Source organism: Rattus norvegicus, chromosome 3 (assembly GCF_036323735.1).
Source record: "Rattus norvegicus strain BN/NHsdMcwi chromosome 3, GRCr8, whole genome shotgun sequence".
Taxonomy (NCBI): Eukaryota; Metazoa; Chordata; class Mammalia; order Rodentia; family Muridae; genus Rattus; species Rattus norvegicus.
Window position 1 is genome coordinate 120,504,956 of NC_086021.1, and position 71,521 is coordinate 120,576,476.

Consider the following 71,521-nt stretch of genomic DNA (forward strand, 5'->3'; position numbering starts at 1 on the left):
AAAATATACTTAACACCCAATCTAACATTTTATCAGTTAAACAGAACATTTAGTTATCCATTCCAGGTTAAGAAAGGCTTAAAATCTATACTATATACTGGCTAGCTATCTATACTATATACTATACTATATATATTATATTATATATATTATATACTAATATATATATCCTATATACTAATCTATACTATATACTGATAACTATCTAATTAAATATGTATTTTCAAAGTTAAACAGCCTGAGTAGGCTATGAGACTATAATCAGTCTTCAACCCCGTCAGAAATCTGAGAATGACCAATATCTTTAAATATAGGAAGCCTAATATGGTTTCCAGAACTGAGAGGTTATAGAGACAAATCTCCACTAGCACAGTCCTCTGTTAGCAACATGTGAGCTCAATTCTTCAGCCTTCTGATATAGAATCAACTGACAGACTCTTAAAATGCAGAAATCTTGAAGGGCTGATAATTCTGGTTCAGCAAATATTATCTGACTATTCTGCATAAGGTGTCTCTTTTTGGACAGTATTAGTAGATGAAATAGGCAGTTTCTGCCCAGTGGCTGCCCAGCCACAAAGTATTACCTCACCTGGAGGTAGAGATGTTCCATATTCTTCATTAAATCCACCAAATGGGAGCAGCTAGGAGCAGATATGTCTCAACAAAAAATAAATAACTTTAAATGTTATATTTTGTGGATTTCTGACATTTTTGAAAACCATCAATCTATATAAGGTAATCCGGACTATTGTCCATTAACTATCTTAATATATTATCTTGAAAGAACTCTAACAATAAACTTAGAGCAATTGTTATTTGGCCCTTAATTCTTATGTTTAATCAACTCGGAAGTTTGTAGTGGCATCAGTAGAAGGACTGGGTCCAAATCTTGTACTTTCAAATTTTTTTAACAAATGAATTCTATACCAAATTAAAGATCTGATTTTAGCTTAGTTACCAAATGAGATTGTGGCTGTACAAATCAATCTAGCTAATTCTTCCCCATAAATTATGACCATTTCTAAATTCCTCAGCCCCCCAAAAGTCCAGGGAATCAGGATGACAACTTTTCCATAACGTCTTCAAGCTGTACGTGGGCATTGAGATATCATTGCAGGGTAGGAAAAATGAAGCAAATGTTGTAGCCTGATGTGTCTTGACTGGTCCCAGCTGAAAGTCCTTGAGATCAGGAATCCAAGCAAGTACATTCTGCAAAATATAATTCTCAAGACAAAAGTTCAGAATCGAGATATCTTTTTGTTTGATTCTCTTGTATTTAGTTCTTCAGGTGGTCTCCTGAAGAGGTAAATCAGTTTTTAATTTTCTGAGAAACTGCCATATTGATTTAAAGGGTATGGGATTTTTTGTTTTGGTTTGCTTTTCTGTTTTTGCATGATGAAGCCATTTGATATATTTCAATTCAGACAACATAGATGTTAACTAAAAGTTTTTTAGTTTGATTATTGCCCTGGAGAAACTTTCTTATAATACAGAAATTTTCATTTAGTTGTATTAGTTTTGATTGACAACTTGGCCTTAATGTTATGAAAAGCTATATAAGGTACAAAAAACTTAGATCTCTTCAAAAAATATTCTTTTTATATATTTGCACATGAAACAGGAAACACAAGACCTTTTGAAACATGTATTAAGTTTATATTTTTAATCATTTTTCAGGTACGTAATCTAACAATTGAAAATTACCTCTTCAGACCCAGAAAGCAGAGTTAATTCCTAACACCACAATGGTCTGTCTTATAATGGTGTGATATTTGTGGAGAACTAAAATAGCTCAACAACACAAACAACGCAAACCCTCAGAGTTTGGGGGTTTCAAATGTAAAGGTTAAATCTACATTCTGGGTACACACAAATTAGCACAGAGAGCCATTACTGCCTAGCTCCTGGAGCAAACTAGGAGCAGTTCACAGTAAGATAAACAATTGAGAATAAAAATTCATAATTTCAAAGAGAAAATGGGAGACTTCATTTAGTTTTCCTAAGTCACAGAAGTCCAGAGTTCCCTAATGTAACACCACAAATGCACAACTCGGTAAAGATGGGGCTGTGGATGCCCAAGGGATTTAAAATTAGGCTCATCTAAAGATGAAAAGGTCTGTGTCATATGGATATAGATGACACCATGCTGTCTGTCTGTTTACAGCGTATAAAGAAAACTGTATAAAACAGCCAGGTAAGAATTCAATGCACATGTATGTGAGTTGTTCATGGAGGATCCACTATAGAGCTAAACCAGAGAAAAAGAAGTCGCAGTTATTCTGAAAAGGTTTGATCTTTGTTGATGATGTGCAAGTGAATAATGCACCTCAGAAAGACCCAAATAAAGCTTGCCAATTAGTCATGCATACACACCAGCTAAAGGCTACTAAAGCTAATGACCTGTAGAAGTGTAAAACTCATAAGAGAAAACTCTTCAGGAGGCAGGGCTTGGAGAAGACTTTTGAACACAATGCAAAAAGCATCATCTACAAGAGAAAAATCTCTACAAATTGAATATCAAAATGTTCGAAATTTGCTTCATGAGAACTCTGTTCAGAGGATGAGAGGACAAGGATGGGAGGTTGTTGAGCTGGTTAAGATGCTTACCACATAAGCATAGAAGCATATCCCTGAAATCCCAGTCCTGGAGAGGTAAAGTAAGGTGGATCCTTGCAGCCTGTTGGCCCCACAGTCAGTCTACCAAAGCTATGAGCTCCAGTTAAGAAAGAGTCCTTGTCTCAGAAGCTAAGGTGGAGAGTGAGTGACAAAGATACCCAGTATTGACCTGCTTTCTACACACATCTGAAAAGATAGTCTCCCTTTTCCTCCCTCTTTCTCCCTCTCTCTCCCTCTCCCTTCCCCTCCCTCCCCCTCCTTTCTCCTCCCCAATTCCCCCTCTACACGCACACACACACACACACACACACACACACACACACACACACACACACACACACACAGACACACACACCAAACAAAAGAAGATGGGAGAACAAAGGAAGCTATAGATAGCCTGGGAAAATTATCTTCAAATCATACTTAACCATCAGACTGTGTGTAGACAGATAGACACCATTGTTACCCATAGGGAAATTCAAATTAAGATGCTACTGTGCTGTGACTGTAAGACCATCAGAGTAACTAAAGTCAATTAGTAACAACACCAAATGTTAGTAATTATACTGAGGAAATGGAGCTGTGGTGCATTTAGTGATGGAAGTGTAAGGCAGTGCATTGGAAAGAAGTTGGGTATTTTCATGAGAACCAATGATTTATCTGTCATGCATCCCAGCAGTCCTCCTCCTGGACATTGAGCATGGGGTGGGGTTGGGGAAGAGTTCATTGTTAGGTCTCTTCCGTTGCTGCTGTCCACCTCATGTTTTAGGAAATGGTTTCTTACTGAACACGGAGCTGGTCAGCAATTTCTAGGGATAAATATTCAGAACACTGTGGTCATAGGTGTGGTATCCATGTCCTTCTGTGGGCTGGAGTTAGGAACTTGGGTCCTCTTGTTTATACTGCAAGCACTTCCCTACTAACTACGTTGTCTTTCCAACCTGCAAATTCCTGTTTCCAGCAATCAAAGTCCCCGTTTTTTTTTCTGCCCCAGTCAGCTACTGAGTTGTCTTAGTTAGGGTTTCTATTGCTGTAATAAAATTCCAGGACTACCAGCACGTTGGAGAGAAAAGCACTTATCTCAAAGTTGGAGTCCATCATGAAGAGAAGTCAGTGAGGGAACTCAAGACAAGAATGTGGAGAAAGAAATGGAAGCAACCATGGAGGAATGCCGTGTTCTGGTTTCTCATAGTGTGCTTTATCTACTTTCTTGTACAACCCAGGGCCACCTGGCCAGGGTGACATCATCTATGGAAGGCTGAGCCTTCTCTTATCAACCATTAGTCAAGAAAATACCCTGCAAAGTTGCCTATATGCAGTCTGCAATGGGGCCATTTTCTCAGTTAAGGTTCTTTCTTTCTGGGTATGACTAGGTTTGTGTCGAGTTGACAAAATCTATGGGGGGGGGGGCATGAGCAAATGAGTTTATATCCCATCCTTTTGAGAATAATCAGTTTTACCTCATCTTGTTAACAGCTGTGTTAGCTGTCACACTTCTTAATCATCACAAAAGGCATGAAGCATCTTCTAGCCCTTGTGCGCTATCTAAATAAATTGAGAAAACTTCAAGATGGCTCAGTAGTTAAGGGTACTTGTGACACAAACATGAAAACTGAATTTGATCCCCAGATCTGACAGGGAAAAGAAAGAATAAATTCATTAATGTCATCCTCTGACCCCGACACGTGTGTTATGGCACGTAGCCCGCACTCCTCACACACACACCATAAACACACAGAGAAATAATAATAAATTTTAAAATTCAAATTAAGACTTACATAATTCTGGGTGCTAGACTAGACACAGGGCAGAAGGATAGCAGGAAGCAAAAGCCAGGAATATCCAAGCACAGTGTCTAGGGGAAAGCCAGACTACTCAAGGTTAAGTGAAACCAAGTATCTGGACAGATAAACTGAAGCAAAGAAGAATATGACAAAGGACAGTTGGTGAGGACCCAGCCTAGAGGAATCTGCTTTCATGATGGATAAAGAAGGAGCTATCAATAGGATAAGTCAGTTTAGATGCTTTGTAACAATGACAATTATTATAGTTATAATTTATTAAGTTTTTATATCATGTCAGGAATTGTGACACATCCCTTTTAACCTCATCTAAATATTATGGAGTAGGCACACACCATTTGCAGTTTGTAAATTAGAGAACCAGTGCTTATTAAGTTCAGTAACCAGCTCATATCTTTTCACCTGGAAATTAGAGGAACAGATATCCAAAGTCAGTTTGATCTGATTCCCATCCCAGTCAACCCTACCGTCCTTCTCATGTCCTTATTTATGATCTAGAATGAAGTCTATATCTCTATCTATATTTGATTCAATTATTCCTATATTTAGGATGAAATATTTAATATGGAATAATGGGAAAAATAAGTTCAAGTTCAGAGCATGTGAAAAGTGAACTGGAGAATAAAACTAAAGGAAAGAGAATAAACTAAAGGAAACATATGGACCCTAATATTCAGTACAGCAGTGGACATTTGCAGCTCCAAATGTGGGTTTGAGCTTCTTTGTGTCAAGAGAAAATGTGTTCTCTCACAACGTATATATTATCTCTTTGATATAATGACCCAAGAATGATTTCTTATGGAAGGTTTCATAGAAAGGTTGAATTTGTATGGTGTCCTTAAGGGAAAAAAGATGCAGTTTGATGGGAAGAATATTTTCATCACAGCTTGTCAACCAGTGGTACCTAGTGGATGTGGCTGTCCAGTGAAAATCCTGCTGTATCACATTATTTATAACGAGCATGTGAGCATTACTGATGTGACAGTACAGGTGAGTCTGCCTCAGGTATGTTAGAAGGAACCAAAGAATTCTCTTCTCCTCTTTCAGATAACAGGAATTATATGAGCCACTTTATTCATACATTTATTCTTAAAATAATCCTGCCATATTGAATTCTGTTTGAAGAGAACTCTGGAGCACACCTAAGCACGAAAATAGAATATGAAGGCAGGAAATAAAAAAAATGAATGATTAAAACACATTCAAATACCCATAGCCTAACTGTAGGATGAAAACCAGACCAAAAATAAAACAAAATGTCAAAATAGGAGAACAGAGTGAAGGGCTTAATTCTACTGGCACTGGTTGGTATTTGAGAACATGCCCACACAGCAGTGTGTGAGCTGGGTGGAGAAAGCATGTTATAAGGTTACAGCAGATGTCTCTGCTTGGAAGGCACATTTCTGGGTATAGTGGTACTAAAGGCTTTTCCAGGTATGGGATGTTACTACAATTTGTCTTTAATAGGTCTGATTTACATCATGAAGCTCACCGGAGGTGAGCATTCCTTTATACTCTATTGATATTTCTACAGTTCTGCATCCTGCCTTAGCTACTTTAGTATAGTATAGGGTGACACTGATATGTTAAACTCCTCCCACTCTAACAATAAATTTAAGAACTCAGAAAAAGGGGGGGGTATTCTGAAGGAGTAGGCAGTAGAGTTGGGTCTCTTGACCTACCTGTCCTCTTTCCTCCCTCCTCTTTCACCTTCTCATCTTGTATTCTTGCCACCATCTGCCAAGGACCAGCCTCAGCATGGAGAGTTCTGAGAGAAGGGGTTCCTGAGAGTGCCAAAAAGTACTACCAGAAGTCAATGCATGGGTCCGAGTTGACCACTTGTGCTCTGCTTGATACAGCTTTTTCAGTGTGCTTCCTCTCTAGAGATGTCTCTTCTATATTCTGCTTGCTTGCTATTCTAAGAGACCTCTGTCCATGTTCTGCTTCCTTGTGTGTGTGTGTGTGTGTGTGTGTGTGTGTGTGTGTGTGTGTGTGTGTGTATCTGTCTGTATCCAAACAATTCTCTCTTTTTATCCTAAAAAATTCTCTGGACAGCTCATCTACAGAACACAGGTCCAGACTTTTGTTTTACATATCAATTCAGTCATTTACTCCAGGTTTTCTTTTCAATTATCTTATGAATTAGCATTCTGTGACCCTAGTCCTTTGATTCTAAAGACAGCAAGCACCTTTTATTCTTAACATTGCAAAAGAATTCAGAGATCTGCCTGTCTTTAGTAAACTAATTGAATGGGACCTTGTTCTGCAGTTACCATTTCTACAACACTCAGACCTAACCTGGCTTTGTCATAGACTGACCTTGAACTCAGGAATCTGCCTGCCTTTGTATCTTTTTGATAAGCTGGCTCACAGCATAGCTGCCTTTGTTCCTTTAGATTCATGAAGCCACTTGTAGTTCATATTGCATCCTTATATTTCAGCAAATATATATATATTGAGCTCATGTATTTAGAGCTCTTTCCCATAGCCTTAAGGGCTGTCTTGAAGGTCCCCAGTGTTTACATTTTTTTGCTGAGACATTAGCTACACTTTACCTCCTGGACTCATGCTGTCTGATTATCATAAAGTCATTAACATTAGCAGAGAGGACATTCCTCAAAAGAATATTAAATATGTATATTTTTTTAAATATTTATTTATTATGTGTGAGTACACTGTAGCTGTCTTCAGACACACCAGAGGAGGGCATCAGATCCCAATTCAATGGTTGTGAGTCACCATGTGGCTGCTGGGAATTGAACTCAGGACCTGTGGAAGAACAGTCAGAGCTCTTAACCATTGAGCCATCTCACCAGTGCCAACTGTTAATTTTCTTTTTTTTTCTTTCTTTTTTTATTTTTTTAATTTTTTTATTATTTTTTTTTATTAACTTGAGTATTTCTTATATACATTTCGAGTGTTATTCCCTTTCCCAGTTTCCAGGCAAACATCCCCCTCCCCCCTCCCCTTCCTTATGGGTGTTCCCCTCCCATTCCTCCCCCCATTGCCACCCTCCCCCCAACAATCTAGTTCACTGGGGGTTCAGTCTTAGCAGGACCCAGGGCTTCCCCTTCCACTGGTGCTCTTACTAGGATATTTATTGCTACCTATGAGGTCAGAGTCCAGGGTCAGTCCATGTATAGTCTTTAGGTAGTGGCTTAGTCCCTGGAAGCTCTGGTTGCTTGGCATTGTTGTACATATGGGGTCTCGAGCCCCTTCAAGCTCTTCCAGTTCTTTCTCTGATTCCTTCAACGGAGGTCCTATTCTCACTTCAGTGGTTTGCTGCTGGCATTCGCCTCTGTGTTTGCTGTATTCTGGCTGTGTCTCTCAGGAGCGATCTACATCCGGCTCCTGTCGGCCTGTATTTCTTTGCTTCATCCATCTTGTCTAATTGGATGGCTGTATATGTATGGGCCACATGTGGGGCAGGCTCTGAATGGGTGTTCCTTCTGTGTCTGTTTTAATCTTTGCCTCTCTATTCCCTGCCAAGGGTATTCTTGTTCCCCTTTTAAAGAATGAGTGAAGCATTCACATTTTGATCATCCATCTTGAGTTTCATTTGTTCTAGGCATCTAGGGTAATTCAAGCATTTGGGCTAATAGCCACTTATCAATGAGTGCATACCATGTGTGTTTTTCTGTGATTGGTTTACCTCACTCAGGATGATATTTTCCAGTTCCAACCATTTGCCTACGAATTTCATAAAGTCATTGTTTTTGATAGCTGAGTAATATACCATTGTGTACATGTACCACATTTTCTGTATCCATTCCTCTGTTGAAGGGCATCTGGGTTCTTTCCAGCTTCTGGCTATTATAAATAAGGCTGCGATGAACATAGTGGAGCACGTGTCTCTTTTATATGTTGGGGCATCCTTTGGGTATATGCCCAAGAGAGGTATAGCTGGATCCTCAGGCAGTTCAATGTCCAATTTTCTGAGGAACCTCCAGACTGATTTCCAGAATGGTTGAACCAGTCTGCAATCCCACCAACAATGGAGGAGTGTTCCTCTTTCTCCACATCCTCGCCAGCATCTGCTGTCACCTGAGTTTTTGATCTTAGTCATTCTCACTGGTGTGAGGTGAAATCTCAGGGATGTTTTGATTTGCATTTCCCTTATGACTAAAGATGTTGAACATTTCTTTAGGTGTTTCTCAGCCATTCGGCATTCCTCAGCTGTGAATTCTTTGTTTAGCTCTGAACCCCATTCTTAATAGGGTTATTTGTCTCCCTGTGGTCTAACGTCTTGAGTTCTTTGTATATTTCGGATATAAGGCCTCTATCTGTTGTAGGATTGGTAAAGATCTTTTCCCAATCTGTTGGTTGCAGTTTTGTCCTAACCACAGTGTCCTTTGCCTTACAGAAGCTTTGCAGTTTTATGAGATCCCATTTGTCGATTCTTGATCTTAGAGCATAAGACATTGGTGTTTTGTTCAGGAAATTTTTTCCAGTGCCCATGTGTTCCAGATGCTTCCCTAGTTTTTCTTCTATTAGTTTGAGTGTGTCTGGTTTGATGTGGAGGTCCTTGATCCACTTGGACTTAAGCTTTGTACAGGGTGATAAGCCTGGATCGATCTGCATTCTTCTACATGCTGACCTCCAGTTGAACCAGCACCATTTGCTGAAAATGCTATCTTTCTTCCATTTGATGGTTTTCGCTCCTTTGTCAAAAATCAAGTGCCCATAGGTGTGTGGGTTCATTTCTGGGTCTTCAATTCTGTTCCATTGGTCTATCTGTCTGTCTCTGTACCAATACCATGCAGTTTTTATCACTATTGCTCTGTAATACTGCTTGAGTTCAGGGATAGTGATTCCCCCTCAAGTCCTTTTATTGTTGAGGATAGTTTTAGCTATCCTGGGTTTTTTGTTATTCCAGATGAATTTGCAAATTTTTCTGTCTAACTCTTTGAAGAATTGGATTGGTATTTTGGTGGGGATTGCATTGAATCTGTAGATCGCTTTTGGTAAAATGGCCATTATTACTATATTAATCCTGCCAATCCATGAACATGGGAGATCTTTCCATCTTCTGAGGTCTTCTTCAATTTCTTTGTTCAGAGTCTTGAAGTTCTTATTGTACAGATCTTTTACTTGCTTGGTTAAAGTCACACCGAGGTACTTTATATTATTTGGGTCTATTATGAAGGGTGTCGTTTCCCTAATTTCTTTCTCGGATTGTTTCTCTTTTGTGTAGAGGTAGGCTACTGATTTATTTGAGTTAATTTTATACCCAGCCACTTTGCTGAAGTTGTTTATCAGCTTTAGTAGATCTCTGGTGGAACTTTTGGGATCACTTAAATATACTATCATATCATCTGCAAATAGTGATATTTTGACTTCTTCTTTTCCGATCTGTATCCCCTTGACCTCCTTTTGTTGTCTGATTGCTCTGGCTAGAACTTCAAGAACTATATTGAATAAGTAGGGAGAGAGTGGGCAGCCTTGTCTAGTCCCTGATTTTAGTGGGATTGCTTCAAGTTTCTCTCCATTTAGTTTAATATTAGCAACTGGTTTGCTGTATATGGCTTTTACTATGTTTAGGTATGGGCCTTGAATTCCTATTCTTTCCAGGACTTTTATCATGAAGGGGTGTTGAATTTTGTCAAATGCTTTCTCAGCATCTAATGAAATGATCATGTGGTTTTGTTCTTTCAGTTTGTTTATATAATGGATCACGTTGATGGTTTTCCGTATATTAAACCATCCCTGCATGCCTGGGATGAAGCCTACTTGATCATGGTGGATGATTGTTTTGATGTGCTCTTGGATTCTGTTTGCCAGAATTTTATTGAGTATTTTTGCATCGATACTCATAAGGAAAATTGGTCTGAAGTTCTCTTTCTTTGTTGGGTCTTTGTGTGGTTTAGGTATAAGAGTAATTGTGGCTTCACAGAAGGAATTTGGTAGTGCTCCATCTGTTTCAATTTTGTGGAATAGTTTGGATAGTATTGGTATGAGGTCTTCTATGAAGGGTTGATAGAATTCTGCACTAAACCTGTCTGGACCTGGGCTCTTTTTGGTTGGGAGACCTTTAATGACTTTTTCTATTTCCTTAGGAGTTATGGGGTTGTTTAATTGGTTTATCTGTTCCTGATTTAACTTCGGTACCTGGTATCTGTCTAGGAAATTGTCCATTTCCTGCAGATTTTCAAATTTTGTTGAATATAGGCTTTTATAGTAAGATCTGATGATTTTTTGAATTTCCTCTGAATCTGTAGTTATGCCTCCCTTTTAATTTATGATTTTGTTAATTTGGACACACTCTCTGTGTCCTCTCCTTAGTCTGGCTAAGGGTTTATCTATCTTGTTGATTTTCTCAAAGAACCAACTTTTGGTTCTGTTGATTCTTTCTATGGTCCTTTTTGTTTCTACTTGGTTGATTTCAGCTCTGAGTTTGATTATTTCCTGCCTTCTACACCTCCTGGGTGTATTTGCTTCTTTTTGTTCTAGAGCTTTTAGGTGTGCTGTCAAGCTGCTGACATTTGCTCTCTCCTGTTTCTTTCTGCAGGCACTCAGCGCTATGAGTTTTCCTCTTAGCACAGCTTTCATTGTGTCCCATAAGTTTGGGTATGTTGTACCTTCATTTTCATTAAATTCTAAAAAGTCTTTAATTTCTTTCTTTATTTCTTCCTTGACCAGGTTATCTTTGAGTAGAGCATTGTTCAATTTCCACGTATATGTGGGCATTCTTCCCTTATTGTTATTGAAGACCAGTTTTAGGCCGTGGTGGTCCGATAGCATGCATGGGATTATTTCTATCTTTCTGTACCTGTTGAGGCCCATTTTTTGACCTAGTATATGGTCAATTTTGGAGAAAGTACCATGAGGAGCTGAGAAAAAGGTATATCCTTTTGCTTTAGGATAGAATGTTCTATAAATATCTGTTAAGTCCATTTGGCTCATGACTTCTCTTAGTCTGTCTACATCTCTGTTTAATTTCTGTTTCCATGATCTGTCCACTGATGAGAGTGGGGTGTTGAAATCTCCTACTATTTTTGTGTGAGGTGCAATGTGTATTTTGAGCTTTAGTAAGGTTTCTTTTACGTATGTAGGTGCCCTTGTATTTGGGGCATAGATATTTAGGATTGAGAGTTCATCTTGGTGGATTTTTCCTTTGATGAATATGAAGTGTCCTTCCTTATCTTTTTTGATGACTTTTAGTTGAAAATTTATTTTATTTGATATTAGAATGGCTACTCCAGCTTGCTTCTTCTGACCATTTGCTTGGAAAGTTGTTTTCCAGCCTTTCACTCTGAGGTAGTGTCTGTCTTTGTCTCTGAGGTGTGTTTCCTGTAGGCAGCAGAATGCAGGTTCCTCGTTGCGTATCCAGTTTGTTAATCTATGTCTTTTTATTGGGGAGTTGAGGCCATTGATGTTGAGAGATATTAAGGAATAGTGATTATTGCTTCCTGTTATATTCATATTTGGATATGAGGTTATGTTTCTGTGCTTTTCTTCTCTTTGTTTTGTTGCCAAGACGATTAGTTTCTTGCTTCTTCTAGGGTATAGCTTGCCTCCTTATGTTGGGCTTTACCATTTATTATCCTTTGTAGTGCTGGATTTGTAGAAAGATATTGTGTAAATTTGGTTTTGTCATGGAAAATCTTGGTTTCTCCATCTATGTTAATTGAGAGTTTTGCAGGATACAGTAACCTGGGTTGGCATTTGTGTTCTCTTAGGGTCTGTATGACATCTGTCCAGGATCTTCTGGCTTTCATAGTCTCTGGCGAAAAATGTGATGTGATTCTGATAGGTCTGCCTTTATATGTTGCTTGACCTTTTTCCCTTACTGCTTTTAATATTCTTTCTTTATTTTGTGCGTTTGGTGTTTTGACTATTATGTGACGGGAGGTGTTTCTTTTCTGGTCCAATCTATTTGGAGTTCTGTAGGCTTCTTGTATGCCTATGGGTATCTCTTTTTTTTAGGTTAGGGAAGTTTTCTTCTATGATTTTGTTGAAGATATTTACTGGTCCTTTGAGCTGTGAGTCTTCACTCTCTTCTATACCTATTATCCTTAGGTTTGATCTTCTCATTGAGTCCTGGATTTCCTGTATGTTTTCGACCAGTAGCTTTTTCTGCTTTACATTATCTTTGACAGTTGAGTCAATGATTTCTATGGAATCTTCTGCTCCTGAGATTCTCTCTTCCATCTCTTGTATTCTGTTGGTGAAGCTTGTATCTACAGCTCCTTGTCTCTTCTTTTGGTTTTCTATATCCAGGTTTGTTTCCATGTGTTCTTTCTTGATTGCTTCTATTTCCATTTTTAATTCCTTCAACTGTTTGATTGTGTTTTCCTGGAATTCTTTCAGGGATTTTTGTGACTCCTCTCTATGGGGTTCTACTTGTTTATTTATGTTTTCCTGGTATTCTTTCAGGAATTTTTGTGATTCCTCTCTGTAGGCTTCTACTTGTTTATTAATGTTTTCCTGTGTTTCTCTAAAGGAGTTCTTCATGTCTTTCTTGAGGTCCTCCAGCATCATGATCAAATATGATTTTGAAACTAGATCTTGCTTTTCTGGTGTGTTTGGATATTCTGTTTGTTTTGGTGGGAGAATTGGGCTCCGATGATGCCATGTAGTCTTGGTTTCTATTGCTTGGGTTCCTGTGCTTGACTCTTGCCATCAGATTATCTCTAGTGTTACTTTGTTCTGCTATTTCTGACAGTGGCTAGACTGTCCTATAAGCCTGTGTGTCAGGAGTGCTGTACACCTGTTTTCCTGTTTTCTTTCAGCCAGTTATGGGGGCAGAGTGTTCTGCTTTCGGGTGTGTAGTTTTTCCTATCTACAGGTCTTCAGCTGTTCCGGTGGGCCTGTGTCTGGAGTTCACCAGGCAGGTCACTTGCAGCAGAAAAGTTGGTCTTACCTGTGGTCCCGAGGCTCAAGTTTGCTCGTGGGGTGTTGCTTATGAGCTCTTGGCGGTGGCAGCAACCAGGAAGATCTGCGCCGCCCTTTCCTTGAGCTTCAGTGCACCAGGGTTTCAGATGGTGTTTGGTGTTTTTCTCTGGCATCAGAGATGTGTGCAGAGTGCAGTCTCTTCTGGTTTCCCAGGCGTGTCTGCCTCTCTTAAGGTTTAGCTCTCCCTCCCACGGGATTTGGGTGCATAGAATTGTTTATCCGGTCGGTCCCTTCAGGTTCTGGCGGTGTCTCAGACGCAGCGGTCCTGCTGCTCCTGGGCCCTCCTCTACAGGAACCCAGAGGCCGTATACAGTTTCCTCTTGGGCCAGGGATGTGGGCAGGGGTGGGCAGTGTTGGTGGTCTCTTCCACTCTGCAGCCTCAGGAGTGCCCACCTGACCAGGCGGTGAGGTCTCTCTCCCATGGGGTTTGGGAGCAGAGAGCTGCCTGAAATATGTATATTATTACACAATTGAGCCTTGTGCCCACTGCAGCCATCAACACTCATGGAGACTCACACCTGGACCCTGTCCCAGAGGCAGGAACCATGTCACTCTCTCCTCACCAGGGCCACACTAGACTATACAAGCATCAAACCATCTCATTCTGTCTCAGTTATCTAGAGGACTAATTTGGGGCAGAGGGACAAGTTTTATGGCTCTAAAAGCCCCATGTGTTAAGAATGACAGCTCACACACCATTCAGATTCTTTTGTCCTTCTCTTTGACTTTCCTACCTCTACCCTTTGGATGCACATTTTGTGTTTAACAGCAATAACTTGTGAACACATCATGCAGAGATCATGGAAGAGAGATGAGAATGGTTATGACCACTGCTTGGTCTATGAAGTTGAGATGTGAATGTGCTCCATAGAGCAGATGGTTGCTGCCTCAGAAGATGTTTTGGCTGTGCCTGCCCAAATTGGTCTACAGGACCTATTTCTGATTCATAACCTGCCCTGAAACTTTGGACTCTCCCACTTTGCTACTGGGATGACAAGACGATGTCACTACCCCACTATGACATGCTGCCCCACCCAGCCAGAATAACTAGTCCAGTTATGTGTGGGGACTTAGTCAACAAGACAACCCCTGAGTGACAGTCCTGGCATATAGCTGGAAAGGAATCTATTTGGAACAGAAAAAAATCTCTGTTGAAAAAAAAAAGAAAGTTGTGTTTTGAAAGGTATTAGCACAGTTTTGGATTTCTTGTGGGTAAATAGATTTCTGGAAGAAAAAGAAAATGTAGTGGAAAAGGTTAAGAGAAAGAAGGTGGAAGACAAACTTCAAAAGGTGCTAAAATGAAGCCCTTCAAAGAGGGCTGTGAAAGGATGCTGGCATGCTGGTGTTCTGCCTTCCTAAGACTGGACTTGGTGCTGGACATTGGTACTGGTGTGGTGGTTATAAAATACCAGCTTTTGGCTTCCTCCAGAGCTTGATGCCTCTGTCTGTCTCCATGTAGTGGTATCCTGTTGTTGAAGCTGCTGTTTGAACTCTGCTTGTTCAAATCCAGAGAGTTGTAGACTAATAGAAATCAGACAGCTCATTTCTTGGCTTGTTTTGTTTCTTGGGGTGTGGGGTGGGTAATTTTTTTGTTTTGTTTTGTTTCCCTGAGGGTTTACATTGGAAATACAAATTATTTTTGTATTTGTCAACTGACATTCATTAATCTGTCACATGTCCCTTAACATTTATTACCCCCCACCCCCCCACCCCCCAGAGTAAGTACATGCAAGGAAGGGAAAGGATTGAAAGAGCAGAAATGTAAAAGGTTTCCACACCCAATGTGATCTGTTCTGAGATCCACAGATCAAACTATGATCTATTTTGCTGAAATGTAGTTTGCATAATATACTGAGATCACATCTGGGAAAGTGAGAGGCCAGAAGCTTCATCTTGATTCTGCTGATGTCCCTGAAGAGGGTCTCACTTTTGCCCCCTCCTGTGTACCAACATGCTGCATGATAGGTCCTTCGGGTTTATAATGGTTGTCTGTATTCATATCTAGGAAGTAAACGATGGAAGACGTTGGACAGAACCTGTTGGATGATGAGTAAGTAATCCAACAACAGGGAGCCAGAGAGACGACTGATCTAGAAGTTTCCAGTGACCCAGACCTCATTTGTGAAGATGTTCTCTCCTGAAGCCTGAGAATCCTGGAAGAGATTTCAGCTCCATTTTCCCTTATTCCATCCCTGCCTGGTGGGACTTTGTGCAGAAGCTATCCTGTCACCCAGCTTATTAGCTTGGTTTAGGAGAAAGATCTGTTCCCTTCCCTCCTGACCAGAAAGGCTAAGATTCTGATAGACTGAGACAGATAATATTCAAGTTTATAACAAAAGACAAGAAATTTCTTTTATTTCCCATCTTTAACTGCCTTATAGATGTTTAGATGCTACATTCTCCATATAAAAGTTTTGGAGGTGAACAAGTACAATTGTTTATATAAAAAATATGGTTTTTCTTTTGCACACAAAAGATTTCCATCTCGGTGAATATTGCTTAAGAATATGTAAAATTAAAATGTGACCTGACAAACATTTACTTTTTGAGAAATTCCATAGAAATTGGTTAATCATGAAAAAAATCAGTCAAATCAATTAGGTGTGTGAACAACAGGAGACCGGAGAATACATACAGGTCTTCTAGGAGCTCTGGGGTTTTGTGGTGAGTTTAATCATGAAGATGATTTTCCTGTAGGGATGAGATTACAGAAATACCAACTTTAGAAGCCATAAAACAGAATCTCAAGTACCTGAACTCTGACCTTGAAAAGGATCTACAGCGGCTGGATGAGGCCAATCAGACTCTTCTTAGAAAGATTCAAAAGAAAGAAGAATCTATACAAAGGTCAGGCTTTGCCCTTGGGGAAGGAGAAGCTCTTCAGGTGATGTCCCATAGACCAAAGGGTTCAGTTCCCTTGTAGAAATTTCAGTGTGTTATTTAAATCCTGAAACTTGACCTGCAATGCCCTCCAAAAGTCTTTGGTGCAGATCTTTGCATCAATCTCTTCATTTCATTGACATTTCATTGCAACTGTCACTCCAGATCCCTCAGATGTTGGTGGTGTGATTTTGGTGGTAGCTTCCTTAGGACTGAGCCACACCTGTGTAACTATGTTTTTCAGTCTTGAAAGAGATATTGCCCTGTCCATAGGAAGAGTCCCAGAGAGGGATGACTTCAATGAGATCATAGTACAGAAGGAGACTGCCTTGAAGGACCTGGAGCTGGAGATAGCAAAGCTGGTGAGAAGACTTCTAAAGGAGTCCCTGAGAAGCCCTCTGCAGGTGTCCCCAGAAGCTCTGCATATGCCCTTTGCCTCTGTGGCTACAGAAATCATAGCTGCCTGGAGGAGCTCTGTGATGATGAAGCACAAGGCATGGGGTTATGACCTTGGCTCTGCCCCAGATCCCCTATGAAGGACTGAGGTGCAATTAACTGACACTCTCATCCCCACATATTATGTCAGTGGCCCTGGCAAGGGAGAAGGTTGAGAGCAGAATCTGTTTGTCTCCTTTAATTACTTCTTCCCACAGGAGAAAAAGAATAAGACCCTAAGCAAGAATGTGATGGAACTTCAGAAGAAGGTAAGGAGACATCCCAGGGGTCAGGTACCCTATTCCCTACAACACTGTCTTTACAAAAGAAAGGCTGGTGGAATGGGCAGAAGACATATGAGGTAAGTTCATGGAATATATGTATATATATGTATGTATTCTATATATGTATTCATATATGAATTCTATATGTGAGAATTCTATGTATGAGAATATATATCCTCATCAGTTATATTCAACCACATAAAATATAGATTATATACTACATACAAATGAAGAGACTTTTCACACACTTGAGTCTATCTTGAAATATGACCGATTTCTAAAGAATCTCCTCAGCTCTCTAGTCCAAAAAACGAGAAGACTCTAAATCTCTGCCCTACACCCCTTTCACCTTCAGAGTCTTCAGACACTTGTTTGTTGTCCCAGAGTCATGGCAGGTTGTGGGAGGAGGGCTGAACAGTAACATGGGCAATGATTTCCCACTCCTTTCCCTATTCCTACCGTTAAGCCCACGCTTCTCTCCTTATTGTGGAGCTATGGTGGTCATGGGGACAGAAAAGGATGTCCAGTCAGGGCTTAGTGCTTAAGAGCACATACTCTTACAGAGAACCTAAGTTCTGTTCCCAGTTCCTAGGTCAAGTGGTTCACAATCACCTCTACTTAAGATCCAAGGACTTGAAGCCATTCTCTGGATGCCAAAGGCAGCTGTACTCACCTTTACATACCCACCAACAACACACACACACACACACACACACACACACACACACACACACAAATATGAATCTTAATTTGAAAAAGATGTAAGAAAACCCTATCTACTCAGGATTAAGTTAGCACCTCCCACAAAGTCAAAGAGACATGTTTCCATCCAAGATGTTTTAGTACCCGGATTAGTACGCCCAATTGTTCTGCTGGCTAAAACCCCAGTCTAACCTTATCTTAGCTCATCTGTTTGCCTTGATGAGTTCATAGTTACTTCGATGGTATTTCAGATTTCAAAAGGAACTAAGAATGCTGTCTCTGATCCAGAAACCCTGAAAAAGAAAGTAGCAGAACTCAAGGTGAGTAGAATAGCAAACTTGGACATTTTTGTATTAGTCGTAGGTTCTAGGAGGCTGTTTTCATGACTTCTCCTCGGTGTGACGCTAGACGTGCCCGTTTGCGTATTAGAGTCATGCCGGAATCCTTTATTCCCATGCGCTACCCTGAAAGTATTGCTCACACTAGAGGTGGCTACGTTGCCTTTGGCTGGAGGGGATGCCTCAAAATCCTCGTTGGTTAAGAAAACACATTCCAAACACTTATTGGCATCTGTCTTCCCTGGAGAAGTTTATATCTAAATGAGGACACACAGATACCTACATCCAAGTAGGAAGAAAATGCTAATTCTCACAGTTATATGAGGATGCATTAATGATCATAGATTGTTTGCCAAGCTGTGGCTCATAGGATAAATTTTATTTTCAAATTTCATTTCGTCTTTTTCCTCTGTTAGAAAGTAAAGCAACTGAAAATATTAATTTGTTAAGACTCTTTTGTTTGCACCTCGATGCCTAGAGCATTTTATCACATGGCAGAGGTCCAGTAAATATTTGTTAAGTGGACAGAATGAGTAGACTCAGATTGGGGGGGAAACCTGTTGAGGAGCTCTGTGCTGTTTTGGGGGACAAGCGAAGTGTGGCCTTTGGCTGAGGTCACCATCAAGAGCCCCATTATCTGTTTTTCTCTGAACAAGTCGAATGTCTCCTATGACCCTTTTGTGATTTAGAGAGCATGAGTACACCATCCTGAATGAGTACAGTGAACAGGCTAGTGATCATTGGTCAGTAGGAGAAAGGAGAATGGTCAGACTCAATGGCGAGTCAGCCTTCTGAGGTTTAATGTCAGCTCTGCCACTGTGAGATTTAGCTAAGTTTGTACCTAACTTCTCTGTGCCATTGTTTCCCCAACTGCAAAACAAGGGTAATGAGCATAGCCTGCCTTAAGTATTATTTGTCCTCAATACATGATAGCTGCTCTGAGTTTGGTTTTTGCTGGCCTGGGTTTTCCTTGCACAAAGGAAAGTTGTTCATTTCCTGCTGTTACCATCTTCCCTAGGTGAAACTACAAAAGTCAACCGAGTCCTGTGCACAACAAGAGAAGGAAATCGCCAAGGTTAGATAAGACCAGCGCCTTTTCCACTAAGGGTTTGCCTAGGGCGTGCATAGCAGGGAAAGTCTGAGGGTCTTTAGAAAGGTTTTTAGGCATGGGAGGAAGGGAGCAAGAAAATCTGGCAAGCGAATTTCTGATTCACAGACAGATGGAAAAAACACTTTCATTAAATACTGACCTTAAAATTTTTAAAACCCTCATCTGCCCCAAATACCTTGTACAACTCCCAAATCCAACAGCCTATTGCTCCTTCCTGTTTCCCAGAGAGACACAGGACAACTTGGGTGAAGTTCTGCCCCTCCTCCACTCAAATTTAGGCCTTGTGCCTAAATATTAGGTCATCTCTAGGAAGTGGTGGTTGTTTCCCTTCAAGTAAGAGGTTGCTAGGGAACCAGCCACATGTCCAAAGTACTAGGCAGGTTCCTAGGGAAACAGCCAAAGCTTGGTACTGATTGAAGTCATGAGGTTTGTGTTTTCTTCTTTTCCTAGATGGAAAGTGACTACCAATCTGTATTTCAGCTCTGTGAAGACCAGGCCCACTATATAAAGGTACAGCATTTACTATAGAGAGTCAGAGAGAGCTGCTTTCTCAGTAGGCTACCCTCAACCACGGGAAAATGCCTTTCATGCAATGAAATGACCACCAAACAGGAATGGTCTAGACAATGTGCTGAGCCCTTGTCGTACATTGTTTTTCTCAACCCATTTGTCTAGTAAGTCGGAGGAGTTCTGAGGACACTGAGGTTTCAGGGAGGTAGGTTACATGCTCCGGGAGCGCAGTCCAGCTCAGACCTGGGGTCTAAGTACAAGCAAGGTCTGAAAGAGGAACTTTTTCCCTATGCCCATCCTTTGATTAGTACCTCTGATTTATTTTTATTTATTTTATTTATTTATTTATTTATTTTATTTTGTACACCCTGTTGTGTGAAATGTTTAGAATGTTAGTTATTTTAATGGACTATTCCTATCTGTGACTTTGATATAAAGACAAAAATTCTTGTTTATGATGCATGGGAAGAAATACCAAGAAATTCTGAGGGAGATGGAGAAGGAAAAAGAAGTGATGCTGCTTGAAAAAGAAATGTAAGTTTGGGAAATAAGCCCTCTGGTGCACTCTACTGTCTGCCCTAGGCAGTCCCAGGGAGGCACAGCCTTATCAGAACAATTGGTGTCACAGAGTAAAGGACTCACAGAAGGTCATTTCCAACAACCTCTATTCTTGCTCCAGACTGAACATTCAAAATCCTTCAAACTGCTCTCCTGCCTTCCCCAGTAACTGGGCCTGAAATCTCTTTATAAGGCTCTTTTCATATATCTTTAGCTGAGGGCAAGTGTTCCCAACACTACTCAAGCTATGTTCGAGGGGAAACTATAGTGAAGAGAAAAGTACTCTCAAGAAACAAATGGCAGGCATCAACCTTTCTAGGACATTGGTACAAAGGAATGACCAAAGATCTGTAGATGTTTTTCATGGGATTTCACACGTCTTCTTTTTGTTTATACTTCTTAATTGTATCACATGTTATACAATATGCATAAGATGCACACATCTTAAATCTATCCTTCCTATGTCTAAATAGCCCTGTAAACTTGAAAACTTAAAACTGAAACATTTACAGACATAGTGCATTTCCTTTTGGTACCTTGTGGTTTTGTAGATTGGGGGACCTCATGCGTGTGAGCCTGTTTTTACAGGTTTTATTCTGTACAATTAATCTGTGTCTCTGTCCTTTCACATATACTGAACTGTTTTAATCATTCCAACTTCATAGTTAGCCTTGATATATGGTCGACATAGTCTGCAAGTGTTTTGTTCTTACTTAAGATTATTTTCTCTAATTTTAGACCCATGGATTTCAATTTATTTATTTTATATCAGTCTTACAATTTCTATCAAAATAATAAAAACTTACTGAAATTTCATTGCAACTATTGGAATTTGTAAATAAAATTTGGAAGTTATTTAATGTCCAGCTAATAGTTGTTCCATTCTTATCCATCCATTTGTTTAGATCTTCTTTAACATTTATACACTGTACTGTCATTCTATGTAGCATTATCTACATCTTTAATCATACTGATAGTTTTTGATATTGTATATGTTGCATTCATTTGGTTTTAGGATCGATCATTACTACTATATAGGAGTATGTAGACTTCTGTTCACCGAATCCTATCCATTGACCTTGCTTTCCGATTTTTTATTTTATTTTATTTTATTTTTTGATTCTTGAGTTACACAGAGTAACTAGGAGCCTGCTCCCAGGACAGGGAAACCCAGGTACATATTTGCTTTGATGGCCTTGAACTCTGCACTCTGCCCCTCAGTCAGTTTTTATCACTACTTTTTGTTCTGATTCTATTTCCCTGCACTTCAAGTTGGCACATGTCCTTGAGGGAAAGCCATGGAAAAAGAGGAGCCCTCCGTGTGCTTCACCTGACTCAGGGACTTGCGTCCCTTTGATTCCTGACTGCCTGTTCGATACATTCAATGCGTTGCACCCTCTTTTGTGGTTACTTTAGGAAATAGGCTGGCCTGACACAAACTACTTCATCAGGGAAGAGCGAGGACCCTGTGCCAATTCTCTCTTTACATATTTATTGATTACTATAAAAGGAACTATCCATGAAACTGCTGGATAAGCTTACTGGATCGATTCTGTAACAGGAAACTACTGTAAATAAAACAAACTGACAATGACCAGACGGCTTTAGAGAGAGAACAAAAGCAGACATATGTTAGGGTTGAGTTGGCAGTTGGAAGGGAAGAATGGCAGGAACTTATTTCCCCTGGGGTTATACCTAAGGTCAGCCCAGACCCATATGTATATTGTATGCATGAAACAGTTAAAACATGGAGGGAATGCATGATGACCACAACATTGCGAGTCTGAGGTAAAAAAAAAAAAAAAAACATGGAGGGAAAAGTTAGAATTTAGGCCAGTAGGAAAAAGAAGACCCGGAGTTTCTGGATATTCTGACATTAGGTTGGAGCCACACAGTCTGTCTTTGGTGGCAGCTAAGTGCCAATCAGGTCTTCCAATTTCAGTGTGGATCCTCACAGACTGCCCTGAGCAGTTAGCTTAAAAGTCAGCCAGAGAAGTAGGCAGAGTTTAGGTACAGTTTATCTTTCTCTTAGGAATAGAATGTGTACTGGCTAGTTTAATGTAAGCTTGACACAAGCTATAGTCATTGGAGAGGAAGGAACCTCGATTGAAGACGCATGCATAGTATCCGGCTGTAGACAAGGCAATAGGGCATTTTCTTAATTACTGATTGATGGTGGAAAGCACAGTCCATTGTTGGTGGGGCCATTCCTGAGTTGGTAGTCCTAAGTTCTATAAGCAAGCAGTCGGAACAAGCCATGGGTAGCAAGAGCAAGCCAGTTAGCAGCACTCAGCCAAGGCCTCTGCATCAACTCTTGCCTTTAAGCTCCTGCCCTATTTGAGTTCTTGTCCTGACTTCCTTCGGAGAGAAACAGTAATGGGGAACTGTGAGCCAAATAAACCCTTTCTTCCTCAAGTTGCTTTTGGCGATGGTGTTTTATCCCAGCAATAGTATCCCTGCCTAGATTGGAACCTTCTTGGCCACCATGGCTCAGTGCCCTTTGGATTCCTTCTCCCTTCTTGTGTTTCTGCTCTGAAGTCTGAGGTAGTTCACTTGTGCGGACTGAGCGCCGGTGGAAATAGAACCTCCTCATGGTATAATCTGTAGAAACCCAAGGAAGATAACTGAAGCCTAACTTCTACTTGAATGACGCATACATTTTTGTGGAGGAGCCTCGTGTGTACTTTCTGCCCTGGCACAACTCCAGGCACGTTTCTACACGGAGAACAAGAAATACGCAGTGGATGATGTTCCTTTCTCAATCCCTGTCACCTCGGAAGTTTCTGACTTTAGTAACATTATCAATAAATTTCTGGAGGCCAAAAATGAATTCCACAAGTATGTCGAGTTTGATTTCCTTATTAAGGGCCAGTTTCTTCGAATGCCCTTGGTCAAACAAATGGAACTGGAGAAATTTCATTGGAAAAGGTTCTGTAACTAAAATATGTGGAAAAATACACCCCACCGCAGCAAAAGCAATGCATGTTCCATGATGACTGGATCAGCTCAATTAAAGGGGCAGAAAAATGGATCATGTCTGGTTCGATAAGACTTCTCGAATCTGGTCCTTGGAAGGAAAGTCAATAACGACAATTGTGGGACATACAGATGTTGTGAAAGATGTGGCTTGGGTGAAAAAAAGACAGTTTGCCCTGATTACTCCTGACAGCCTCGATGGACCAGACTGTTCTCTTATGACAGTGGATCGTAGAGAGGAACAAAGTGAAAGAAAGCGCTGCACTGCGGCCCAGGGCATGCTGGGAGTGTGGACCCCATAGCAGTCGATAGCTCGGGAACTAAAGTTTGCAGCGGCTTCTGGGATAAGATGCTAAAAATCTGGGCTATAGTCCCTACAGATGAAGAAAATGAAATGGAAGAACCACGAATTGACCAAGAAAGAAAGAAAGAAAGAAAAAAAACAGAATAGACACCCGAGGATCCCGGCCCGCAGCAGCTCTCTGCTCCCAGACCCGGTGAGAGAGAGACCCAACCACCTGGTCAGGTGGGCACTCCTGAGGCTGCAGAGCGGAAGAGACCACCAACACTGCTCACCCCTGCCCACATCCCTGGCCCAAGAGGAAACTGTATAAGGCCTCTGGGCTCCCGTGGGGGAGGGCCCAGGAGCAGCAGGACACCTGCCAGAGACACCACCGGACCCTGAAGGAAACAGACCGGATAAACAGTTCTCTGCACCCAAATCCCGTGGGAGGGAGAGCTAAACCTTCAGAGAGGCAGACAAGCCTGGGAAACCAGAAGAGACTGCTCCCTACACACACATCTCGGACGCCAGAGGAAAAAGCCAAAGACCATCTGGAACCCTGTTGCACTGAAGCTCCCGGAAGGGGCGGCACAGGTCTTCCTGGTTGCTGCCGCTGCAGAGAGCCCCTGGGCAGCACCCCACGAGCGAACCTGAGCCTCGGGACCACAGGTAAGACCAAATTTTCTGCTGCAAGAAAGCTGCCTGGTGAACTCAAGACACAGGCCCACAGGAACAGCTGAAGACCTGTAGAGAGGAAAAACTACACGCCCGAAAGCAGAACACTCTGTCCCCATAACTGACTGAAAGAGAGGAAAACAGGTCTACAGCACTCCTGACACACAGGCTTATAGGACAGTCTAGCCACTGTCAGAAATAGCAGAACAAAGTAACACTAGAGATAATCTGATGGCGAGGGGCAAGCGCAGGAACCCAAGCAACAGAAACCAAGACTACATGCCATCATCGGAGCCCAATTCTCCCACCAAAACAAACATGGAATATGCAAACACACCAGAAAAGCAAGATCTAGTTTCAAAATCATATTTGATCATGATGCTGGAGGACTTCAAGAAAGACATGAACACACTTAGGGAAGCACAGGAAAACATTAATAAACAAGTAAAAGCCTACAGAGAGGAATCGCAAAAATCCCTGAAAGAATTGCAGGAAAACACAATCAAACAGTTGAAGGAATTAAAAATGGAAATAGAAGCAATCAAGAAAGAACACATGGAAACAACCCTGGATATAGAAAACCAAAAGAAGAGACAAGGAGCCGTAGATACAAGCTTCACCAACAGAATACAAGAGATGGAAGAGAGAATCTCAGGAGCAGAAGATTCCATAGAAATCATTGACTCAACTGTCAAAGATAATGTAAAGCGGAAAAAGCTACTGGTCCAAAACATACAGGAAATCCAGGACTCAATGAGAAGATCAAACCTAAGGATAATAGGTATAGAAGAGAGTGAAGACTCCCAGCTCAAAGGACCAGTAAATATCTTCAACAAAATCATAGAAGAAAACTTCCCTAACCTAAAAAAAGAGATACCCATAGACATACAAGAAGCCTACAGAACTCCAAACAGATTGGACCAGAAAAGAAACACCTCCCGTCACATAATTGTCAAAACACCAAACGCACAAAATAAAGAAAGAATATTAAAAGCAGTAAGGGAAAAAGGTCAAGTAACATATAAAGGGAGACCTATCAGAATCACACCAGACTTCTCGCCAGAAACTATGAAGGCCAGAAGATCCTGGACTGATGTTATACAGACCCTAAGAGAACACAAATGCCAGTCCAGGTTACTGTATCCAGCAAAACTCTCAATTAACATTCATGGAGAAACCAAGATATTCCATGACAAAACCAAATTTACACAATATCTTTCTACAAATCCAGCACTACAAAGGATAATAAATGGTAAAGCCCAACATAAGGAGGCAAGCTATACCCTAGAAGAAGCAAGAAACTAATCGTCTTGGCAACAAAACAAAGAGAATGAAAGCACACAAACATAACCTCACATCCAAATATGAATATAACGGGAAGCAATAATCACTATTCCTTAATATCTCTCAATATCAATGGCCTCAACTCCCCAATAAAAAGACATAGATTAACAAACTGGATACACAACGAGGACCCTGCATTCTGCTGCCTACAGGAAAAACACCTCAGAGACAAAGACAGACACTACCTCAGAGTGAAAGGCTGGAAAACAACTTTCCAAGCAAATGGTCAGAAGAAGCAAGCTGGAGTAGCCATTCTAATATCAAATAAAATCAATTTCCAACTACAAGTCATCAAAAAAGATAAGGAAGGACACTTCATATTCATCAAAGGAAAAATCAACCAAGATGAACTCTCAATCCTAAATATCTATGCCCCTTTACAAGGGCACCTACATACGTAAAAGAAACCTTACTAAAGCTCAAAACACACATTGCACCTCACACAATAATAGTGGGAGATTTCAACACCCCACTCTCATCAATGGACAGATCATGGAAACAGAAATTAAACAGTGATGTAGACAGACTAAGAGAAGTCATGAGCCAAATGGACTTAACGGATATTTATAGAACATTCTATCCTAAAGCAAAAGGATATACCTTCTTCTCAGCTCCTCATGGTACTTTCTCCAAAATTGACCATATAATTGGTCAAAAAACGGGCCTCAACAGGTACAGAAAGATAGAAATAATCCCATGCGTGCTATCGGACCACCACGGCCTAAAACTGGTCTTCAATAACAATAAGGGAAGAATGCCCACATATACGTGGAAATTGAACAATGCTCTACTCAATGATAACCTGGTCAAGGAAGAAATAAAGAAAGAAATTAAAAACTTTTTAGAATTTAATGAAAATGAAGATACAACATACTCAAACTTATGGGACACAATGAAAGCTGTGCTAAGAGGAAAACTCATAGCGCTGAGTGCCTGCAGAAAGAAACAGGAAAGAGCATATGTCAGCAGCTTGACAGCACACCTAAAAGCTCTAGAACAAAAAGAAGCAAATACACCCAGGAGGAGGAGAAGGCAGGAAATAATCAAACTCAGAGCTGAAATCAACCAGGTAGAAACAAAAAGGACCATAGAAAGAATCAACAGAACCAAAAGTTGGTTCTTTGAGAAAATCAACAAGATAGATAAACCCTTAGCCAGACTAACGAGAGGACACAGAGAGTGTGTCCAAATTAACAAAATCAGAAATGAAAAGGGAGACATAACTACAGATTCGGAGGAAATTCAAAAAATCATCAGATCTTACTATAAAAACCTATATTCAACAAAATTTGAAAATCTTCAGGAAATGGACAATTTCCTAGACAGATACCAGGTATCGAGGTTAAATCAGGAACAGATAAACCAGTTAAACAACCCCATAACTCCTAAGGAAATAGAAGCAGTCATTAAAGGTCTCCCAACCAAAAAGAGCCCAGGTCCAGACGGGTTTAGTGCAGAATTCTATCAAACCTTCATAGAAGACCTCATACCAATATTATCCAAACTATTCCACAAAATTGAAACAGATGGAGCCCTACCGAATTCCTTCTACGAAGCCACAATTACTCTTATACCTAAACCACACAAAGACACAACAAAGAAAGAGAACTTCAGACCAATTTCCCTTATGAATATCGACGCAAAAATACTCAATAAAATTCTGGCTAACCGAATTCAAGAGCACATCAAAACAATCATCCACCATGATCAAGTAGGCTTCATCCCAGGCATGCAGGGATGGTTTAATATACGGAAAACCATCAACGTGATCCATCATATAAACAAACTGAAAGAACAGAACCACATGATCATTTCATTAGATGCTGAGAAAGCATTTGACAAAATTCAACACCCCTTCATGATAAAAGTCCTGGAAAGAATAGGAATTCAAGGCCCATACCTAAACATAGTAAAAGCCATATACAGCAAACCAGTTGCTAATATTAAACTAAATGGAGAGAAACTTTTAGCAATCCCACTAAAATCAGGTACTAGACAAGGCTGCCCACTCTCTCCCTACTTATTCAATATAGTTCTTGAAGTTCTAGCCAGAGCAATCAGACAACAAAAGGAGATCAAAGGGATACAGATCGGAAAAGAAGAGGTCAAAATATCACTATTTGCAGATGACATGATAGTATATTTAAGTGATCCCAAAAGTTCCACCAGAGAACTACTAAAGCTGATAAACAACTTCAGCAAAGTGGCTGGGTATAAAATTAACTCAAATAAATCAGTTGCCTTCCTCTATACAAAAGAGAAACAATCCGAGAAAGAAATTAGGGAAACGACACCCTTCATAATAGACCCAAATAATATAAAGTACCTCGGTGTGACTTTAACCAAGCAAGTAAAAGATCTGTACAATAAGAACTTCAAGACACTGAGGAAAGAAATTGAAGAAGACCTCAGAAGATGGAAAGATCTCCCATGCTCATGGATTGGCAGGATTAATATAGTAAAAATGGCCATTTTACCAAAAGCAATCTACAGATTCAATGCAATCCCCATCAAAATACCAATCCAATTCTTCAAAGAGTTAGACAGAACAATTTGCAAATTCATCTGGAATAACAAAAAACCCAGGATAGCTAAAGCTATCCTCAACAATAAAAGGACTTTAGGGGGAATCACTATCCCTGAACTCAAGCAGTATTACAGAGCAATAGTGATAAAAACTGCATGGTATAGGTACAGAGACAGACAGATAGACCAATGGAATAGAATTGAAGACCCAGAAATGAACCCACACACCTATGGTCACTTGATTTTTGACAAAGGAGCGAAAACCATCCAATGGAAAAAAGATAGCATTTTCAGCAAATGGTGCTGGTTCAACTGGAGGTCAACATGTAGAAGAATGCAGATAGATCCATGCTTATCACCCTGTACAAAGCTTAAGTCCAAGTGGATCAAGGACCTCCACATCAAACCAGACACACTCAAACTAATAGAAGAAAAACTAGGGAAGCATCTGGAACACATGGGCACTGGAAAAAATTTCCTGAACAATACACCAATGGCTTATGCTCTAAGATCAAGAATCGACAAATGGGATCTCATAAAACTGCAAAGCTTCTGTAAGGCAAAGGACACTGTGGTTAGGACAAAACGGCAACCAACAGATTGGGAAAAGATCTTTACCAATCCTACAACAGATAGAGGCCTTATATCCAAAATATACAAAGAACTCAAGAAGTTAGACCGCAGGGAAACAAATAACCCTATTAAAAAATGGGGTTCAGAGCTAAACAAAGAATTCACAGCTGAGGAATGCCGAATGGCTGAGAAACACCTAAAGAAATGTTCAACATCTTTAGTCATAAGGGAAATGCAAATCAAAACAACCCTGAGATTTCACCTCACACCAGTGCGATTGGCTAAGATCAAAAACTCAGGTGACAGCAGATGCTGGCGAGGATGTGGAGAAAGAGGAACACTCCTCCATTGTTGGTGGGATTGCAGACTGGTAAAACCATTCTGGAAATCAGTCTGGAGGTTCCTCAGAAAATTGGACATTGAACTGCCTCAGGATCCAGCTATACCTCTCTTGGGCATATACCCAAAAGATGCCTCAACATATAAAAGAGACACGTGCTCCACTATGTTCATCGCAGCCTTATTTATAATAGCCAGAAAATGGAAAGAACCCAGATGCCCTTCAACAGAGGAATGGATACAGAAAATGTGGTACATCTACACAATGGTATATTACTCAGCTATCAAAAACAACGAGTTTATGAAATTCGTAGGCAAATGGTTGGAACTGGAAAATATCATCCTGAGTGAGCTAACCCAATCACAGAAAGACATACATGGTATGCACTCATTGATAAGTGGCTATTAGCCCAAATGCTTGAATTACCCTAGATCCCTAGAACAAACGAAACTCAAGACGGATGATCAAAATGTGAATGCTTCACTCCTTCTTTAAATGAGGAAAAAGAATACCCTTGGCAGGGAAGGGAGAGGCAAAGATTAAAACAGAGACTGAAGGAACACCCATTCAGAGCCTGCCCCACATGTGGCCCATACATATACAGCCACCCAATTAGACAAGATGGATGAAGCAAAGAAGTGCAGACCGACAAGAGCCGGATGTAGATCGCTCCTGAGAGACACAGCCAGAATACAGCAAATATAGAGGCGAATGCCAGCAGCAAACCACTGAACTGAGAATAGGTCCCCTATTGAAGGAATCAGAGAAAGAACTGGAAGAGCTTGAAGGGGCTCGAGACCCCAAAAGTACAACAATGCCAAGCAACCAGAGCTTCCAGGGACTAAGCTACTACCTAAAGACTATACATGGACTGACCCTGGACTCTGACCCCATAGGTAGCAATGAATATCCTAGTAAGAGCACCAGTGGAAGGGGAAGCCCTGGGTCCTGCTAAGACTGAACCCCCAGTGAACTAGTCTATGGGGGGAGGGCGGCAATGGGGGGAGGGTTGGGAGGGGAACACCCATAAGGAAGGGGAGGGGGGAGGGGGATGTTTGCCCGGAAACCGGGAAAGGGAATAACACTCGAAATGTATATAAGAAATACTCAAGTTAATAAAAAAAAAAAATTAAAAAAAAAAAAAACAGAATAATTGGGACTAACAAGAACACCCTGGTGACCCTCTCTGTCCACACAGAATCAATTTCCTTCGTACTTTGGTCAGATGCTGAAATCTGCAGTGCGTTTTGGAAGCACACAAATCGAGTGTGGGATGTTGAGTCTGGTGGTCTTAAGTCGACTCTGACAGGAAATAAAGTGTTTAATTGTACTTCCTAGTCTCCCCTTTGTAAATGTTTGGCATCTGGAAGCACAGACAGGCATATTAATTAGACTGTGGGATCCCCGAACTAAAGATGGGTCTTTGATGTCTCTGTCCCTCACCTCACATACAGGCTGGGTAAAATCAGTGAAGTGGTCCCCCACCCATGAACAGCAGCTGATCTCAGGCTCTTTAGATAAAGATACAAGAAGTTATAAGGCTCCTCTCTATGATCTAGCTGCTCGTGAAGATCAAGTTCTAAGTGTGGACTGGACAGAGACAGGGCTACTTCCGAATGGAGGAGCAGACAATAAACTGTATTCCTACAGATATTCCCCTACCACCTCCTTCCTGTGGGGGCTTGAAAATGAATGGCTAATAAGAAAAAAAGTATCCCTAGCTAGAACAAAATAGAAGTAGGATATAGCTTGAACATAAAGTCCTCAGTTAATCTCGCCATCAAAGGGGGAGAGGGACACATGTGGACATGGAGGCAGGATTTGGCAGCTCATACAGAGAGAAAGAGAGTCAGTCAGAAAGGAGATAAGAGACACCAAGAAGAAAATAGAAATGGGGAATAAATTAGAACAAAGTATAATAACTCATGTTTATAAAGAGGCCATAAACAAACTCACTGTATGCTAAACTTCAAAATAATTGGAAAAGAATCGGCCACATTGCTCAATGTCTTTACATGCTGAGAAACTATGAATTTTGGCCAAATCGTAGGTGTCTCATGACTTAGGAAAGCTGTTGTCTGCAGTTCCTTGGGTTGTCTCCCATCTTCTTTGTCATTGTTTTCAAATCCAGATCCAAAGCCCAGAATGACTCTTCCCAAGTAGTGAAACCGGGGTCAACTCTGGTAGAGACCATTCAAAGCAACATGGTGAGTCTTGCTGCCCACTCTTGGACTTTCCTCTAGCACCCCTCCCCCTCTTCCTGGGCTATCTCCCTCACTCTCCTCCTCTTCTTAAAATGTCCCGGAGATGGGAAGTGAGATTCTGTTGCCTAGCACTACACTATGACATCTGGAGAAAGGCAGAGGCAGGATAGAAAGCGGGCTGACCAAACTGCAGTCTCTGCTCGGAGCCACACCATTGTCCTACTGTTCTTAGGGATTCGAGTCACACGAGGTTTTCATTCCTTCCACAGGAGAAGAACATCATTAAGAAACAGAAGAGGAAGTTTTGGCTTAGGTGAGTGGCAAAGTCCTGCTCCTGACCTAGTTGGTCCAGGCTAGATTCACTGTGCATCTGAATGGATAAAGACCAAAAGAATGAGTGTTAGCATCAAACAGATATATCACGTAGCTTGGAGTGCTTTGTACTCTTTCTTTCAATATACAAAGTCGGGACACCAGACTTACTCGATTCTAACTAGCTGGAGGGAATAGTGGCTGCTTCTGAGTAGCTCAGGATGCGAGCTGTAGACTCCATTTATTCCACTTCCTCTTCTGTTCCCCAGCTGATCCCTTCCCATCTTTCAGGTCCTGCGTCCTATACCTTTGCTACATTCTTGGAAAGAGAGGACAGGATGCGTTAACTTCCTTTGTCATTTTATTGTAGAGAAACTACAAGGAGGAAAACCATCACTTGAATTCTCAGTCTTTTTCAAAGTTTTGAAATAAGGAGACTTATCTTCACTTTCCTAGAATTACTCGTAGATGGCATGGAGAGCACCTCTGGCCAATGTGACCATCTTTATCTTTTATTGTTAGCTTCCAAAAGGCCTGCCCTATAGGTAATACCCAGAAGGTCATCTATTTGATTGGAAAAACTTCCTTGTTCAATACCTGACCACTAACTCACGTTTTTCCTGTTACCTGTATTCACTGTCTCTGCATTCTCCTGCATTTGCATTCTCCCCCCTTACCCTAAACACTCTAATGGTTTTGCCACAAGAACAAAAGGAATCCAGCAGCCATTTACAAGTTCCTATCTCACCGCTTGATGTTGAGCTACTCTGTTCCTGTATGCTAACGAGTTCCTCTTTGCAGGCACTTCCGGTACCTTTTCTTCATGATCATGATCGTCATCCGGTTACTGGGCTATGTGTTCTTCCACCTGCAGTATATAAACCCGGACTTTCTCGTGGACACCCTGCCCATGCTGATGAGCAGAAGCAGCTTGAAGTGGCTAAGGGACATATTGTTTCCCTTCCTTACCCTAGAAGTGGAGGATGTGCTCCCACACTAGGTGTACAGCCACACCTGCCCGGCCTCGCACTCACCCAGTGGAGGGGCCCCGGCTGTGGTCCTGTGCTAGCGGCGTGGGCCAGGCAGGAGCCCGAAGCCTGAGTCAGAGCTTCTATGTGCCAGCTGACTTTTCTATTTCACTTCCTGGAATGTCTCTCTGCCAAATACAGAATGCATTGGACCAGACTTTACCGTGTTAGTCTGTGTGTCCTGGGGACTTCTATGTAGTCTTCAAGTTCCCTGTTCTGTTGAGACAAAACAAAAATGAAAACTGTCCTAGTATGCCCATTTTCTGCTTCATTTTATTAAAGGAAAAATAAAATCATGTTAGAGTCTCAGTCATTTAAGGAGGTATGCATGAGAGCACAGATGGGACTAGACTCCCATTAATAACATATTCTCTCCCTATAGCTTTTTGTGTTTTATATTATGTTTTTAAAAGGAGGCGCTGAAAAAAATGACCTTTTTCCTATACATAGATAATCACTCATTCTTAAGTGAGAAAAAAATTAAAACTCAAGTGGTAATAAAAGTGTAAAATTCAGAAAATAAATACAACCAAATAAAAAGCTTTAGATATAACTAAGCAAATACATTTGATTATCATCGAATGCTACCCTCTAATTCCTCCCAACTGAAGACAGCCTTCCATATCCTCTAACCAAACTTCTAGAACCTTCTCTGTGTTTCCTGTAGTTTGCCATGACATTGAGACAGGGGTCCTCCTTATTCCTCACCAGGTGTCACACAGCCCCTTAGCACAGTGCATTGTGGGGAAAAAGGACATAGTGAAAGAGCGAATGACTCCTTTCCAGCACGCTGCCCTGGGGGTTACACCTCAAATCACAAGGCTGGGACCCTGCATTATAAAAATGTTTCCTTTCAGGAGCAATGACTAAGAGCTGTTAGGACAGAAAGGAGGAAGGGACACGATGAGAACAAGAGTCACCTCCTGTCCAGCTAGTGGCCTCTCTGTACTCACAGAAGCCGTGGCAGCATAGAAGACTTTTTTTATTTTCATTATCTGTCTGTACATTCCACATGTTCTCCATTTCTGGGGAAGTTTTCTCTCTTGGAGCTCCTTCTTGTTACAGATTTTAACAGTTTTGTTCAACAGCCCTGGAGCAGAGGCAAGCACACTGTGTGTTTTGGCTGCAGACATATCTCTGGTTTCCTTTCTGGGGTCTAAAAACGGCGAAAATATGAATAAGCTCTGAATGAGGCAACTACAATTTTAAAAAACTGATCAACATCACCCTCTTGTGGCCAAATGAAATAAAAGCACTTCCGCTGGTTTCATCCAACTAGCAAGTGGAAGTAGGGAAAAAATGAGACTCCATTCATGGCTAATTCTCGGTGTTCTAATAATTCAGATTGGTCCTAATTTGCTCAGTCAGCCAATCTAAAAGAAATTTGTCAAACAATTTCATTAGTCTAGCCAATATTCTAGATATAGAATTATAGTATTGAAAAGACAGGTTGAGCTCTGAATTCATAGCTGGTAAGCAGAGAAGTACAGTTGGATATATAAACATCAGATGATGTTATGTGATATAACCAAGTTAACCAGTCAGGGACGGGGAGAAGGGGCAATTACAGTGTTCACTGAGAAAGTTTCATTATATAAAGAACAGGATGAGGTGAAGGGACCGTCTAGATGCCAAGGGGAGCAGTACATAGGGATTCAGCAGGCACAGGGCTGTGAGGATCTCCCAAGGATTCCCTGCCCATGCCTCATTAATACAAGTCTATCTGTGGGAATCCTGTGTTACCTCTGGTCCCTTTGAGGACAGGACCCAGGCCTGAGACTTTCTATGCTGAAGCTTCAGCATCTGGGACTGGTGCAGACTAGTTTTATGTCAGCTTGACACAAGACAGAGTCATCAGCAAGGAAGGAGTCATAATTGAGAGAATGTCACATATGGTTGGGCTGCAGGCAAGCATGTTGGGCATTTTCTTAATTAGTAATGTTGGAGGGTACAGCCACTGTAGGTGGAGCCATCCCTGGGCTGGTGGTCCTGGCTTCTATAAGGATGCAGACTGAGAAAGTCATGGGAAGCAAGCCAGTAAGCAGCACTCCTCCATGCCCTGTACACCAACTCTTGCCTCCAGGTTCCTATCCTGCTTCAGCTCCTCCCCTCACTGCTCTTGAGGATGAACTGCTGCATGGAACTGTGAGTGAAATAAACCCTTTTTCTCCCATGCTTTGCTCTTGTGCTTCATCCCAGTAATAGTAACCATGACTACGATTCTAAAGCCACATTTGCATTATGTGGAGATGAAAGGGGTGGCCACAGCTGACCAGAAAATGCAGAGTATTCCCTAACACATGCATTGCTTGTCACGGGATTCTTAATAATTCACTATGCATCTAACCCTTCTCTCAGATATATCCCAACCTTCTGCAAAGGGTTAGATGCTGGTTAGAAAAACTGGCTGCAAATCAGTGGCTTGGAAAAATGAGTGAAGTAAGCTATCACTTGTAGGGAGCCATCCAGTAGGAATCTTGGACCTACAGATTGTCGAATGTCTGTGTTGCAAAAGCACCAAGGTTTTTGCTGCCCCCAAGAGGAGGAAGCTGACACCAGAAGAATTATGGAAGCAGAAGAATGCTGCCTTAAATGAACAGTGATGGGGTGGGGAGATAACTTAATAAAGTGCCTAAAGTGCTTGCAGCATAAGCATAAAGATTGGGGTTCAATTCCCAAGAAGTCATCTGAATGCCGGTGGGTGTGACCACCCACCTATAATTCCCATCCTGAGAGGGCTAAGACAGGAAGCTGTGGTTCTGAGTATGACTTATCTCCTACAGTCTCATGTGTTTGACCACTTGGTCCCCAGCTGGCTGCACTGTTTGGGGAGGTTTTAGAACCTGAAGGAAATGAAGCCTTGCTGGAGGAAGTCTGTCACTGGGAGGAGGCTTCGAGGTTTTATAGCCTGGCTCCACTCCCTGGTCTCCATCCTCTCTCTGCGTCCTGAGTGTGGATGCAATGTGACCGACCAGCTTCTGCCTCCTGCTGTCCCTTCCCATGGCCATGTCTACCACCAGAATGAACTCTGAGACAATATAAACCTGTTCTCCTTTAATGATTTGTTGGTGAATTGGGGTTTCTGAAGCTCCTATAAAACAGTATGACAAGGGGTTGGGGATTTAGCTCAGTGGTAGAGCGCTTGCTTAGCAAGCGCAAGGTCCTGGGTTCGGTCCCCAGCTCTGAAAAAAAGAAAAGAAAAAAAACCAGCATGACAAGAAGAAACTTGGGGGAAGGAAAGGACGATTCAAGCTTACACTCTCAGGTCACACTCTATCACTGATTAAAGTCAAGGCAGAAACAGGGGTAGTAGGGACTGAAGCAGGAACCAACCCTGGAGGGAGTAAGGCATCCGTGTCATGTGCCTGCAGTGCCCATGGGGGCCAGAAGAGGGCATCAGATCCCTTGGAACTAAAATTAGAGAAGGTTGGTAGCTGCCCTATAGATGCTGGGAGTTGAACCCTCTTCTGCAAGAACATTCGATGCTTTTAATTGCAGAGCCACCTCTCCATCTATTCCACTTTACTCTCTTGTGGAACTCAAAGCCTCACCAACTGGGCTACATTCACTGTCCAGTGAGCCCAGAGATCCTCCTGTTTCTGCCCCAAGCCTTAGCAGTGAGATTGCAGGCATATGTGCATATAAAGTCATGTGGGGGCAACGGAAAGGGTCATGATACAAGTCTGGCCTCACAGGGAGCTGGTTGCAGGAAGATGCCAATAAGCTTGCAGAATGACCATTTGGTTGTAAGTGTAGTAAGGATGCTCACCTGGATTTTACCCTTCAAAGGAACTTCAAGAAATAACCTGGATGAAAGGGAGTCAGAACTTTGCAATCTTAGCAAACACAACAACAATACACAAGGATGTCTCAGCCAATAAGCACAGTGGCTGGCAGAATGTTGGTTTTTCAACAAATGTTAGCCATAGCCCATGATCCTAGTGATAGTCATGGACAAGTAGCAGACCAGTTAAAATCCAAGGAAGATAAATAGAAGACTCAAAGAACCAGAGTCAAAGTGTACATAGTCTTCTCATGATAAGATATCTGTTATAACCTCCAGCACAACAACTTTGAAGTGGTTGAATTATTGAAGATTAAATACAAAGGAAAACAAGAACTAGAGGTTTGAATGTTTGAATACATCTTTTATATGAAATCATTTTGATGGTAGTCTCTCTCTCTCTCTCTCTCTCTCTCTCTCCCTCTCGTGTGTGTGTCTGTGTGTGTGTGTGTGTCTGTGTGTGTGTGTCTGTGTGTGTGTGTGTGTGTGTGTGTGTGTGTGTGTTTGTAAAATGTTGAAGGAAAGTGCTTGGAATGGCTAGCCGGCTTGTTATCAAGTCTCTGTCATCATGAAGAACGAGAGTGATATACAAAAGGAGGAATACACATGTGGCTGGGGAGGTTAATGTAAAGTCATACACCATTTGCCCCAAACTTGAAGAGGGGATACCTCAATATGGAGAACTAGACAGCATTAAAATCTCAGGATGACTCTAAAATCAAGGGTTTGAAGTACATTCTCTCTTAACACAGCTTCAAGATCCCTTACAATCTGCTTTGCACAGAGACAGACACACAGAGAACTTACAATCTCACTTATTAGCTATCCACTGTGGCTTTTTCTCTCCAACCCTGAAAGAAGACAGGGGTCCTATATGCTCTGCTCTTAAGAGCTTGCCCCATCTGTGCCTTTTCTTGCACTTCACTTGCTGATGTCAAATCTTTATGAGACTGAGAAGACATTTTAAAGCAGAGAGAAAGAGTTTGGCTTGTAATTGAATTTTCAATGAAGCCATTATTCTCTGTATGCTCTGATATTAATCTTAATTGAGGGGCTATTTTCTCAGGGTCTCTGGATGAGAACACCAGGTCTGGGAAATGTTCCTATAACCCAGTCAGATTATTCCTTCTCCAATCCTTACTCCAAACACATATACAGTTTTTAAGCTGTAGAGTCAACTCTGAGGTTACTTGGAATCCAGTTGGTTTTTTTTTCTTTCCCTTTCTGCTAAAATAGAAAGATATATATCCCTTTTGCATATCTATGTCTATAAGCTTACAAATAAAAAACAGTTTTCAAGTAGCTCGGCAAAAATAAGCTAAATTGGAGCACAAATGCCCTCTTCAACATAAAAGTCTCAGGACTAAGTCTGTCCCATCCATTCCCCGCAACCCCGCCCCACCCCACACTCGAACAAATGACTTTATTCTGAATTATATGAGCAACTCCATCTGTTTGTGAAAGGCTTGGCGTTGCTGGCTGAGAGTTCAGCTGGGAGGTTGGTAGAATGGTCAAGGTCTCTAGGCCTCGAACACAAGGTTACATATCCCCGCTGTGCCTGCCTCATAGAGCCAGCGTTCCTGGGAACCGAGAGGCCGGCCTCCTCCTTCATGTTGTTGTGAGGATGAGAAAGAGAGAACATGTGTTCCAGATAATATCAATGTAAGAACTTTTGTTTCTGGGATAAGCTGCATGATGGTCTATCTGACCTTTGCATGTGGTCTTTTAAAAGCAACGTATGCTTAAGTTTTGGCATAGCTACTAACTTTATATGAGTGTCACTTATGCATGTGGAACCTTGAGAATATTAGTCTCCATATTAAGCCATTTCTCCCAAGAGCTCACTCAGCTGACACGAAGCGTCAAGTATCTTAAACTCTTAACTCCTAACATTGAGTCAATCGGCTTATGGGGGGGGGGAGTTTTAAAAAGCAAAACAAAATGAATAGCTCCCACTCTGCCCACACTGCCTGAGTCCTCCATATAAATACAAAGGCTTGACACAGTCAAGATAAAACATCTGAAGAATTTGCTTGCAATCTAAGCAACTGAGAAATTAACCAAGGGGTACTATCCTAAACCAATAATGTGCGAAGGTACAAATCCTAGAAGTAAAGGACACTGTGGGAGAAGAACACCGCACAGCAGCTATCTCCTCTTTCTCTCTAGTATGCTAGCTTTGTATAAGATCTGGGTACTCAGCCTGTATCATCTGGCAAAGGCTCAGTGATTCTCTGCCTCAGTGTGGAAGTCAGATGACTGAACTAGTGCAAACAAAAGCTCAGAAGACTAAAAGAGACTTCGGGCGAGCATAGTCCTAGCTCCCTGCCCCTATGAATCTGAATGCAGCACTTGCTTGTTGTGATAAAGAGTTGGCGTGCCTAACTCAGTGAAGAAGAGGGTTTGTTTGTTTGTTGTTTGTTTTGCCCACAGTTCAGGATTATTCCATCAAGTCAGCCAACTCTTGGTAGCTAGATGGACTTGATATGGTTTGTGGCAGCCGGCCTTGCCAACAGCGTCCTCACATCTCCATAGATGGAGGCGAGAGAATAGGTGGGAGCAGAGATGGGTTACAAGCTGTGAGCCCCACTCTCATGACACAGCTCCTTTACCCAAGCCCACCTTCTACAAGTTCAACAACTTCCCATGAGCCTCTAGAGACATTTCATATGCAAACCATAATACTGGTCTTCCTTCCATCCTTTTTCCCTCCTTCCCTCACCCACTCGCTCACTCCTTTCTTTCTTCCTTCCTGTCAGAATCCTTCCTGTCAGAACACGGTCCAAAACTGGAGTTGTGTGAGGAGAATTTTTAGTGCTTGTGAGAAAACCCCAAGTAAACAAGACAAGAGTCTTGTGACCTCAAAATTCAAAAACACAGAATTGCTCTTGGAGGGTGTTCTTGTGCTCCTCCCAGGTATAGATAGAGGATAGAAATGAGTTTACCTCAGATTATTCACTACAACTAACTATTGTTTGGTTATATGCCTCAATGGAAAAACATGTTTTGCTGCATGCAGCTTGTCTCTGTGACTGCACACTTTATTCATGTGACTCTTCTTTATCCTCTCAGAACAAATTATCAGATGTTCTAAACAAAGTTGGCTATGGCTGAAGACATCATAGTCTACCTCATTTATTGGCTCTATTCTTTTATGTCCCACCACCTCTAGAGTCATGACACCTTCCTTCCTCCATCCCTCCTCTCTCGCTTTCTCCTTTTCTCCCTCTCTCTCTTCTTCCTTCCTTCCTTTCTTCCTGTGTGTCTGTCATTACAGACATACTAATTAGGAGCTGCTGGTATGCTAGGAAGCATACTTTTCTCAATGGCGATATTTAGTTTAACAGCTGCCCTGTCCATTCCACAAGAGGCTGCTTTCACTGTAATGGAGAACTAAGCCACAAACCAGTGTGGACGGAAGCGAAGCACAGATCCCTGCCAGGGTGCCTTGCTCCTGCTCTTGTTCCTGATCCACAGGGAGTCATGAGTTCCAGCTCAGTAGTCACCATTGTCTTCTTCTTGGCTAGGAGCTTCATTACACCTCACATGACTCTAGAATCCAGCTAGATGCTGCTGTGTAAATGAGAAAAAGGAAGCTGCACACCTTGTTCTAATGAAGGTCTGTTGTGAAATCCACCCTAAAACCCAACAAGCAGCACTGATATCCATTGGTGAGAAACTAGGTTTTCTGAGGTGAAGCCGGGGTGCTGCAACCGTATGGACAATCAGAAAAAAAAATCTAGGGTTTAACGGGTGCTCTGGTCTCTCAGAAGCAGGAGTCCTGTGAAGAGGAGAATTGAAAGGACCTTGGGCTACTGGTATTTTAGCGCTTGCTTTTTGAAGATGTTGCGGAGTGGTGGAAGCACACATCTGAGAATAGACAACAGTTTCTGTTCTGTGGATTCATCCCCAAGTCCCACGCTGAGCCTTTAAGACATTGGGTCTCAACCTCCCTAATGCTGTAACCCCTTAATGGTCCTCATGTCTTGGTGACTGTTGGGATAGAAATCGGGATAGAAATCGTGGCTCAAGTCTGGACAAACCATACCAGGTCAACACAGTCCCACATGAAGGAGGTTTATTAGGGTGACAGAGACAAGAGGGGAGGGGCAAGAGCGGGAGAAGAGAGAGGAAGAGAAAAGGAAGGGGGCAGAAAGGGGTGTACAGGGTTAAATGAGTCTGCTCATGTTAAGGCACTAAAGAATTTGACCCCGTGCACACTTGACAATGCCTGGAGATACTTCTGGTTTTCAGAACTGGTTAGTGGGTGGTGGTCCTGCCACGTGGTATGTCGAGGTCCGGAATGCTGTTAAACAGCCTCCTAATGCACAGATGTAGATAAAAACAAGACAGATGTCAGCAGAGCAAGCGTGAGAAATCCTTCCTAGCATCTTCTTCTTACCTAGCTCCTGTAGGCAATGTAATGACGGGATCTTTCCTAAGAATGCGTTTACCTGAGCAGGCAGGCGGTTTGGGGGTGACATGGGGATGCATATCTAGGGGGTAAGTGGGTTCTGCTGTGGCTATAGAGGGGCCCTGCCATCTGCTTTCTCTACATTCAGCTTCCATGTTGTGTGAGAAAGAAGAAAGACGAAAGGACATTGGTGTGAAATTTACAGATGCACTTAGTACGCACAGCGACAGCCAGTGCAAGTGCTGAGGTGGCGGCCACAGGCCTCGGATGGGAGGACATACTGTAGTCTGATCAGCTTGTTGGGAACATAGAGATTCTTCCAGTTTCTTTAAGTGAAAAAGAGCCACTTGCAATTTTTACATAATTTCGAGATGCAAGCTTTTGCTTTGGTTCTGTCCATGAAGGAAGTTGGGGGTGGGGGTCAGGGATAATAAGTTCTCTATTGGAGCTGAACCACCCTGTAGGACTCCAGTCTAAAACTTTATGGCTGAACTTAAATGTAAGGGAAGCCAGCAGCAGTGAAGTGGGCGTGTCCGGAGGATTGCCACTGACAGAAGTGAGATCTCATATAGGGTGAGAAGCAGGGAGGCAAAAGTCACTAGCCTTTGAGTGTGCCAATTAAAAACACCACTCACTCCAGTGCCACAGAGTGTGGCACTATACTGCTTAGTTCTGTGCCTTCAATCAATCCTACCTTACCGTCTGGACCCTCTTCTCCCTTGCTAACCCCCTCCCCGTTTCTTACACACCTCCCCTCTCCCCTCTCACACTCACAGACACATCTCGAGAAGGCACAAAGGCATCAAGAATAAGAGTGCACTTGATTGACTATGTGAAGACGGTACTTTAAAAGTTGAAGAATATAAAATCTATTACTGTACTTAACTTGTGGTTCTCACCCTTGAATCATGGTTCTCTTAAAAAGAAAAAAAAAAAACAATAAAAACCTATGAGCTGTCTTCCCAGAATCATAGGGCCATAAAATCCATGTTTTACATAAAATGCCAATAAATTTATAGGTATCTCTGAGAACTGTAAAGACTTCATGTTTTTAAAAAAATCTCTGGAAATAAATTATGGGGTCAATAATTCTATCACCAACCTACTGACCTTAAGTATTTATAGTAGGGGTTGAAACCCCACTCTATGGGAGCCATTTGAGAAACCTGGGCCAAGGAGGATATAGGGCAACAGACTAGGAAGTGTTAGGGGCTGTGGTCACCTTGTGAGATGATTTTCTTTGCAAAATCAGCTTATGCCACCTCTGTCCACTCTTTAGCATGCAGGCTCAATATTGTCAGAGTTTATATTCCTACAGGAAGACAAGAATCTTAATTTTATTGCATTTCCTTATTTTTACCAGATGATGCAAGCAAACAGTATACCAGTGGATTGATTCTGTCACATTTCCTCATTTTTTCAAGTACACACATTCCAAAGATCACCCATGTCTCTACCACAAGCTGGTTTTGTTTTTTAGGAAACATTTCACTTTGTTTGCCTTATTGACAATGTGCCCTCTATCCATTCCTCTGCCCATCCATCCTTCCTTGTACTTCATTACAGTTTAACCTAGGTACAGACATCGGAGCACTTCTAAGATGTTTTAGGTCATTAAGCTTAACTTTCTATTTAGACATCTTATTTGTATGTTTTGTGCATGAGCACTTACATATACATTTTATGAGTATTTAGAGTGTGTCATGTATGCACCTGTGTGTGTGTGTGTGTGTGTGTGTGTGTGTGTGTGTGTGTGCGCGCGCGAGCGCACGCAGAGGACAAAGAAGGGGAATGGGTATCTTCCTCTATCACACTCCTCCTTTTTCTTCTGAAACAGTTTCTTTCACAGAACCTGGAACTAGCATAGCTACCAGCAAGGCCCTGCAATACTCCTGTGTTGTCATCTTAACCATGCCCATTTCACTGTTGTTCTGTTGGTTGTTTGGTTGTCTGGTTTGGCATGGATTGTGGGAATTTGAACCTATATCCTCCCACAGAAAATTATTGTTACCCAGCCTCTTCCTGGCCCTATCTTAAGTAGTTTCCATCTCTGTATTTACATATTTTCGTGTGTGAAATGATTAACCAGAAATGTCACTCACCATATTGCTAGAATAGTATTTAGGCTTGGTGATGATACGTAGACTTGTGATAGGATGGCCATGACAAGGGTAAGGGTGGAAGTGGTGTGAAAAGCCAGAGTCTATCCAAGCAGTTATTTTTTTAATAAAATGTTAGGTAAAATACATATCCTTTGCATGGACATAAATGTAAATGGAAGGAACTCTGTGGGGAAGACATCAGCAGCCATGACTAGAGAATAGCATGTGCAGATTAAGGAAACATAGAGGCATAGAAATCAGACAGATGAGTTGCACACACAGACAAGCTTTTACTAAGTGACAAATTATTTTCTCTGAACTGGAGGGGAAGGGAAGTGTTCATTAAGTAGTAAAAGATACACACAAAAGGAAAATATGTATACCCATTTGGTATTGTTGATGTTTTTTTTGTGCACTGTGCCATACACAAAGTTAAGTGTTTGCCACATTATAGCTGTACATTTAGAAAGAAAATTCAAACTCTAATATAGCGTAAATGAGGACATTAAAGTATTAAAGGACTTTATAGCTCAGAAATTTTACTGTTAGACAAACCATAGGTAAGACATGAACTCTTAACCTTTCTTATTTAAGCACCTTCTTCTAACCATAGTTATAATTGATCATCTAAAGTTATTTTTTTCAATTTGGAAACATGATTTTTAGTAACAAGATGTGACTGGGACCTACTACAGGATGTGTGGAGTCCAATGTAAAATGTGACCATGAAGCCATTTCTCATAAATAATGTAGAATCTTAAAATATCAAAGGAAAGCATTCTCTAAATTGTGGTGACCTTTTGTACTTGTGTCTTTTGTGGCCAAACAGGACAGATGTCCACAGAAGCCATACTTGACTGTGCTACTACAATATGACACTGAGGCCCATAGAGTGTCAGACAAAAGAAGAGAATCCCAGGGTGGACCCCAAGACAAGGTAGTCCCACCATGGCGTCTACTGAGCTGGAACTGTAAGATTATACAGGGTGAGTACTTTATTGTACTGTGTGCCAAACAGATTACACAGGAAAAAAAAACATGTTAGGCTTACTGGTCGCTGGGCATTCAATCTTCCTGAACTTGCTTGATCAGAAAGGTCTCCAGTCAACTGTCACTCCAGCATTGGCGCAGCAGATTCTGGACTGGGTCCCTTCTGACCATCACTGCCGATGTTCTTGAGTCTATGTGGATGGAAGTAGATCATTCTCCCTTCTCCACATTTACAACCCAGTCCTCTTTACAAATGTGACTTTTGTGAGCCCTAATATATGATTCAATTCTTAGACAGAACTGGTCATCAATAATATATGCATAAGCCCCTACATCATGCACACGCCCTTAGTCACTGACATGCTTTCAGATACCAAATTCTGTCATGCAGAATAGACTCAGGAATAGTGAGTGGTAGAGTTGTCTGGTTTGGATCCAAACTGCTTCTGTCTACTCCCCAATCTTCTCAGGAGTTCCCGCCTTTTCTTGGCAAGAGCTGTGGAGGCCCTGGTTTGAGACCCATCATCCCTTACTTCCTTCATATTAGCCTGTTTCTTATCAGGCACAGACATGGCCCTTTTATCTTTTCAAACTTCAATCACTCTCAGAATCCTTTTTTCTTTCCCTGAGTCCTGTACCTGTGTATACCAGGAGAAAATGAACCTTTGTGTCAAATTGGACTGAGGCTAGTACCTAACACTAATCTGATGGATCGCTTCACATGTCGATGCCCTTGCTCTGGGATGAGTAGGAAGTGAACATTGGGTAGACAATGTCTCTTGGTAAAGGATGCTTTCCACTGACTCTCCCAGCTGCTGTAACTCGCCAGTCAACCATATTGTTTATTGTTAAGTAAGCGGTAAGTCCTTTCTGTGAGGTTGTAAGAGTCTGTTTGAAGACCCCCCACTCAATAAGGCCACAAAGATGGGAATCGCTGCAAGAAGTTTATTGTTCCAACATATGTTGGGGTCCCCCAGCATGCAGGCACAGAGGAGACCCTGAGCTCACAAAGCACACACTTTTTATAAACATATTGGACGACTGCGATTGGTTACCCTGAGCAACATTTAAAATTATTGGTCAACTCGAATGGGAAGGGTATCTCCTACATTTGGCCCTGTCCTGCCCATCTTGTGGAATTTGTGGTATTTCCAGACATTGTCTTTTCTCCAAGTCACTTCCCTCTCTGTCCTCACCCTAGGCAGGGTAGTTCCCTGTTTAGGCCATTTCCTCATCTGTCCTTACCCCAGGCAGGGTGGTGGCCTGCTATTTCAGACAGGGTTCTCACAAGGTGAGCAAAAACAGAGGGGGATAATATTTATTCCCTGTGTCAAAATGTAAGTGATAATTTTCCTTATTAAATGTTAATGTAAGAAAAGATAATGGATGCTAAATAGGCGTGAAATGAAATTGACACTGGAATAATGCAAGAGCATTAGCTGCTGAATGCTTTCCTGAGAAAAATGGTAATGGTTATATGCATATATCTACATGTATTTATGTATGCATACAATATATGTGCATATATGTGTATGTATAAATACATGTATATATGTTTATTCATATAAACACAGGTATCTGAGGACTTACATGAACGTAAGTGTCCTGTGCAGTCTGACCTGCCCACCTTCTCAGCCTGTGTGCGCCCTCCCCTTTGAGCCCCTTGAAGCTACCTTGAATCCATTCACACTCTTCTCTCATTTCTTCAATACAGTTTAGGTTTTCTCCCAAATCTCAAAAAGCCAAGAAACTCTTTTTGCATGTTACCTTTTCTGCCTGGCTGCTTCTCCATCATTCTTCTGACGGATCAGTTCCTTAGATTTCCGTTTCAGGGTCAGCCCCTCCAGAAGCCTTTCTCAGACCCCTGCACCTCCCAGCCCCATCTGCTGGGTGTGCCCAGGTTCCCTTCTATTCTGCTTCCAGGGAGCACATTTTTTTTTCCTCTCAGGTACTCAGTTTAGGAAATGATTTTATTTCTCTGTACGTGTCTCAGTATCCTCGAGGAGGGCCTCCTCATTCCTGTGTGTGATTGCATTGTTCACATCAGTTTCCTCTGAAGTGGAAGAAAGCCTGTTAGTGACCTTTCCATTACCGTGATCTAGAGAGAACTCTCCTGTTTAAAAGTGCCTCCGGGAAGACTTTTAAACAGGAGAACCCTGGGATTATCATAAATTTTTATTTGGTTCTCGTATGTTTCAAATCACAGTGTTTGTCTGATACTATCACAATGAAAAGGGTGTTTAAAGTCTGCTTCACTTCTGTTGGAGGCTGCAGCTGTCCTCTGCAGCGCCTGCTGCTTCCTTTCTGACTCCATTGACTGTGACAGTTCTAGGTTCATTTACCACAGAACGTGATTAGGCTGCATTGTCCACAGCCCTGTCTCAGTGGGAGATCCTTTCCCTTCCCATCCTCTCTGAGTTGCTCACCCCAAAGCAGGTGGTTTGGGGGCCTGCCTTCTCTCTCTTCTGCCCTCAGGGGTGCAGCCCTGTGGGGTTTGTGACTAATAAATGACTCTTTGACAAGGCAATCCCCGACAGGCCTCTCTCTTGCCAGCTAATGACAAGTCACTGGGATCTTACTGCACAGAAATCCTGCCGTCATGGCTTAGAATTTGTCTCTTGGCACGACTCCTTCACAATCCATTCTGCTCACCTATATTCAAGGGAAGAATAATCGCTGTGATGTGTCCTGTGGAGTTGAAGCTCAGCGCTTTCAGGGAATTACTGGGTGACTTCATGTTTTCAGTTTGAGACGTGGGTTTTTGTTCCTTTGGACAAAATGACAGCATAAATGTACTAACTCTGGAGCTCTGTGAGGGTAATTTCTCCATATGGTACCTCTGGTAGCACTGGAGATATATATATTTTTTAAGATTTCTGTGGGCTAGTTTATAAAAAAAGAAAAAAAGGATCTTGTCAGTCTGCAAATATTTTACCAGCCTCCACAATATTCAACTACACATCGCAATGTTACAAGGGTAATTTGTCATTTAAATCCTCTTCAGAATGCGTGGGGAATAAATAAACCTTAATGATATGACAAAAGAGAAGCCCTTCCAAGGCAGTGAGCCATCCATGGTCCAAGTATGGATGCTTGCTCTTTGGATTCTGACCTTCCACAACCCAGTCAATCTTTTCCCCAGCTGCAAGCCTGCAGGAAGTGACGTGGTGAAGCACGATGCCTTGTTTTCCTGTGTCTGGAATCCTTAGACACATTAGCAAGGTTGTCATTTTGATGCTCGTCGAAGACTGCAGAGATGATGAGAACTACCGTGCCATAGAACAGCGTCCGTACTATGGTGCACCCACAGCGGTGAGTTGAATTTATCTGGTATTGACACGAAAAGCTGATTATCCAGCTGAGGGCAAATGAGGAGAAAGCTTCTTGGAGATTAGCTGTTTCATCAGTGTCCTACATTTCAGGAGAGGGGTGTGATCATCTGTCTTGTGATTAATAATCCTTCTGGATGGGCTTTCCCTCTATACATAGTGTATCTGGATTGAAGTAAATGTAAAATCAATCCTGTAGAATGTTGTGCATCTTTTCTTGGCCGTGATAGATACAGAAACAGGTTGAGATTGGCTGAGCAGTTTGAGCTGGACCACATTAGTGGGATAACATGTTGAGTTATGTCTAGAACGAAGAGACAAAGGAAATGAACAAATCTATTTTTTTTCTAGAAGAGGTCTTTGGTGCTGTTCTATTTCTCTGTATACCTCTCAGTATCCTCTGCCAGAACCTCATCGTTCCTGCTGGCCCCTTATATTCTACAGTTTCCCTTCCCTGACAAACCTTGTTTCTGATTGGTCGCAACTGCAAAGGTGAGACCTGGCAATCACAGAGGATGTTTCCAGCTATTTCCCAACTCTGCATTTCCCTGCATTTCTGCGGGCGCTGGAGTCCTTTCAGATAAGGGTGCCAATGTTCATAGTCTTCTCTATGCATCTTATTTCTCTGCTTCCTCCATCTAAGTCACACCACCTCAGGGGGAAAATGATTCAACTGTGCAAAGTAGGTAACTTATAATGATGTACAAGGAATTGTGAGGGATAGAGTGACAAACTGGAGACAGTGAATTCCTGTAGGAAGAAGGTGGTTTGTTCTTTTGAGAGTCTTTAATCAGTGTGACCTGTGGGTACTTGTTGTTTGATGTAATAAAAAGGCGTATGTGGAGGAAACAAACAGATCTACAGCCCTTAGTGACGATGACAGGGTAAGCACAAAGAAAATGGCATCTGATGAACTTGACCTATTTACCTTATTCATAAAAAGAAAACTCTTAGTAGTCAAACAATTATATCCTTAGTTTCTTTTATGGTAGAGACCAAGCTCAGCATTTAAGAGCATTTGCTGCTCCTCCAGGGGATGTGAGTTTCAGTCCTAGTAATCATGTCAGATGGTTCACAACTACCTCTAACTCCACACCAAGGGGAGAAGGGAAGCTGGGAGAAGGTGATGCCCTCTCCTGGACTCTTTAGGCTCTCTCTCTCACACACACACATGGCACGCGCGCGCGCGCGCACACACACACACACACACACACACACACACACACAATTTTAAATTACATTAAAAAAAGAGTAGTAAGGCAGAGAAACTTTGATAATGCCATAGGTCATATCTGAATATAAAACCTGGCTTAACTTTTTCCTTCTGTCTTTGTAGAAGGAGGGTGGTCATTTTTCCAAAGTAGATTTAACCCATTGTGACCTGTGGACAGTTTACCTGCAGTGGTGGTAATAAAAGGATTGTAAGGAAATTTGTGCATCGAATGCTTTCCCCTTTCTTATTCTTTTTTTTTTTTTTTAATTTATTCCTTTTCCTGTTAGTGTTTTGCCTGCAGGTATGCTATGTATACCAGGTGCCTGCAGTACCTGTAGAGGAAAGAAGAGGGTGCTAGAACTCCAAGAACTGGAGTTGTGTGGGCCTTGGGCTGGGACTGAACTCTGGTCCTCTGCAAGAAGAGCACAGAGTGCTCTTAACTGTTGAGTGATCTCTCTAGCCCTGTTACCTCTGAGATTTTTATCTCTGGTATTTTGTCATGGTAACAGACAGCTGATAAACCACCTCCTCCCTTCTCCCTCCTTCTGCCTTCCTTAGGCAAGAACAGCATTTGTGGAGTTGAAGATCAGAACAGGATTTAGAAATCTCTTAAGAACTTTGTTAAAACAATTCTGGTTGAAGACTTTGTATTCTTAAAGACCCTTTTTAAAAAATTCTTTTTTTCTTCGTAGGAATTACTTTGTCAGAGTGCTTTAAATTCCGACAACAATTAGCAACTAGCTGGGGTCGAGCCCTGGAAGAATGTACTGACTTACCATTTATATCAAATAATAGCCCCTCTTATGAGCAGAGCTGGCTTGCAACTACTCCTAACAAACACATTTTAGGGGTGATGCTTGTGTATCAGAAGTGCTTTGAATATTGCATTTGAAGTAGTTGGGCATAGAGAAACTAGGTCCCTCTAGGATACTTTTCGGGGAAAAAAAAAATATATATATCCAAGGGAAAAATGGTGTTAATGCGTTTTGTTCTTCTAGTGTGATAATTCCTGAGAGGTACTGATTTGGTGTGAACTCTGGTTACACAACTACTTTACCTCTCAAAGACTAAATTTCTATATCCCTTTGTGGAATTCATTTCAGGTAGATATGAGGATTGTAGAGGACTACAAACAGCTCTATCATCTACTTGTCTATATGGCATCTTTTAGCATTTTATTAAAAAATGTTCCAAGGAAAATTCACTTTCTACCTTCTCAAATGTTTTCATACTCAACATTTTATACTACTAGGGATAGAATTCTGCTTTTAAGTACCAGATGGTGGATTTTGTATTTATGTGGGAGTGGATTAAAGGCAATGCCCTTTCCTGCCTACCTACTTGGAAAAGATCCCCAAATCGCATACCACATCTCAATGTCGTTTAGACCTCTAATCCTCTTATGAAAGGTTTCCTGGTGTGAGCTGTAATCATCAGTAGTTAGACCTTTATTTGGAACAAAACAGTAGTGTCTGGGTCTGAAGGTCTGTACTGAGTTAGCAGCACTGTAAGTGATTAAAAGAGCATCAGCTATGCAAGAGTCACACCAGCAGGCTTGCTGCCTTGCAAGACCCAAGCTCCTTGACTCAGTTCCCTTCTCTGCATCACCGAGGTCCGAACATTTTTCTGCTTAAACCGATTTAGCTTTTGAATCATTTAGGAGAAGATCAGTTTGGAGGCAGCTGGGCAGTTGGGCAAACATCCGGCTAGAGGACTAGCATAAAGGTTTGGTTTTTATTGAGTTTTCTTTTCTTCTTTCTTTCTTTTCTTTCTTTCCTCTCTCTCTTCCTTTTTTTTTTTTTTTTTTTTTTTTTTGTGCTAATTTTAGACTATGATACAGTTCCAGGAGCCACCAGGCCTGGCCAGGTTTCTAAAGCTGAGGCCACCAGCTTCCCTTCCCCATCACTTCCAGCCAGTCCGGAGCGAGCGTGCACCCTGGGACGTAGCCACGCAGCCAGCAAACAAGGGGGCTTGTCTCCAAGGCCAGGTTGTCGCCTTTGCGGTTCACTTAGACCTAGCCCAAACACTACCAGTTTGACCCAGCGGTCAGATCTCAGGCCGCGCAGTGACGGTTCATCAATCCAGGCAGGAACCGCGCTTGGGCGGTTAATTTGGCGCTGCGGTTTTCTGCCCGCCTTCCCATCGTCTGGCTCGGCAGCCGCTGCACATTTCCATTGGTCCGGATGACTGTCTATCAGTCCATTGCACACCTCCCCCAAACAGCCCGTCTGGCAGGCGCGTGTTGGGGAGGCGGAGCTTTGCCTGGGGGCGGGGCCTCGGCGGTGGAAGGCACTGCGACCGCTTCACCGCTCCGGGTCGGGACTGGAGCGCGGAGGCATCCCGTCGCAGTCGCTGCTCCCGCTGCTGTACCTGGTCAGGTAAAAGAGTCTTTCTTCCTGGCCGTCTGCCCCACCTCTTCTTCCCAGCGAAAGGCTGTCTGTCTGTTTGGCCTCTCCGGTTTTGAGGTTCTGGTCAGAGCTGTTAAGCCTCCTGCCTTAGCTTCCCCTCCAGTAGGTTCCTCCTGCTCCTCCTGACCCCCTAGAATCACCCCAGCATCCCTCTCTACAGAACTCATGGAACTCATGTCGTTAACTCTCAGACCCTAACCTTCTTGACCTGTCAGTACAGTCTCATTCCAGCTTGGCACAGGAACACCGGGAGGGTTGGAGGGCCAAAGAGGGAAGAAGGATGCAAGCTTTCTGTCTGTCTTCCTGTCTGCCTGTCTTCCTCTATTTCTTTATTTCTTCTTCTTCTTCTTCTTCTTCTTTTGTTTTTTATGATGCAATTGCACCGCAATGAAGTTAGATGGAGAATAGAAGCTGCTTCTTGTTTATCTTGGCAATGATGAGGGTGTCTGTTGCTGTACTGTGCTTGTATTTGTAGGTGACATTCACCATCTCCGTTTTCTTCTGCCATCATTTTGTCATCATCACAGCCATCACCATCAGCATCCTATCTTCCTCCGTCAGAACTCTCTAGTTCTCCAAAGGCTGACTGTTTCTCCTCTATGTAAGCGCTGGACACCCCTCCTTCAAATAGCAGGCATGCCCTTGTCTCCAGAGGCCACAACCAAATCTCCTTTTAACCCAAGGACAACTAGCTGGGAGGTGTGTGTGTGTGTGTGTGTGTGTGTGTGTGTGTGTGTGTGTGTGTGTGTGTGTGTGTTTGGGGTGGGGGAGGGCAATATTTGCACTTGCAACAGCTTTCCAAAGGAAACCTTTCAGTGTTAATCACCAGCATTTCTGCTTACTAACTCCTAGAGAGTTTGATGCTGGCACTGACACAGTCCAGGTCTGAATGCAGAGTCTGGGGTCTGTAGTATAGAACTGTGTAATGCAAGTTATACCCATAATGAGATGAGTGTCCAGACCCAAGCCTTGGAGACGACCTGGTCAAGCAGGGAAACATCTGCCTTCCTCCCACAGCGGCTCCAGTTGTGCTGAAGTTTGTTTAGTATTTGTGTTTGGGTATGTGTCACTGTGGCTGTGTCATCTTGGGAGATCTAAGTTGCAGAGAGAGAGAGAGAGAGAGAGAGAGAGAGAGAGAGAGAGAGAGAGAGAATGAATTTCTGTCGTCTAGCCCAGAAGACATTTCTAGGTATACCTCTAAAACTCAACAACCATTGCTTAGCTCTTTCTAGGACTTGCTGCAAGGTCTATTAGGTCTCTGATTTATTAGCCCCCTTTCAGGAGGAAAGCATTAAAGCTGGGACTCAAATATCAGATTGCTTTAGAGGATTCCCAAGCCCCAGATTCTCCTCAGCCAGAGACAACTAAACACCAATCTTCCTTTCTCTCAAGAGCATGCAATCTAGTGGCAGCACCAACAAATGGCAGGCCTCTATACTTAAGAACTAGGAGGTAGTAGCCTCATTGAAGGGAAACAATGGTAGTAGTTGGCAGAGAGTCGTAATGGTTAAACTCATAAACCAGTTAGGCGTAGGTTCAAATCCTGGGCCAGCCATGTATTAAGTGAGTGACTTTTGATAAGTCATCTCCTTGAACTTCATCATCCAAGAAATGCAGGCAATCTTACCTCTCCTCTCATAGGGAAGTTGTAGAAGGTAGGAGAAGTTATAAATAGTTCCTCCTGGCAGATGTGGCAGAATTAACAATCAGTGTTGTTAGTAATGCTAGCCAACAAGAATAATAAGGGTCCTAAACCCCCACCCCTCGCTCGCTCTCGCTCTCTGTCTCTTTCCTCTCTGTGCTTACTTTAGACCTCAGTACTTATGCTTAGGGGATGATCTTCTTCAGATTCCCAGTAGAGTTGCCTCTTGAAGGGTCCCACTGATTGAAGCCATCTGTGTTTGAGCAGCCATGTCTTGCTCCAGCCTGTCCAAGAGCTTACTTAGCAAGCTCTCAGTTAAGAGGCATTAAAGATGAAGCTTGAGAGAGGACTTCTCTTTGGTCTCTGGGTCTGTCCTGGGCTGTTTTTTTCTCGGTGGCTGTTCACCACACTGACGTGATAAATTGTGCCTTCTGCAGAATCATTAGTGAATGCATTGGCTTCTGCCCAGGGGAAGTCAAACAACTTTTCTTCAAATGTCTGTGGGAATTGAAGCAACTCTAAATCACCACCCTGAAGTAACTTACTGTGTAACAGCATTATTCTTTTCTAAGAATACAAACTAGACAGAATCACTGAGTAACTATGTGTTACTCAGTCTCTTATTCAGAGAAGTTTACATCATTCTGTCCACTGTGGGGAGGGAGAATACTTTGAAATTTGGACTTTATTATCCTTTATGTCGGTAAGATATTTTCTATCGTGTGGGATAGAAATCCAGCAGAAAGGATCCTAAGAAACATGATGAGCATTTGGGTCTCACCTAACTAAAGCCAACCACATCGTTAATATCCCAGTGAGGAAGCCAGCCCTGCCTTTCAGGGGCCTCTGAAGTTGCTGTCCTGCTTTCTAGCTTTGTCTTTGGGCATTTTTTTTGCCAGTTCTCTTTTACCTCTGCTTTTCTCTCTCCTGATGCCCTTACTCTGTTCTGTTACAGACCCTGACCACTCAGTCCCTTCGTATACTCTAGATAAACAGCCTTTCAGCTCCATAGCCCAAGGCTGCTCCCTTCTTCAAGTCTAAGTAAAAAGCCCCAGGAAAGAACTGTACTTGGTAAGCCCTTGGTCCACAGGTCTATTCTGTCTGTATTAAATGCTTTGGTCAAGGGAACAGGGTACTATAGATGGAATGATGGTCTGAGGGTTGAGTTTCATATCTAGTCTTCTGCCGAATCCAGATGTAAAGTTGGTAGCACAAAGGGAGAGAAGAAGGGAGTGGTGTGGGACTTGGCATAGAGACGGTTAACATCCCTGATAGAGATCTGAGGAACGTCTTTACCTGACCTGGTGTACAGTGTAAAGTATTCGGTGCCTCACGGCCTAGTTCATGTTAAAGCTCCAGGTTCATGCATGTTGTTTTCACAGACTGAATTATGTTTCAGATGACCTTGCTTTTACATTTTTAATTTAAACTTTATTTGTATAAGTGAGAAAAATCGTCAGGAATGTTGAAGAGCCTGCAGTAATTCCACTGTTGGCAATTTGATAATGTTTGGAATTGCTTGTCACTTGTCGGCCAAATTTTAACATCAGATATATATATATATATATATATATATATATATATATATATATATATATATATGGGATGCACATAGTGTTTGTCTTAAAAATAAGCTTAATTCTCAGCAGGTCTCAGCCTGTGTACTGACAAAAGTTCCAGTCACCCATCTGACATGGTTCATCTCTGCAGAGAAGCTAAACCATGGGAATCAAACGTGAACCTGCACCAACAGGCTGACTTTTGGAAGGAAATGAAACATCCCTGTGTTTAGGGTCTATGCTGAGCTGCTGAGAAAGCAGTAATCCATGTGCCCCATAAAACAATAATTAGCGGGAGGAGGATAGGGTGGGTATTGCCTGCTGACCTTGTCAGCATAAAAGGCTGGAAACTGAGGGATGAACTGTGTCCGTGTCTTCTGAGACTTTTCAGGTCCTTTGGTGGACAGAGGAAAAAAAGGCTCAAGGTAATGGGGTTTTCTAATGATTTTCTTTGTTCCCACAGCCCTTGAATATATACTGCCCTAATGCTGGGGTGACTGTGGGAGAGCTGGCCCTCCATTGGGCCTCCCTACCTCTGCTTTCCTAAGCTGAACCCTCCGAAGCTCTCTGCAGGAAGTCAGCTTCTAGCCATGTCCTTTTTTGCTCCTTTCTCCAAACCAACACATCTCCTTCTCTACCTTAATCAGAAGTGACTTGTTTTGTGTTCTGTTTTATTACAGCCGTCCCCTTTCCCTTTCTGAAGTATCAAATTGCTCTTAAACACCAATGTCCTTTGAATTAAACGCATTTTACCTTGGTCTTGGCAAGCTATTGGGGGCCATATGTCAGAGGCAGGCAGGACCTCTTAGCATTTGTGTTTCCCATCAGGGTTGGGCCCTTAATTGAGAAGCAGCAGACTGGAGAGGGTAGACACCAAGCAGCACAGGAAAGAGCATTATGTCTCCGCTGACAGTCCAATCCTCACACCCCAGCCCTGAGAGTGCCCTTGGGCAAGAAACTGGGAGACCCGAATGGCCTCACTGCCACATTAAAAAAAAAAATCCATCAAATAGCGCAGTACTGTTGTTAAACGAACTTGAACCCACGTGGGCATCCACTCACACTCCTCCGGGTTTGTTTCCCTATGACACCTGCTATGAAACATGGGAAGAAAATGTACAGGTGTTTCAGAGGGAACAAGAGTCTGCCCGATTAGTAGAGAAGCCTTCCCCACTGACCTGTTCACTGTAGTGATTCGGGTTTCCTAAACCTGACCCTCATGCCGATGAAGTGCAGTGACATTGTCTGAGTGAATGATGTCACCTCCAGGACAGAGGGCAGCCTTCTGAGGGGGTGAACAGGGTGGTGCTCTTGCACACGGAGGGCTCCACCGGAGTGCCAACATCTTTGTCCACAGTGTCGGCTTCTCTGAGTACAAAGAAAGCAAGTTGTTTGTTATTGTTGTTGTTGTTGTTTGTTGTTGTTGTTTTGTTGTTTTGTTTGTTTGGTTGGTTTTTGCACTTTGCTGGTGTAAAATTGCTGAACTAGGAGGTAGAAAGTATTTTGGAATAATTGCTATGGAAAAAAATAGTTGATAATGTTTCTCTTCTGAGAAAAATAAACATTGTTGTTTTCAAAAGTGTTTGGCCCTGAAGAGACAGTAAATAAAATTGCCCCATCCAGTGAGAAAAAAAAAGGTCTTGTCTCTTATCTACAGAATAGTTTGTGTGTGAGCACTAGAGCAGTGGGTCTCAACTTTCTTATTACTGTGACCCTTTAATACAGTTCCTCATGTTGTGGTGAACCTCAACCATAAAATTACCTAATTGCCACTTCATAACTGTAAATTTTTTTTACTGCTATGAATCGTAATGTAAGTATCTGATATGCAGGATGGGGGTCCCGACCCACAGGGTCTGAACTGCTGTGTTGCAGGGTAAGATGTAGGATGTGTACTTCTGCTTCCGTGGCTTCACTGGCAAGGAGCACACCTTGAGCTCTTAGCCCTGTTCATACTAACAGCTGGGGTTTCAGCATTCCAACACACAGTCCCTGTCATCTAATGTCTAGGGAAGAAAAATATCCTTAACAGATATTCTAATAGCAGGCAGGGAGACCTCCCCCCGGCCCCCACGCCCTCTGCCTCCAGACTCACCCTGGGCCTGATGCAAGGATTTAGATTCCTTGCCTTGATTCCTTTCTGTGCTGACCCCTCTTGTGACAGAGAAGTGGCACTGACCTTGCCTCTTGGACAGAAGAGGGGCCAGGACTCACAGAGGTCAGCATGCTTGCTCCAGGCCACCGTTTTAAGTAGAATCTGGTTAGTGTTTTGCCCACTCCCTAAGCTTGCATTCTACTTTCTGTCCCTAGTAGGCCAGTGAGAATACTCCTGGTTTTAATTTATTTTACTTTAGAGCAGGATAAGCCATAAATATAGTGCAATATTTTGAGTACAGATCTAGTGAAAAGCAAGTCCAGCTTTTTATACTCATTGAAGTGGTCATCTGTTCCCTTTTTAGATGAAGACAGTCACTTAGGACACATTTCTAAGCCTAACATGCATTTGGAAAGCTTTGCAAAAAGATTTTTTTTAAAGCTAACAGATCTGCAGAAAGTGGAATTCATTTATAGAGTTGGCACCAGTCCTGGCCTTGTTTGACAGTGTCCTCATCTCCATGTGTCTCTGTCTCTTCTGTAGCATTCTCTTATCTTCTGTCCTTAGGCCATTGGCAGGGCTTTAGAATTCTGCTTTTGACACCCATTCAAGGTAAATAAGGTTAGCACAGGCGTATATAGTAGAGGGTACTGTCTCTGTGTCACCTGATTTGGCTTGAGTTAGTCCTTATTTTAAGCTTTGCAAACATATATAAATTCTAATTTTTAGGAATATTTAAAGACCTGAAATTCCATACAACCACAGTAGCTTAAGAAAAACAGTGACAGATTACTAAAGAAATCATGGTGTTGTTGTTGTTGTTATTGTTGTTTTGTTTGTTTCATTTTGTTTAGTATAGATTAGAGTTTATTCAGGGCATGGGGAGAGAAATTATGAAGGTAGTAGGGCAGAGAAAGAGAAGGGAGAGGTAGAGAATTAGAAGAGTAGAAGAGGAGAGGGGTAGAGGAGTAGAGGCCGGCCATGAGCACGTGGAGAGAAGGGGGTAAGGGAATGGGGAGAGAAGAGACAAAGGGGGAAGAGGGGAAGAGGAAGAGAGCAAGAGAAATCATGTTTTCTTAATCAGCAACATGTGCATAATTCTTACACCCACATTACTCTGTAAGGAAGTATCGAGGTGGTTTTTTTTTTGTTGTTTTGTTTTGTTTTGTTTTTTTTTTTATTTCACAGTAGAGAGCAGTGAGATTTGGATGTGAAAAATGACTTGCCCAAGGTCACTCTTGTTCAATAGCACAGCTAAGAACAGATCCAGGTCACCTGACACCCTGGCTTCTTTCAATACATCACTGAGCTCCTTTCTGAAAACAATTGCCCTGCTCATTCCAAATGGGGGGGGGGGGACCCCAACTGTTTCATTTTCACTTCAGGATGTTACATATCCATAGTTGCAATTTATCACTATTTGCTAAATTAAAGAGCTTAGCCTAGACAGAATTTATTATGAAACATAAGCTGCAAGCTGGACAGATGATACAGCACGGTGGACAGATGATATAGCACGGTGGAACTTCTGCCTGTGCCACATCTGCAAGGGAGGAAATGTGCAAGAAGTGGGATGGTTCAGCCCAAGAGTGCACACAGAGGGCTGTGTCATGGCCCTGGGGAGTAGCATAAGAAAAATGAATGTCATGAGCTACAAGAGGGTTTGAAAAACTGTAATGTAAAGTTTTTAAAGGAATAGGGTGGGCTTTCACTGTTACAAGCAATTTCCCCTGATGGAGAAACCCAGAGAGAGGTGGCAAAACCACAAGAAGTCTCCTTTGCTCTTGTCTTTGTCAGTCAAGCCTAGCAGGTAAGAAGCCCCATCAGGGAGGACGGCCACAAAGCAAGAATCTTAACTCTTAATTTATTACAGACAACTTTAATTTCTGTTTTAATCACGTTCCTTCTGTGAAGGTTAAACAGTCGGCCTCTACCCTCCTGAGAGCTACACCCCTTCAGCGTCTTTGCATCTCTCCCTTCCCCCTAAGAACTCTGGAAGAATCCTCCTTTCGTGTTTCTACAGGACTCTTCATTTATAAAAATATCTTTCTTGTTTAGTAGCCTCCAAGAAATTCTCTAAGAAGTTTTCATAATTCTCCTGAGAAATTCTAAGGATTTTAAGATGTGGGAAAAGCTAGAGCTATTCACCAGCTGTTTCTCTTTTCCTCCTTACCCCATTTCTTCTGATAAGATAACTGCCTACTTTCATGGCTTTCAAGGAGGGAAGTAGGGAAATAAAAATATAGATTAATATCGCTGAATATTACTCTGCTCTAGAGTAGTGATTCTCAACCTTCCTGATGCTTTCACCCTTTAATAAGGTTCCTCATGTCGTGGTGACTCCCGATCATAAAATTATTTTTGTTGCTACTTCATAACTGTAATTGCTACCATTATGAATCATAATGCAAATATCTGTTTTTCAATGGCCTTCGGGAGTCCCAACTCACAGGATGAAAAATGCTGCTCTAGAAACATAGTAACTTGGGATCTCTTGTTAACAACTACTTCACTTCTAAGGATGGTCTATAAGGTTCATATATTAACATCCCTATCCATGGCCACACCTATTTAAATGAACAATTTAGTTTTCACCCAGGTGGGGCCACATGACTGACTTTTTTCCAAACCAGAGTTTTGTATTAGAAGATGGCCGTATGTAGGAGTCACTTGAGTTAAGTTACAGAGAAGTACTCAAGGGTCCAGCCTGAGGAGCCTCCTTCTGGAAGGCTCTGCTTCTGCTCCTTCCTGTCTTCGGCTCACTCTTCCCTTTCTCCAATTTCATAAAATGGTCCATGAATTCCATGGTGTCACATTTGCTTCTGATTCTGATCAAGGTGGCTTAAAACCCAGCTTCAGCCACTTTCACTCAAATGTTATGTAAGAGTGATCACCATTTTGCCAAAAACAAAGCCAGGGTGAAGAGGAAACTGAAATCCAAGATAGGTCTTCGGACTGATAGTAAGATAGAATCTAGCCACTTAGGTAGGATGTGTCTATCGAATAATTTAAAGTGACAGTCCTATAAACTGAATTTGTGATTCCTGAGCACACTTGGGCATGTTTTTAAAAACAAAACATTTTTAGTTCTAGGTACTGTCTTGACCCCTAGTGAGAGTTGAATAATCAAAATTTTCAAAACTGGCAGCTCTTGCGTTCAAAGGATGACCTGAGAGGTGGGTATGATAGAACCAGGATGAGGTAGCTCAGGAAATATGGGCTTTAAAGGGGTTGGACAGGAGAGGAGCTAGATTACCGTACAAGAAGTGAGAATACAAAATTGATGGAAATAGATTTGGCTCAGAATAAGAGAAACATTTATATTTAGAGCTGTCTGGAATGCCGTGCGGTTTCCTTATATGGTTGAGAATTAAGTCCAGGCAAGGTGGACTAGGTATCCATCCATAAGGGCTGCAATCATGGAGAGAGGCCAGCACTGAGAGGGGATGGGCACAGTGACTAATATCTAAGTTTTCTTTACATTAAAGATTGTATCATTTTCCCTATGAATAACACTAACCCATGGACTAGAAATGCCAGCCCTACTTTGACAGGATGCAGTAGGAGTTAAAACACTTCACAAACAAGTTTTATAAAATCTCTGTTCTTTCCTTAAAACATACAAAAGCTACAAAGTTTGATGGGCAGAAGACATTTCCAAAAGTAAAGGCAATAAAAATTTATTTATGCTTTATATTATAGTCAACAGTGATTAAAGCTGTTCACGGCCAATATGTTGTTTACAAAAATTGAAAAAGTAACGCACAGAATATGAATATGATAGTGCTAAGAACAGGGGATGCTGGATTTTTACATGAAATCAGCTGGTTCCTTGAGTTGTTTCAAGTAATAGCAGCATAAACATCTTCTAAATAAATGATATGCTTTTCAATTCCATGGTATGTGTGCATATGTGTTTGTATGCGTGTGCACATCCATGTATGTCTGCATTTGGAGCCCACAAGTGTCTTCCTCCATTGCTCCATTTCTTATGGTAAGACAAAGTCTCTCACTGAAGCCAGGATTCATCATTTCTGCTAGTCTAACTAGCTAGATTTCCCCGGGGGTCCAATCTCTCTCTGCCCTTTGAATGCTGAGGAAACAGTCAGTTGGGTACTCAGTACCCAACCTGGCATTTATGTTGGTTCTGGGAACCCAAACACCAGTCTGCATGGTTGCGTGGTAAACGCTTTACAATGACATAACAGGTTGAAATTATCTAACAGTAGTTAAAATACCTGGAAATGCAGTGTAAAGGAAAAGTCCATAGAAGCTGCATGTGTAAGCCATCTTCCCAACCCTGGGCCCACTTGATGAAAATAATGCATGTTGATGATCAAGAATTCCAACGAGGCCAAAAATTATGAGACTGTGAAAATGATTTAAAATTATCTCATACTATAATTCCCATTATTAACCATATTATTTCAGACGTTATTTACCTGAATGTTTGTAAACATTTGTGTAAGAATGAATAAAAAAATTATAGTGAAAATAATATAATTTTTGGAATTCTAAGAAATTAAAGAAAATGAAACTAAAAGAATTGACCTCAATTTCAGATATATTATATCTCTGAAAACTCTGACTAAAAATAATATGAATTTTGGTTAAAGATAAGCTATGCTTATAAATTGTTGTCCTCATACAACATTGATTGAGTTAAAGATGAACAGAAACTTTTCCCCTTCCCTTGCTATGCCTTGAGTGTTAGTAAATACATTCTTCCTTCTGTATGGTTCTATCTTGTTTTTCTCTTTGGGGCTGGGAGGAAACTGGTGGGAGTTGGGAACTAGTGTTGCTAAGCTTCAACGGCTTCCAGCCATGCACATTCTGGGTCCACTCCCTTTGTACTTCATTTATAAGTATTTTTCCTACTGTTGGATAAATGTCAGCCCACCTTGTTAATATATCCCTAACACTCTGGATCCAAGGCATTATTTAAACTGCTAACCTATTGTTTACTCACCAAAATGTTACTGCACATTGACTTAGCCCCAGGAATTTCCATAGAAAATCCATATTAAAGTATACATAGCCCCTGTACTCAAATAATACTGCCAATCATACAGTAAATTCGTAGTAAGTCAGTTCCATGGTAGCTGTCGTTCCATATCACCTTAGGATATGTGTTTTACCAAGTCCTTATGTAAAATTTTCCGTGTTAAGTGCATTAAACGTTGGGCCTAATTTTTGTCTTGATCCAATAGGAAGACATTTACTGCCCCTGTTTTATTCATGACAAAGCTGAGTTTCAGCAAGTCCTATCCTAAAGTTCTACAAAAGATGCTGATTGTCAGGTTCGTGGAACTGGCTCCTGGTCTTTGGCTGTTGAAAATGATCGAGGAAGGAGATGCATGCAGGTTGACTGTGATGGAGTGAGGTGAGGTGCACAACCGTGCATGTACAGTACAGTTGAAGAGTTAGAAGGTGGCTCAGGGCAGGGTCTAATATAACGAAAGCCCTTTCACTCCCCTAAGCCTTAGTTTTATGTCTATAAAATAGGGTTAGGGGTGAGAGTATTAAATACAATAATACTACATAAAGTATAAAGTATGAGATAAAGTAACACAGTATCTCCCTAAGTGATCAAGAAATAGCAGCCATTGGCATTTTTAGTGTTTTTAATAAAACCCTTGGGATGTTCAAACAAAAGAACACCTGCCCACCCAGGATTTCCAGGGGATGAGACCTTTTCCTTACACTGTGATGAAAGCCCAGGAATTCACCTGGTGGGAGGCAGATAGAATCTCAGTAGGAAGTGAACCGTGAAGCACAGGCTGAGAGGTCCTGCTGAGGTGCGCAGTATCTGCCCTGCCCTGTGTACCTCTTGTGGCTTCCTTCCTTCCTTCACTTGTACCTCGAGAGCCTCTGCAAACAGGAGCATCTGTGTTCAGAGAAGCTGACTTGCAAATAGACTACCTTATCTTACTGGACCATCTTCCCATTGAGAAGGTGAATGAGTCAGTGTCTGCGCAGCTCCAAGGAAACCTGAGGTGACAGGGCAGCTTCAGGGCTTTTGGTCCAGAAGGCTCCTGAGGCCATCCCAGGCCAGTGTAAGTACAATGGATGACTGGTACTAAGAAGGCACCTACAGCCCCTCTCACAGTCTAGATCAGCATTTCTGAATCTTCTCTTCATTGGCACCCACTTCTGTGAAATGTTCATACAACAGCAAGATTGCATTCCATTTATACAGTTTACTTAGACCTGCCTCATGCTAAGAAAGAGGAAGATTTACTCCCTTCCTAATAACCAAGTGGGATGAGACCGCTTCAGAAATCCTCTTCAGGTAGGCTCCAGATTAGTCTGTATTCCACAAAGCAGTAGAAAATCATGTTTCTCCCAGCTTAAAACTCCACAGTGACCTCCTGTTAACACTTGGAATTCAGATTCTTAGGCCATGGGTCCCCAAATTTGCCTCATCTGGATGCTCCTGCCTGCTGCTCTAATCTGATCTAAAGCCAGTCTGTTTGTAGAGAAGAATTGCTCCCATGGACAAAGCAAGACCACTGACCAGAAAGCCTTGGCAGCCTTCTCTGTGCAGGGTGGATGTAGAGAAAGTCCCACAGTAGCAGTTATAACTGCAAAAGGGCTCAGAAGTCGGGGAGTTGGCTGTTCTAGAAAAACCACGTGAGACATTTCTACAAAAGTGTCAGGCAGGGATAGAACCTGGTGTAAAAAAATGTGCAGGAGCAAAGCTGTGAACTATATGAAAAAATATTCAGAGTAATGTATATGACATTACTGAATGGCAGAGAGGAATCACATCCCATACAGATGAAATAGTATGTGCAGAGGCCCAGGGAGGGCTATGTGGCCTGTACTGGAATCTCTAAAAGGTAGTTGTGCCTGGAGTAAAACCAGCCACACTGTAAAAGCCTCCTTGGCAGTGGGAAGCAATGACCCCTGGGATTAGAGTCAGTAAGAGGGTCTAGCGCATAACGTAACAATTGCAATTCCCGGTATAACCCCTACTATTGCCAGATACTATGTTATTCAGTGGATGCTATCAATATCATTAGCTGTATGGCAAGGATGGGAAATAAAGGCATCCAGAGATTTTAAGAGCTGTCTCAAGTTGTCACGCTAAAAATGAAAGAGCTGCCATTTGAACCTGGGTCTTAAAACTATGCTAAAGGCAGGAATCAGGGATAGCCTGTACCAAAGACAATGAGCTCAGAGGCATCTGAACATCTGAATTCTTTGGCATAGTAGATATGGTGGTTTGGATAGGAATGGCCCCCATACACATGTATTTGAATGCTTGGCCCACAGGGAGTGACATTATTAGGAGGTGTGGCCTTGTTGAAGTAGGTGTGGCCTTCTTAGAGGAAATGTCACTTACAGGGTAGGCTTTGCGGTCTCAGATACTCAAGCTAGGCCTAATGTGGTATTCACTTCTGCTGCCTCTATCAGTATTGAACTCACAGCTTCTTCTCCAGCCTTATGTCTGCCTGCATGGTGCCATGTTTCCTGCCATGACAGTAATGAACTAAACTCTGTACCTGTAAGCCAGCCCCAGTTAAATGTTTTCCTTTATAAGAGTTGCCATGATCATGGTGTCTCTTCACAGCAATAAAAATCCAAACTAACACAGTAGGGTTGAGGCAAACCTTATGCCATAGATGGTGTGATGGCTATTCTTGGTTGTCAACTTGACTATATCAGGAATGACTTGCCATCCAGAATTGGAAGGGACACATGTGAGACATGTTTCTGCTTCATCTGAAGTGCATAAATCCATGTCTAGTCCAGACCTTTGAGGCAGGAAGCATGCTTTTGGTTTGAATCTTGAGTTGGGAAGACACACCTCTGTTCTGGGTCATGCCTTCTGGGAAAGCCTGTTTAAGGACACTGAAGACAGAAGCCTTTGCTCTTTGCCTGCTTGCCCTCTTCAGCTTGCTAGCAGATCTACTCCTTCACTGGCTTTAGAGTGTACTTCTTCAGGATTTCAGTGTAAGACCATCTGAGACATCCAGCCTTTGCACTGAGCAACCACTGGAATCTTAGACTTTCCATCACTGCCAGCCATTGTTGGGTTAGATAGACCGCAGCCTATAAGTCCTTTAATAATATATACACATATCATCATATAGAGTAAGAAGAGGGTTCTAGTTTCATTTCTTTTGGATTCCCAGTTTTCCCAGCAACATTTGCTGAAACAATACTTACTTTTCCTAATTGATGCAAAATCACAACTCTCAACTTAAGGGGAATAACAAATAATTGAGAGAGAGGGAGAGGGAGAGGGACAGGGAGGGAGAGAGAGAGAAAAAAGGAGAGAGGAGAGAAGAGAAGAAGAGAGAAGGGGAGGAGAGGAGAGAGAGATCGAGATCCATTTTATAAGTTCTGTTATTCTAGAAAATACAGACTAATACAGATGGATAGAGAGGTTGGAGTCCCAGAGCAGGTTAGAGAACCATAATGTGAGTTTCAACTATTAGATCAAAACTCTAGAAGGTCTCCAGTTGAAGACTCTTACCTTTGTACATGGGCCAGGTAGGGGAACTTAAAGACAGCCCTTCAGGTGCTCTATGTTAAATGTCAAATCAAATGTCTAGATTAAAGAAAAGGAGCCTTGGGAATACTGGGGTGGAGGGGTAGATGTGGCCTGAGTCTCACTGAAGCTGACACTGATTGCTTAGTAGCAATAGAGACAGTTTTAAAAACGTTAAGTTTTTAATCTCTATGTACTGTAGTTTCAATGCTTTTGACTACTTTTCTTTTGGTTCTTATTGATGAATATGTGTGTTTTCTCCCTATATCTAAATTTCTTAAACTTCATTTTCACCTCTTACTATCTCGTGGGTCTTTTTTGCTCTAGACATCTCCATTCAGATCCTGTGTGCACCTTGAAATTTCAATTTACCTAGAAAAACAGTTTGGTGAGTGTGTCCCTTCCCCTGCCTGAAGAGTTATGGAATAACACTGTAAATGGTTAAGGGAGGTTGAGAAACTTGTCAAAGAATCTTCCTACTTTGTTAGTAATTAGTAAAACTGGACCTGAGTCCAAGGCTTCTCACTCTTAGTTCACTGCTTTCCTCTACATCTGCACTGCAGGATGTGCGCTGTTTCTTGTGCAGAATGCTCAACCAGAGCACATGGGGGATAGGGAGTAGTCCATGCTCTGTGGTTGAAAGAGAAAAGCCAGCAAAAGAGTGAGTTTGTCTTCACAATGATCCCCAGAGTCTTTATTAGTCCTTGAAGAGACTTGAGAGCCTGTGGTCCCAAACCACATTTATATCTTGGGTCCACCACTTACAACCTGAGAAACCATGACAACCCCCCCCCCGCCCCTGTCCGAGCATCAAGTTCTTTCTGGGTAAAATGGACATTATATGACCTATGTCATAGACTTTGGTTTTGTGAAGATTGCATTAAAACAGGTAGAAGAAATGCCACTTAGTGATCACTAAGTAATAAGAAATATCTTATTTAAAGACACAGGCTGTTTGTCTCTCAATTTAGAAACTCTCTTTGTATTCTAGACTAGCTTCTTAGCTATAGAAAGCAGTGTTAGGTTGTCATCAGGACTGGGAGGACTCTTGAACCCTATCAGTACTTCCATTATTTAAATATAACTGTAGTCTTTTTAATTAGCTTCACAGTCTGCCATTCTTCACTGAAAGGGAACTTTGAAAATGATTTTATGAATAGATACATAATAAAAACCTGAATAGCCTATAACTGGTCATTTTTCTCAGAATGAGTTTTCTTAGAGACAAAAAAAGAAAGTATAATTAGAGGGAACAGAAATACAGAGAGGCCAGCTAGAGATGCTGACGGGGGAGGGAGAGAGAGAGGAGAAAAGGAGAGAGGGAGAGAGGGAGAAAGGGAGAGAAATGGTCAATCTAGAATGGCGTAGAGGAAGAGGCCCACTATGTAGTAATAGTCCCACAAAGATGGTTAAAAGGAAGATATCCTAATACCCTTGTTGCTCCCAAGAGCTGTCTTTCTCAAACCCACTTCAGTAAAGTTCATGTCTCTCATATTTTTATGTGCTGATCTTGCTGCAGTTTTAAGATAAATTACCTTTTAAATAAAATGGCATTTGTTGCGGTAAAAACACCAACCCAAATAAGCCCGTACAAAAAAAAAAAAACAACAAAAACAAAAACAAAAAACCACAACTCAATTAATATGAATACAAGCTGCGCACCTAGATTGGGCATATCTACCACTACACTACCGTATTCCCCAGCTATGAGAGCCCTCATAACTTGTGGTTTCTCCAGGCCATGTGCTTCAGCTCCATCTTTCCTACTAGACCTACCTCTACAAAGAACAGTGCCTGCCTTTAAGAAAGGTCCAGTGAATTAATTACGGTAGACATAGAAAGAAAAACTCTTTGCATCTAAATGTTCTCCTTCGTACAGTGAGATTCCCATCCAGGCCTACAGCTAAGCCCTCAGATTTTCAAATAGAAATCTTGATGTAATTGGCCCATGACAACTTGCTTTTGGAAGCAGCAGAGTGTGGGTTGTAGGAAGATTTCCAATTGAGTGCTCAACTTTTGTATGAATCAAAGTATTGATCAGTCGGTCATACTGATAGCATGTGGATATTGGCAGTAGTAACACTGTAAGGAGTCAAGAGCATGAAAAGTGCTGGGAACTTCATCAAGAATCTAATGGTGAATATTTGGCTGTCTACTGATCCCTTAAGTATAGGCCAACCAAATTGTATGTGTTGAGGTCTCAAGTGGTCTAATTACCTAAATCAGTAAAATGCAATGATTATTGGAGCTATCTTTCTGTTTGAAACAAAAATCTTGTACTTGGAAATATTGCGGACCATGGCTTGAAGAAATATAAATTATATTTACTTTTTTCCAACAAAAACTCACATAATAATAGATACCAGACCAAACCAAACCAAACCACCACCACCACCAAACCTAGCTCAGGATGGAAACAGTTCTTCCAAGTACAGAATCGTCCATGGCAGTAGACATTACCAATCCAGCAGCAGATTAGGGTATGAGGAGACACTGATCAGGAATGCTTCCGGGCCTGTGGAGCTGCATGGGCAATTACTTCGTTCCATTACAATGTCTATCACAGAACCATCATATCATGGTGGATCCAAAGGGCACAGGATGTCAGGCTTCTCTTCAGAAGTCCATTTGCCTGTATTTAATTCTTTTCTTTGAGATGGAAAGCACACCTAATGTAAGGGTCCGTGATTCACCAAAGACTCAAATAATATGTAATCAAAAAGAGAGTTTTATTCTGCAGAAGCCCAGCATGCTGGGGTCTCCCGTTATCAGGATAGAGAGACCACCAAGTGAGTTCACAGGTTCGATTTAAATCACATTGGAGTTCCCTGGTGATGAGCTTTATCTCTAGGCTTTCCAGAACCATTATTGGGGCATTTAGCCCGCAGCCTGGATTTTTTGTTTTTTTTGTTTTTATTTTCCTGTTAGTCATTGACTTGCCTGGACTTGCCCAGTTCTTAGGCCTAGTCTCCTTAACTGCCAATTTGAAGCCTGTCATGGCGTCAACCTAGCCTTCTCACTATTACTGAGCTTATTCTCTTTCATGCTCTTTCTTTTGTCAGATGCTTTTTTCATCCTGTAAACAATTAACCCAGTGATGACGTGTTTGCAGGTTCTATTGAGATCACATTAATTCATTATATCCTGTTTACATTGGGCTTAGTTTACCTCTTAAATCCCCCCTCAGTTATTTCCTAGTCTCTTCGTGTTCTCAGTACTCCAACCTCTTGTGCTTGTCTCTAGCCTTGTCCTCATCACACCTTGTCCCTTCCTCCTCTGCGCTCCATTAAGACACTGCACTGTGCTGGTGTAGCTCAGCTGGTGTAGCTCAGCAGTAGGCAGCTTGCCTAGCCAGGGCAATGCTCTGGGCTTCATCCCTATTGCCACAAGAGAAAAAGAATCCCTGCTGGGAACGAGTGGCCCCTGTCTCCTGGGCCTGTATCAGCACAGCTTGATTTCATGGGCCTGCAGAGCTTTTCTCTACAAGCATCAGCTATGTCCTACCTTTGTTCAAAGCTTGTCTCTCTTTCTCCATGCTGTTGTAAGCTTTTTCTCTCTACCCTTTTCCCTGCGTCATGTCTTCCTCCAGATTTTTATAGCCAAACATGTCATCCTCCCTTTTCCTTTCACCTTCAGCCTCTCAAATATCTCCCTGAGCACTTACTTGTTCTAATAAAGCTACCTTGTTCACCGGCACGAGGAAAAGGTAGACTCTGTGTACCCCGGAGTGGGCTCAGGTTCGTCACCTGGTGACATAAACCTTCTGTGATGGCATTTAGCTGTTAAGTCAGTGTGTGGTGGGGTATGTGCTGTTCTTCTCTTATTGGAAACTTTCCAGATACCCGTCCTCTTCCTTGCTGCATTATTTCTGTGGCATAGCTAGACTCCTTCACTTATCTTGCTCTCTGGTCTTAAAATTGTATTATTTATTTCACATCCTCCTTACTTTCTTAGCCTGCATTCAAATCACCTGCATTCTCATTTTCCTTATACCAATTAGAAACTCTTTGCCGATAAGCAATCCTATTGGCAGACAGTCTGAGTCTGAGCACCTCAGAAAGGCTGTGTTGAGAAGTTGTTGACTGTGGATTCAGACTCCCTTGTGTTGAAACTCAACTCTACCCCAGTGTTCCCTGTGAACTTCATATAATATGACATAAAATGAAGAGCACAGCCTTGTGAAGTTGAAGATAAATAGATTTAAATAAGCAAAAAGAAAAAATATTTAGAAACTCTAACTTATTGCCAAACCTCAGAACCAGTGTCAGTCTCCTTGCTCCATTCTTTTACCTCGGTTCATGATGACCGTCTGTACAGCGCTTTCTTGGGCACTTGGGTGTGGCTGTTGGTTCTGGCTCTGAAGATCGATCTGCACGGATCTTCACTCTGCTTTTCTTCCTCTTGCCATTCTTCTGCTTGGTAACTGGGTGTATCCATGGCCACAGCCTCAACTTCATCCATTGGGGGGCTTTGTGGGGAAGGGAGATACAGAAACATTCATCCCAGATAGAGGAGGCACCAACAGAACAAAGTATTCTATTCAAAGCCAGCTCGGGGAACCAATGAGTTTATTGGCGTTATGTGTAGGAGCACAAATGGCTCAAGGCAGTTACAACGTTGTTTATCTCTTATACAGAAGTGACTGAAACATCAGAAAGGATAGGAACTCATGTGGAGCTTGTGAGCCTCTGTTTTCCTTCCATGAGGGAACGTTGGACCAGATCTCATGAGGGTCTCATGCAGGTCACCCAAGCTGCTCAGCTTTGAGTTTCTGATGGTCATGCTCAGCCTGGAGGCAATGGCTACACCACCCCATCAATGAACAGTCAGTTAGTGTTTGCTCGTAATCTGTTTCTCCTCTGTATACTTTAGTAATGGAATCAAGTTTTTAATAAAATCCTTATATCAATGAGCACTTTAAATATAAACACATTTGAGTCGTTGTGTCTAGACAATGCATGACTGTATTTTATACTAACATTTGGTGACGTTGATCCAGTACTATGAGTCATCATATGTTTTTAATACATTTGTGAGTTGTATTTCATTTAAATACTCTAGCATGTATTAACAGTAACTATAATTAGCATGTATAAGCACTAACTATAATTGTTCCATTAATGATGCTTTGGGCCTGGGAAGGCAGTTAGTATTCAAGAAGAACTAAGGAAATACGTCCTGCCTTTCAAACTCAAGATTAAAAAACAAACAGAAACATGATTCATTTTTCCTCCAACAACCATTAGTGAAATTAAGTGTGCATGTAAGTGTGCATGTACTGAAGTTGCTCCTATTATGAATCTGGTTTTTACTGAAGCATTCTAATGATCCAAAACAATGTCTTTTAGGGGAAAGATGTAAAGGTTATATATTCATTTGGTTCAAATATCTGTGCAGTGCAGCCAAATTGATTTCCTTTACTAATGTCAGGCCCTGTGAGGAGGATTACTTGATAAATCCTGATCTCTTAATCCACATATAATCCTTCATCTGGAAAGTTGGTTTATCATGAAGTATGTGCCCACTTTAGAGAATGTCACTACTTAATCTGATAGCTTAATAATTGCTCAGTTGGGGCCATGTGTTTCACACATTTATTCTGTAAGTTGGGATACAAAAAGTTGTAACATTTGCAACTTTTAAAATCAAAGCCTATCCCAAGAAAACACTTTTGATAAAGCCTGGATCCAGGGGTCTAGTTTCTCTCTCATCCTGAATCCTTCTGGCCTAAATATTTGTTTCATTTTTAGACTGTCTCTCAGAACCACCACAGACAGTGTAGATTCTTCTACACATAGGATTTCTGTTCCTCAGATTCCCTGCACACAGTAGAAGGAAGAGAGCCAGAAGTTTCCACTGGGAATCAAAGCAGCAGCCATTGGTCATAAAACTCAGTTCTAAATTGCATGTACTTATTTGCTAAGTCAGATTAGAATTTTAATCCCAAATTTAGGAATATTTTCATTAGTGATTTCTGTTTCTCAAAAGAATATTTTCCTTTTTTAAAAAAATGTGTGTTGAATAGAATTCTAGAAGCACTGTGAAGTCACTATACTGGGTTATCTAGGACTTCATCAGAAATTTGGCTTTACAATAAATCTCATAAATCTATATTTATGTTCTTTATTCTTTAGTTCTTTTATTCTGTAGTTCTACTAAGATAGTTATAATTTCAAATTTCTCTACAGTACAGCCCTTTTGTGGTTCTTGTTTTCCTATCAAAATCAAGAAACAGAACTGAAAATTGATTGAGGGAATCGTGTGGTAGTGTTTCTACACTGGACATAGCAATGCGAAGGAATCACTAGAGAGCTGTCCGTGTGACACAGCCAACTGGAAGGAGTGTCAGTGTGAAGCCGACAGAGGCAAATGGACGAGGAATCCTCAAAGCAGCTAAGTTTACTGGAAAGATGTGTACTATTGATGTGAGATGTGTCCACTGTTTCCTTTCTAAGGACTTGGCTCAGACTGTAGCTTCTGAAACTTAGAAAACATCTGTCTTAGCACCTATTGCAGTTATGACTCTCTGTAATTGAGGTGTTTATTGTCAAGAACTCTGATGTCAAGGGGTAAGAACTAGTTATAGTTCACATGTCACCTTTGGTACAGTAACCTTTTGCCAAAGGGTTACTGCTTTGAGTATTAGGTAAACAGCTGGGTCACAAAGAGAACTGCTTCAGGATTTGAAGGACTGCTGGCAGTACTCTGACCTTTCCTTATTACATCCTTTCTGGTAGAATCCCACTGCTATTAAATTGTAATTATCTTAATTTGAGGCATTTTAAACATTTCCACCCTACTGGGAGCAGTGTGGAACAAGTTCTCTGGATTCTTAGCAGAATCATTAACCACGAGCTCTAGCATACTTTCAGGACAAAAATTCTTAAAAGGAATTTAAAAGAGAGCATAGAGATAAAAACTACAAATAACTCACAAAATGGGGAACAGACCTAAACAGGGAATTCTCAAAAGAGGACACTCAGTTGGTGAAAAACACGTAATGTTCAGCATTCTTAGCCATCTGAGAAATGCCAATCAAAACTACTTTGAGATTTCATCTTACAAGTGTCAGCCTGGGTTGAATCAATAAAAC

At 41.8% G+C, this 71,521-nt stretch overlaps 2 protein-coding genes, 2 long non-coding RNA genes and 1 pseudogene across 15 annotated transcripts in view; 3 read left to right on the top strand and 2 right to left on the bottom strand.

Annotated features, from left to right (window-relative positions):
• Positions 1–5,299: 5,299 nt before the first annotated feature.
• Tmco5b (transmembrane and coiled-coil domains 5B) lies at positions 5,300–32,549 on the top strand. Of its 5 annotated transcripts, none has more exons than XM_017592191.3 (12): positions 5,300–5,408; positions 15,319–15,363; positions 16,011–16,160; positions 16,438–16,555; positions 16,847–16,897; positions 17,866–17,934; positions 18,971–19,027; positions 19,514–19,573; positions 20,043–20,107; positions 30,980–31,055; positions 31,322–31,365; positions 32,166–32,549. In XM_017592191.3, the coding sequence occupies exons 2-12, from the start codon at positions 15,329–15,331 to the stop codon at positions 32,362–32,364; spliced, it is 924 nt and encodes a 307-aa protein (XP_017447680.1). In that variant the 5' UTR covers positions 5,300–5,408; positions 15,319–15,328; the 3' UTR covers positions 32,365–32,549. The 5 variants fall into 5 exon arrangements, with proteins under 5 accessions (XP_017447680.1, XP_038962393.1, XP_575205.2 ...); XM_575205.8 differs by lacking the exon at positions 5,300–5,408 and adding an exon at positions 14,343–14,496; XM_017592192.3 differs by lacking the exon at positions 5,300–5,408 and having other exon boundaries at positions 15,317–15,363; positions 16,467–16,555.
• LOC134486421 (uncharacterized) lies at positions 15,640–18,004 on the bottom strand. The gene is made up of 2 exons (XR_010065288.1): positions 17,807–18,004; positions 15,640–16,004 (listed from the first exon to the last, which is right to left on the bottom strand). It is a non-coding gene; the product is annotated as an uncharacterized LOC134486421 (long non-coding RNA).
• Positions 22,794–24,053, top strand: Wdr12-ps1 (WD repeat domain 12, pseudogene 1; annotated as a pseudogene).
• A 7,581-nt stretch (positions 32,550–40,130) lies between the features above and the next one.
• On the bottom strand, positions 40,131–49,851 carry LOC120101626 (uncharacterized). Its single transcript, XR_005502331.2, has 5 exons — positions 49,592–49,851; positions 45,450–47,315; positions 43,744–43,873; positions 41,813–41,902; positions 40,131–40,497 (listed from the first exon to the last, which is right to left on the bottom strand). It is a non-coding gene; the product is annotated as an uncharacterized LOC120101626 (long non-coding RNA).
• Positions 49,852–50,489: 638 nt separating this feature from the next.
• Positions 50,490–71,521, top strand: part of Fmn1 (formin 1) — a 384,534-nt gene continuing 363,502 nt past the window's right edge. For 5 of the 8 annotated variants that reach the window (XM_063285290.1, XM_039106467.2, XM_063285289.1 and 2 more), the window contains exons 1-2: positions 50,490–50,602; positions 51,108–51,233. The gene's annotated coding sequence lies outside the window, so the exon portion shown is untranslated. The other 3 variants (XM_039106466.2, XM_063285291.1, XM_039106468.2) reach the window with 3 other exon arrangements.

What these genes read in the sequence shown, in the direction of transcription:
- Tmco5b (XM_017592191.3), top strand. Translation starts at nt 15,329, where the DNA reads ATGGAAGACGTTGGACAGAACCTGTTGGATGATGA. An exon ending in AAGAGAAGGAAATCGCCAAG is followed by an intron (nt 19,028 to 19,513) that starts GTTAGATAAGAC and finishes TTCTTTTCCTAG; the next exon opens with ATGGAAAGTGACTACCAATC. An exon ending in ACCAGGCCCACTATATAAAG is followed by an intron (nt 19,574 to 20,042) that starts GTACAGCATTTA and finishes ATGCATGGGAAG; the next exon opens with AAATACCAAGAAATTCTGAG.